Source organism: Brachypodium distachyon, chromosome 1 (assembly GCF_000005505.3).
Source record: "Brachypodium distachyon strain Bd21 chromosome 1, Brachypodium_distachyon_v3.0, whole genome shotgun sequence".
Classification (NCBI taxonomy): Eukaryota; Viridiplantae; Streptophyta; class Magnoliopsida; order Poales; family Poaceae; genus Brachypodium; species Brachypodium distachyon.
The window spans coordinates 44,527,306-44,597,092 of NC_016131.3; the positions used below are offsets into that span (position 1 = coordinate 44,527,306).

The window sequence follows — 69,787 nt, forward strand, 5'->3', positions numbered from 1 at the left end:
GCGCCTGGAAGTAGTGCCGCAGCTTGCGTGACGCAAGCAGAACTCCCAGCAGGAGCTTTTGTTCCTGCAGGTACCTCACGCGATTGTCGCGGAGCATCGTGCTGACGAAGTACACTAGGTGCTGCACGAGCCGCCTGCGTGGTGCGGACGTTGCCGGCTCGAGGGTGGTTCCCTGGTCTGAGGCAGTTGCCGGGGGCAGCTCAGCCCCCTGCCCCCCAACCTCAGTCCCCGGGATGTCCTCCTCTCTCTCGGCAATCAGCACCGAGCTGACCACTTGGTCAGACGCCGCTAGGTAGAGTAGCAGCGGCTCGCCCAGTCTGGGGGCGACGAGGACGGGAGGCGATTTCAGGTACTACTTGAGATCCTGGAACGCCACCTCGGCCTCGGGGGTCCAATCTATCAGGCCCTTCTTCTTCATCACCTTGAAGAAAGGTAGGGCGCGTTCGCCCAACCTTGAGATGAAGCGGCCCAGTGCGGCAATGCAGTCGTTGAGGCACTGGACGTCCTTGACCTTGCGGGGAGCCTCCATCTTCTCGATAACTTCTATCTTCTTTGGATTGGCCCGAATTCTCCTGTGCGAAACCAAGAAACCCAGAAGCTGGCCCGAGTCTACACCAAAGGTGCACTTCTCAGGGTTCAGCTTGAGTTTGATCCTGCGAAGGTTATCAAACATCTCCCGCAAGTCATCAATCAGCGAGCCCCCGTACTTCGACTTGATGACGATATCGTCCATGTAGGCCTCTACGTTCCGGCTTAGCTGGGGTCCCAAACACTCGCGCAACGCACGTTGGAATGTTGAGCCCGCGTTCTTCAACCCGAAAGACATGCACGTATAGCAGTAGCAGCCGACTGGGGTGATGAACGATGTTTTCTCCTCATCTTCGACCGCCATATTAATTTGATGGAAGCCGGCAAACGCATCTAAGAAGCTCAGCAAATCGCAACCAGCAGTGGAATCTACTATTTGGTCAATGAGGTACAGGGAAGGGATCTTTCGGACATGCACGGTTGAGATCAGTAAAATCCACGCACATGCGTAATTTATTTTTCCCCTTGGGCACTACAACAAGATTAGCCAACCAACTGGGGTATAGTACTTCCCTGATAGCCTCCGCTGCTTTGAGCTTTTCCACCTCTTGCTTGATGAAATCCTTGCGCTCCTACGCTTGCCGGCGGATCTTCTGCTTGATGGGGCGGGCATCCGGGCGCACCGTGAGCCGATGCTCAATCACCTCCCTAGGGACTCCGGGAAGGTCCGTCGGCTCCCAAGCGAACACGTCGGCATTTTCCCGGAGGAAAGTGATGAGGGCACTTTCCTATTCGGCAGTAAGGTTCGCACCGACGGTGACGGTGCAATCCTTGTTGCCGGCTCGGAGGGGCAGCTTCTTCACCTTGGCGGCCTCCTCCTTGAGCTTCCGGCCCTTGCCGGGGCACGAGCTTGAGCCTGCGCTTCCCCCGGCAAGCTCTTGTGGGGCAACGCAGGCCCTTTTAGTTGCCGGGCCGTCGCCCGGCGATCCCTCACCTCCGGCAATGTCGTCGTCACCGGCGTCGGCTGCGGCTGCGGCCCTAACGACTTCGCCTACGCACCAAGCCGCGTCCTTGAGGTCGCACCTGATGGAGAGGACTCCGTACATGGACGGCATCTTCATCACGCCGTAGGCGCAATGAGTCGCCGCCATGAACTTGATCAGCACCGGCCGACCAAGGATCCCGTTGTAGAGCAACGGGATGTGCGCGACGTCGAACACTATGTGCTCGGTCCTGAACGCTTCTCGGGACCCAAAAGTCACCGGTAGCGTAATGCGCCCCAGGGGGCGCACGATCCCGGGGTTTACTCCCCGGAATGGGTCAGTGGGCTTCAGCTGCTCCACCGGCAACTAGAGTTTCTCCACCAACCTGACGAACAGGTGGTTCAGCCCCGCTCAGTTGTCCACCAGCACCTTGGTCACCGTCACGTTGTTGATGATCGGTGAAACCACGAAGGGTATGACCCCTAAATCCAGCTGTCGCGCCGGGTGATCGTCGGAGCTGAAGGTTATCGGGACGTGCGGCCACTTCAGCGGCTGCTACGGCTCCGCATCCAGCAACAGCGCACACACCTCCCGGGTGAGGCGCTTTACCGCAGCGTGGGATGAGGGAGCGTAAGCTCCCCCATGGATGCAGGCGACGTCGCAGGGCTCCTGGAAGCCCGGCTCGTCGCCCTCGGTGCAGTTGGACTGCTGCTCCTCCGCGCGAGCCCTGTCTTGTCCCCTGGGAGGGCGCAACCTACTGGCGCGGGCCTGGCCGTGTCCCCCCGGGCTTCCTCCCTGCCGGCGGTGGCGCCGGCAGGCTTCGGCTCCGCTCTGGGGTCGTTCGGGCAATCTCGTGCCCGATGTCGCCGCTGTTGAAGTAGGCGCCGGCTGCTCGGCGCTCCTCGTGGCGCTGCTCGCGCTGCTGCTTGATACCCTGCAGGATGCGGCAGTCCTGCGCGTCATGGGTAGAGTTGGCGTGGATGGGGCAACGGGACGTGTTGCCCTGCTTGCCGCCAGACCCGCCACCGGACGAGGCCTTCTTTGTGGGCCTCGCGGTAGCCCCTGACTCCGCAGCGAGGACTTGCTTCCTGCTTCGCTTGCGGGAGCTCTTCTTCTGCGAACCCTCGCCTGGGCTCGCGGCAACTTTAGCTGCAAGTTCAGGCGCTAAGCGCCCTTCCTCGGCCATGGCACACTTGTGTGCCAGGGCGTACAGATCCTGCGTCGTCCGAATCCGATGCGTGCTCAGCTTCTCGCGCATCTTGGGGTCACGGACGTTGATGGCGAAGGGGTTGATGACGGCGGCAGCCTCCGCCTTCGGGATGGAGTAGGAGAGGTTTGAGAAGCGGTTGATGAAGCTCCGCAACGTCTCCCCCGGCTTCTGCACCACGGTGTGCAGCTCCGCCATGGTTCCTGGGCGTTTGTAGCCGCCCTGGAACGCGCTCACAAACTTCTCGCGCAGGTCCGCCCAAGTGGCGATAGACCCAGCAGGCAGGTTGAGCAGCCAGGTTCTCGTTGATCCCTTAAGGACCATCGGGAACCAGTTGGCTCTGACCTTGTCGTCGGCGCCGATGGCATGCATCCCCAATGTGTAGGTCAGGAGGAAATCCTTGGGATTCACGGTCCCATCGTACGTACCGAGCACGGGCGCTCGGAATTTGCGGGGCCATGTTACCCACCGCAGCTCGCACGTGAATGTGGTGCAGCCGTCCTCGGGGCCCATAGGAGCATCCTCCTGCTCCTGTGGGTCCTGGCGCTCCACGACGCGTCGACGCCAGCGCTCCAGGTGCTGGCGCAGGTCCTCCTGCTGACGGGCATTCAAGATGCCGCACGCGTCACCTCGCGTGACGGTGGGTGACAAGTCCGAGGACCCCTCTAGGTCCCTGCCTCCCGGGCCTCCCTGCGGGGGAGGGTTTTCCCCTTGTCGCGAGGCACGGGGCGTGTCTCCGCACCCCGGGTTCTGCTCACGGCCTGAGCCTGCCGGGGCGCCCTCGCCTTGTGGCTGTTGGGCGGCGAGCGCAAGGAGCGCATCCAACTCCGCGCTCCATGCCTCGTGTGCCGGCGTGCCCTGCTGCCGCTCGTACCGCACCATGACCCGCGCAGCGACGATGGCTTCTGCCGGAGTTTGGGCCGGGGGCAATCGATTCTCCGACCAACTGCCCTCCGCCCCATCCCCTGGCACACCTGCGTGAGTAGGGTGTGACCCCATCGGCGTTGCTCACGACGCGGTGTGCTCGTGGTGCGGCTAACGCTGCGCATCTTCGGCCGCGATTCAACTCGCCGGCCGGCGCGGGCGGCACTGTGGCCGCTCGCGCGACTGGCCCCGGCACTGGGAGCCGCCGGCCCCCTCGGCAGGTTGTCTACTGACGGCCGAGGAGGTGGGGGTGGCAGCTGCGATTGCTGCGCTCGTGAGGGTTCAAGGTGTTCCTGAACCCGTGACGCGGGCTGCGTGTCGTGTGATCGCGTGTGTGCCACTGGGGCTTCACGCGGATCGATCCGGGGGTCACCAACCCGCTTGGGGGGCATGGTGGTTGGCTCTGTCGTCGAAGAAGACGAGGCCTATGTTGGTGTAGATGTCACCGCCGGTGGTCACCGGCGAGCTCTCCTCACGCGCCCCCAACCTGGCGCGGCAGATGTCGTGGCACGGGGCTTCGACACCAGGGATGCTCGAGCACCCCCTTTTTTGGTTCGGCAGTGGGCGACGGCGATCGCTGGAGGCGATCGCTCCAGCGATCGCCGTCAGGGCCAATGCGAAGCGCTACAGCATGCAATGAGCACGGACACACGGTTTTACCCAGGTTTGGGCCACCCGAAAGTGTAAAACCCTACGTCCTGCTTGTCTGAGCTCGAATTAACGGAAGAACAAGTGCTTGCAGGTTTGCCGGGACAAGCCCCCGGGTGCTCTCTTTTTTGGCTAAGCGCTACTTACTACTTTGTGCTACTACCAGTGTAGGACTATGAGTTGGTCGAACCCTTTAACTGTGGGCGGGGGTCCTCCTTTTATGGCCAAGGGGATACTACAGGTGCCACGGTGCATGGTTTACAAGTGGCGAGCAAGGAGCTCGGACAGCTCCTCCTCGGTGTGCTGGCATACATGCAAGAATACTAGCCTAGTAGCTAGGGGTCTAAGGCCTAAAAACTACTCTTGGACAGCCACTGTTCTCCTGACTTGACGGGAAACCCCCTCCCTGTCGGTTCATTAAATGCGTCGTGTGCCTCACTCCTTGTCCAGACAAACCCTGCGTGCTGGGCGCCCGCCACGCGCCCATGTGATGCTGCAGTCCTGCTTACTCGGCCCCGCCCTCGCAGCGGAAACCTGCGCCCGGAAGCGCCCCTCCCGGCAAGTACCTTCCTGGGAGGTGCCCAGGCGGGAATTCTCCCCCGATGCCCCGCTAGCCCTGCCGAGCTGGTAGCTTGCCGGGCGGCTTGTATACTGCCGCCCGGGGTGTGACCCTCCCGAGAAGCAGGCGAGGCAACCCGCGCATCGTGCAGCGGTGGTAATCCGGATGCCACTGGTGCGACACAAAAGGAACAGCTGCACAGTGGGCTAGCAAGGCCAATAATTCTAACTCAAGGATGAAGACGATTGTTGAAGAACGCAAGACTAGAAACAGAATAACATGTTGGCACCGTGGGGAGTATGATCACAATAAGCAAACCTGCAAAAATCTACATACTGAGTATCCCAGTACGAGGAGTGTAGGTAAAAAGACAGGCAGAAGCAAAGGTAACAAAAAAAATAACAGCATTTAAAAATGAAACGATCACTTGGTCAAAAAAGAATGAAGAAATTAATTTCATTGAATAACAATAATTCTATGCAATAAAAATGATGGAGAATATTGTCTGATTCTTTAATTCATCTGATTGTAGCAGAATTATGTGGTTACTGAAATTACCTGTTATTGTTTGCAGGAGCTAACACAAATTCGGTGAGGCAAAAAAGGCCAACAGAAGAAGATGCAGGGCTCGTACAGACAAACACAATGCCAGGTGCACCAGCTAACAACAGGCAACAGACATATCACGCTTCTTCACATCACATGCATCTGCAGCAAGCGGGTTAAGAGACTGAGTGAGCACCTGGAAAAAAAAGCATAAGCGATGGGAAGAAGAATACAGAAACATGGAGAAGGATAGGAAGAAATGAACTTACAAAAAATATGGCGACGTTGCGGTGCTTGTATTCCTGACATTGATTTACATCCCATAAAAAAGAACTTACGTAACGCCTGTGTGTTAATCTTGTTCCCTTAAACTGAAGTGCAAGTTTGTATCCCAAAACAGCAGATGGACCACCTTGTTTTGGAAAAAAATATGAGTGCTATCGCGATCTTGCATGGTATCCCTTCCCCTGGTGAAAGTAACAACTACAAAATGTACTACTGGAGTTCAAACAGAAATTGAAACATACAAGGGCGCTCGGAAAAATAAACAGATGGAACAGAATACGTTGGAACACATCACACATGAACAACAAAAAAGTAGTGACAAAAGAAGATATTTAAGTGCTGCAATACTGCTTGCAGCAAAAATAAAAAAAAATTGTGCTCCAACAGAGAGTATTACATAGACAAAAGCTAGAACAAGGTACTACAGTAAAGGGAGAGTCTTTCCTCTCGTATAACAACAAAATCAAAACATAAACCACACCCCCAACATTACTCTGTACGGATCTTCAATATAACATACAGATGAAAAACACACTACTCTGGTACAGCAATGTCAAGCACCATGTCCTTCACTCTCTGTAACACATTGTGGTGGCTAAACAACATTTCATTGCATATTTGGATGCGAAAATTATTTATATCCCTGAATGTGAACTTGTCTTTGAGATGAGACCGAGGATTGAACAGCTGCATAAATTTCATGCAGAAAATACCACAGCCGTCCCTGGAAAACCACAAAAACATATGTAAAATAATAAAAAAAATACAAATTCAGTAAATGATTAGAAGTCAACAAAAATGCATTGCTGAGAAGAAGCATCAAAAAACTTTACGTGTTGCTCTGCATTGGGACAATTGGGTGCTCAAAACGAAACGTAGAGAAGTCAACTTGCTTGTCAGTTTCTTCATTCCAAACTTTGCTGAAATTTTGCATCTGTTTACAGAAAAAGCAAAAACAACCCTTTATTCGAGGATGAAAATAAAAGAAGAAAACAGAAAACACAAGACCTATGGAAACAAGTTGTAAGAACATACAAGACGATTCTTTATAGAATTATGATAGTCGCTGCCTTCCCTAAAATAAGAATCCAGAACAATGAAGCATTCCCCCGGGAAGTCAACCGCAAAAACAAACCAATGAACACGGTGCAGGCATGGCATGAAAACCTGCATGAGCCAGGCAACAAATGATGTAATGAAAACAAGCATGGGAAAAGGATATGCTACAGTGACAAGTAAAACAAAAAACAGGGTAACATACGAGATCACATTTGGTGATGAATTTGCGAGCACTATCAAAAGATTTCTTCATGGTCTTCTGGCATTCAAGCATCTGCTTTTCATTGTCCCATTTGCACAGAATATAGTCCTGCCCCACGAATTTACAAATAGTTGGAGCACACAACAAAATGTGAATGAAATTAAAAAAAGGACAATAAAATTCCTAGCAGAAAACATTACCGCCATTGTACTGAAGAAAAAATTCTTCTTGCATTTGGTTGCAGGTGTGTCAAGGCTAAGCTTCCGACAAAACCCATTCATTGTGTAAAAATCAACTCTCCCTCCGAATTTAAAAGAATTCCCCAAAGACCAAATGGTAACATAAACTCTAACATAGTCAATGGCTTTATTGCTGCAAGGAAAATAAACGGAAAAATGGAATTAGATAACACTAAAAGGCAGGTGACAAAATGTATGCTTGTGTCAGTACAAAAGAATGCTCAAAACAAGAGGACAAAAGAAACAAAAACACTTACTACTGAACTGTAGCATCTTCTGATAAGCACACAATTGTACTGTGGTACTTTACTTGGTGAGGCCTCGTATGTGATTTCAAACGATCATCTTCAAAAGGTGACAACTTGAAATGGCTAGGAGCAACATGCCTTCTAGGAGCATATAAATTTTTCTTATGAGCAGATGAACTAGCAGATTGAAAATTATTAGATGTTGAATTCCCAAAACTGTTGTACAAAACATCTCCTTCATTGCTCAACTGGTTGCATCTATCTGCAAAACTCCTTTCGCCTGTAATTTGAACTTCAGGAGTGCAATCGGGTGACTGACACAAAAAGAGAAAAAATGGGGAAACAAAAATAGTGAATCAACAGCAATAACTCCTCCTAGAAATAAACATATAAGATTAACAGAGGGGGGACACAAAAAACTGCAAGCACCAACCAATACAACAAAACATCAGCGTTATGGGTACGGCTTTGTCTAGACAAAAAAAGCATTGCACTAGCATGCCTGTATAAATGCATCGTCCCAAACACATGCAATACTGGTACCTGGCTAGTGCAAAAGTACATGATTGCAATACCTTAAAACTTCAATTACACCAATTAATAAACTGCATTGCGCTGCGCGTGGGGTTGTAATTGCATTGTCACCGGCATGCAATTCTGCTAGCTGGCTAGTGCAAAAGTACATAATTGCAACGCCTAAAGGCTTAAATTACCTAAAAGACATAAGCTATGGCATAAATTATGGCGTAATTTGAACTTTAGGAGTGCAACCAGGTGACTGACACAAAAGAGAAAAAAGGGGAAAACAAGAAGGGTAGTGAAAACAACGGCAATAACACCTCCTAGAAAAAAAAACATATAAGATTATCAGAGGGGGGAGACAGAAAAACTGTGTGCACCAACCAATACAACAAGATCAGCAGTTTGGGTACGGCGTTTCTTCAAGGATCTTGGGCAGTCATTGTGACCAACATCGCCAGGGTTCGTGCCCAAGTTGTACCTAGAAAACTCAGGATTGTCGAGGTTGATGACAAAACGTTCATGCTGCAAAAAAGCAACGTGTGAGTGAAAAAAACTGTTAGCTTCATAATGATTTGATATTGTAGAACAAAAAGACATCGCTCGTGCAATAACCAACTACGCGCACCCCACAACTCCCCATACCTGACTTGTCTTTGGAGAAACATTGACACTGAGACGGTTTAAAGCATCAACAGACTTGTTTGGCTGAAAGACATAGGAGCAAGTAAAAACTATGGATTAAAACGTATACCATTAGTAACCCAAATATAATGTTCGGTAAAAGGGTATGGCAACATAAGAAACATTACATAAAGATTTCCCTTGCTTCGATCCTTTGGAACAGACTTCAGGTTAGACAAATCATCGCCTGAAAGACCCTGTAAAAGACACGAATAACATACAAAACCTAGACAAAAATGTAAATTTACGTATGGTCGGAATACAAAACAAAGAAAAGGCAAAAACTCACTGATGCGGATGGCTTCATGATGTTTGTAATCCTATCAACATTATACATTTGTGTGGTTGGAACATCAACATGTTTGGGAGGGCATGGCTTAGCAGAAACATTGAGGGGGAGGCCATTGGACCGAGCAACTTGCTTGTTAGGCTAATACACATAGAAGCAAAAAAATCAAAAAGAAAAGAAAAATATGCATAGGAAGATAAGACTAGAGTGACATGGGAACATACATCAACATTTTCCTTGTTTGAGTTCTTTGAGACCAACTTTGCCTTAGGAAACATAGCGCCAGGGAGTCCCTGCAGGTTGCATAAAAACATAAAAACATAAAAACATATGGATAAAAGGTGAAAAATACGACTTGTTGCATAAAACGAGATACAAAAAATGCGGCAGCTCACTGATATGGATTGCTTCCTCTTATGGCTAACCCTCTCAATATTGTAGGTTTGGGTGCTTGGAGGATCAACTTTATTGGCGAGCTCGTGGGCATAATTGTCTACATTGTTCACAAAATCATCAACATGGGGCCCCGACTGAAGGGGTTACGTCCTGTGCTGACATCAACCTTTAAACTGGTGGGTGTTGGCAGTTTCAAATTCCTATGATATTTAACCTTGCCTGCCTTCTGCATGGGCAAAATGGGCCCTGGAAAAAGGCAAGAATGAAAAACAGAGGACACATTTTCAACACCCACAACAAATGACAATTACATCATCTGGAAAAAAGAGGACACAAATAATCTAGCCATTGATACCTGTGGTCGCTGTTTGTTGAGAACAAGTCACACTGGCCTTATATTGGCTAACAGATACATCTGGCATTGCGATTGCATTTTCACATGCGTTTCAAAAAAAACACACAAAAACAATGAAACAAGCAATACATGAGGACTTGGTGCCTATGATAGGTGAAGTGCAAAAATAAGGAAATAATACTTACCAGCTTTATCATGTGCAACTTGGGAGACATCTTTTTCAGGGACGCATGCAAAAGTATTGTCAGAAGCAGATGGCCCTGCAAGAAAAAACTAATGTGTGAGGGAAATAGTGGATTGTACACAAAAGGAAGACAAAAAATCAATAACATAACCTGGCTTTGAAAGCTTTAATTCCAATGCATCAGCATTTGATGCCTTGTTCTGGGCTGCTAGACCTGTGATAAAAAGACAGAAAAACTTGCAATTCATTTGAAAAAAATAAAACACAACGAAAAGCAGGTGTCATAAAAAACCAGAAAAAGCCTGAACAATGAACCTTGAACTTCATTTTCTTTGTCATTATTACACATGTTTCTCCCTTCAAAGAAATTATAGAAATCACACCCGTCCTTGCCCCCACTGCCTCTGGGAAGCTCAGAGACAGAATCGCTGATATACTGATCCTATGAACAACAAGAAATCAAAATTTATACAAACTCAATGCCATGTGCGTCACAAAAGAAAAAAAAAGGAGCCAATAAGTAACTAACCAGCAATGAATCCGATTTTTCAAGATCTCCGCCATTGCTTGCGTTTTTTGGGTTAGCAGAACCTAAATAAAATGTACAAATCAGATTAAAAAGGAAAAAAAATAAGACCCAAATAACAAATAGAAAAGAGCACAAAAAAAAATCCCCCCCCCCCCCCGATAGAGCCAAAAGCAATACAACCACCAGCATGAACATACCTATGTCATATGAATTGGTGCAGTCAGAATTCACAACTACAGTAGTGCATTCTGAATTAGCAAAATTGTTCAAGTCAGGAATAGCGTCAGGATCATCAACTTTTTCAGTCTTATCTGAGTTACAACAGCCATCTAACTGAACACCGCCATCATTGAGAATGCATTCTGAAGTGCGAGCTGGTTTGGCATTTCCTGGACTTTCTTGAGCAGCCATGGAATCAGTAAAATCAGCGGGAAGGGGAGCCCCGGATTCGCTAAATTGAGGATCATCCAACATTTCAGCAGCAGCTTTCACACGGTTCAACACAGATATAACAAACTCCCCGGCTCTAACTGACGTCAAAGGTTCAATGCTTGAAGCAAACATGTCAGCCATCATGTATATATCCTTGAGGACCTAGACGAACATAAAAATGAAAACAATGTTTGATAGCACAAAGAGCTTAACAAAAGGACATTAAATAGAAATTTGTAAAAGGGTCTGTATATTCAAACACTTACATCAGCATGCAAAGTGTCTTTGAAAGAAGCCTCTAATAAATCAAAAACAGATAAAGCCCCAGAAGTTGATGCTCCGTCATTCGCACACAAGCCATAGCAAGTCTTGGACAAATCTTTCAACTAATAAAACACCACAGCAACCAGTAAAAAAAATGGTGGCGATGAAATTTTAAAATAAAAAGAAGCAAAAGATAGAAAAGAACTAACATTGCGACGACCATATTCAGGACCTTGTTTCCAATCATATTGAGCAAACTCCTTTATCATGTCCTTTCGCCACACATTTAACCTTGGGAAATAGCCACATGGGCTCCGGACTCCAAAATCAACAAAGTCCAGATACATAACCTGAATTACAAAAACATCAAAAGGAGGGTAGTTAGATACAAAAGGACATATCAGAAAAACCCATAAAAAAAGGGGATATAAAAAGAAATCAAAAAATGGGGACGTACAGCTTGATAATAAGTACAGCCACCAAGCGTGAGATTAGACTTGGAAGACAACACTTTAGGCTTGTCCTTCAGATACTTTTTCACGCTCAACATAAACCAATTGAATCCAAAAAGAGCCCAGTTGTAGTTCCTCACTTGACTGGGAACAAGAAGCCAACCCAGGTACTTGGTGCTTGGGTAGGTGCTTGAATTAGGACACAAGAAAGATGCAAACACAACAGCCATAAAGCAAACAAAGTACTGGTCATCACTAAGAACATCTTGCAAAAGGAGCTCCCCAAGCTGCTTTATGGTTGGAAATTCAGATAAGCCCAAAAAACTAGTGAATGCTTCTTTTACCCCAACAGATTCAACATTAACAGGATCGCCAGAATTATTAAGACCCGTCACTTGACAAAAAGAGTCAACACTCAAATTAATGCAGCCCCCTTCCAAAACAATATCATTCGAGTTGACATCAATGTGATCAGCAATCCATTGAGAAAACCGACTTGGGACACCAGAGCAATCAATGTCCAAGAAGCATGAAAACCCATGATTACATATGACAGATTTCTTATCACCAGGGATTCTCTTGATGATATCAGATAACCACATCAAATTTCCGCTATTAGTTGCTTTCTTACAAACAGGGGACTGAGGGTTTTGTCATGTTCTTTGCCTCTGATAACATTAATATACTTCTACAAGGTTACAAAGAATACACGAAGAGCAAAAACCCAAAGAATACAGAAATACAGAATGATTTAACCTTGTGATCATGGGGGGCAACGCCGCTCTTCCCCATCTTCTTCCGAAAACAAGATTTTAGCTGCACATAGAAAGATATGGGGAGAGGATAAAATCAAAAGCTGTGTAAAAAAAGAAATTATGAATTTTTTCAATTACAAAACCACAACAAGTCTAAGAGCAAACACTGACCAGGTCACTGATATTGTCTACAAGAAGATCAGTATCTTCAAGCTCGCTAGAAGAAGAACCATCCTTAAACAATAACACCAATCTCAGTAAACAACAAACAAAAAATCATATAAAACACACCTCCACCCCAACCCCACAGCATCACAAAAAATGGCGAAAAAAACACAAGCTAACCAGATCATGTGCGCCAGCCCCACCAGCGGAATCGATGAAAGCTTGATCAAAATTATCAATTCGGTCACCATCATGGTCAGATTGCAATGTGAACCTATCATCATATGAGGTCTGGTGGAATCCCATCCTACAAAACATAAAAGATTCAGACAACCGGAAGTGCAAACTATAGTGAAGGGAAAGTATACAATGTGACAAAAGACGCACAAGAGATGCGTAATTCAAGTCGCCATTGCCCCACCCAGGATACCCGACCAAATCAAAATCTAAAGAATCATCTAGGCCATGTACAGGGGCATGGTCGTCATCATCAGCACTCTCATTGCCACCACCCAACTAAAAACATGGACAAAAAACAAAAAACAATTTGCACCCATATAAAACTCTGGTATAACGATGATTAACTAGCTGACCGATAAGATAACAAAGAATGGCTTCATTAAAAAAACAGACTAACTTGAACATGACTCGCCAAGCTCCGGGAAGAAAAACCACCGGAATTGGATAACATAGAATCGCCACTGCTAACAGCAAGATAATTCTGTGTACAGGCATCCACCAATAACGTGTGATCATATGAGCGGGCGCCAACGCCATACATCTAATTACAATAAATCGGGGATAAACAGCTTTAAAAGTCCACTCATATTGACAAGTAATAATGTACATAAAATCTGCATAACAAACATTAGCTAAACTCACAAAGGGGGGGACCCCCTAAAAAGAAGAACAAATAAAGCACCATGAATAAAATGGATTAGGGGATGGGGTATTGCATATATATTGCATCATGGTTGTAATTGCAAAAAACATACATTGCAAAATGCACACTGCATAACGAACAAAGCATATATGAGGTCTATAAAATCTCTGACTCCATTCGAGGTTTATTTCTGATCAGCATTACATATAGGATTAGCAACTTGAATTACATAAGAATACACCATTACATATGAAGCAAACCGAACTGTATAAGCCGTGGAGAAAAGCATCAGATGCAGCTGAGCTTAGTCCACATCCAAAGCTACAGAACAAGTGCAGAATTCGTGCGAAAACTCACCAGATCTGATGCGACGGCGACAGAATTGCAATGAACATGAAAATATGGGTCTCTCGGCAAATCAGCATCGTGTAGGCAAGGCAGGTAGGAGAAACTCTCATCGAAGCTCGCATCCCCACCACCCATCGATCCGAAAAAAAAGCATCAACCCCTCCTGTACGGTGTAAATCGGTATAAACCAAGGGTTCCGAAAAAACTCCTTCCAAAATCACGTGAACTTGTTCGTACAAATACTACATCAAGCAACCAAGTTCATTCCCCCCCATCCGATTAAAAAAAGTAGGATGAAAATTGAGTGGCAAAATAGAAGAGCAGCAGGTAAACAACTGCAACACAGAACAGCGCATCCTCCCCGGTACGAAATGTTCTAGATCTAGAACATTTCCTACACACGATTTGAACGCGCGCACAAAACAGCAAACCCCCCCTTAACGACATAGCAATCAGCACCCTTCCGTTCAAAAAACCACACAAAAGAACAGCGAAATCGCCGGGATTCCAGCCGACGAACAAACACCCACTAGGCGAAACAGAGAACCAAATCACCAAAGCAGCGAACAAAAAAAGGGGAAACCAGCGACAAACTCTATGAAATCTCTCAGAAAAATGGCCGAACCTCGAAAAGGGGGATAACCCTAGGGCAGAAACCACAGAAATCGCCTCTGTCGGCACAGGAAAATCGCCTCTGCGCAAACAAAGGACGAAGAACCAAATCGCATGGAGAGAGGAGAGGCGATAGAGAGATGGGGGACGATACCTTTTGGTAAGACAGCCGGGAAAAGTCAGAAGAGAGGGCGCGGACAAAACAAAGCAGAAGCGGTGGCACGAAATTTGAAAAAGAGACAACAGCGGGGCCACGCACAGGCCGCGGCCGCGGCCAAAACCCAAGCAAGCAGAACGAAACGCAAAGCAAAGGATCGACGGCTTCCAGGTCGCCTGCTTTGGCAAAACAAAATTGGCGCCTACGCACTAGCAATTCAGTTTAAATTTCGGTCTAGATATGCCACTAAAATCTATGTCGAGTTGTTGAGAAGGCGATTTTGCGCTTATGATTAGCCAATAAAATTCTACATGATAATAACACAAAGTTTTACTACAATTAAATTCAAAAGATATAATTTGAGTACAAAAATAGCACAACGTTATGATACTAGGCTGGAATGTTTCTGAGCATACATTGCTTGTGATTCTTCTAAGATTATGTTGAATTTGGGCATATGCTATTGAAATTTATTTGAAAATTTTGTGCTATGCTGAATATGGGAATATGTTGTTGAAATTTGTGCTAAAGGTTATTCTATATTTTTGCGATATTTTCATGTTGAAATTTATATCGAATATAATGGTCATCACAGGGCTAAAATCAACACAAGGGCTAATCAAGGGGGCAAAAAAAATCGTCTTTTCCATGGCCATTTGAACGGTTAAACGCAAAGCATGAAAAGGTGGAGGAGGTACAATTGGCACCATCACCAAAATGTAGGAATGCTAAAAAAACCAAACAATCACTAAGATGTGAAGCACCGTGGATTAATTTTCACACCGCGTAGTACGGAAAGCAACAAACTAATGGTCATGGAGAAGTAGGTCGAGCGACGCGGCCGCGAGCCTGGTGGCGTTGACGTAGTCCCGCGGCGCGTGCGGCGGCAGCCCGGGCACGACCAGCCCAGCCACCCGAGCCACCCTCATCGCCCACCCCTCGGCGTACTCCGCGCCGCCAACGTACCCCATCAGAAACCCCCTGGCGAGCTCCCACGCCGCGTTCGCGTACTTGGGCACCAGGAACGCCGGCGAGAAGTAGTTCCTGTTGGGCACCTCTTCCTGCTCCTCCAGCCCCCGCGCCCTGTACAAGCTGTCGAAGTAGACGCATCGCCCAAAGTGCGTGAACAGGAGGCCGTCGTAGGGCACCCTCGTCACCACGTCGTTGCAGTACACGAACCGGAGGTACTTGTTGTTCCCGTTTGAGTCCAGGTGCCGCTCCACGAACTCCGCCAGCCCCGCGTCCCCGACGCGGGGCTGCCCGTAAGTGTACACGCCCTGGAGCCTGCCCAGGAGCTCGTGCTCCCCGTGCAGCGCCAGGATCGCCGGGAACAGCACGGCCAGCGCGCCGCCCAGGCTGTGGCCCGTCACCACGAACCTCGCCCGCGGGCTCTCCGCCAGGAACCGCCGCAGCGCGTCGCGGACGGCGTAGTACGCGAAGGGACGGTCCGGGTCGGCGGTGATCTCTGCCGGCCAGCCGGCGTTCCGCTGCAGCCCGAGCGCCTTCATGAAGCCGCCGTGGACCTTGCCCACCCCTGGGATCTCGTACCACGACAGGTCCACGTCCGTGCACCACTGCTCCGCGTCGAACGGCTGCGTCCCCCGGAACGCCACCACGGCCAGCTCCGCCGCGTCCGCCGCCTTGTCCGCCATCATGAAGGCCTGGGTCGTGCGATCGCCTCGGAACTCTGCATTTTTTTTTTTGGGTGGCTCCACGTTAATCAAACCGAATTACGTGCATTCGTGTGTCATCAAAGTGCAACGGCTATATATGTTGATCGGTCCTGATCTTACCGTTGGAGCAGTTGAAGAACTCCAAGAACTTCATCTGCATGATTAGGAAAGCCGGACGGGTTAGTTGGACACAAGGCTGTGAATATATTAACCTCGATCGACATTTACAAGATTTTTTACCGGTGGTGTTTCCGCACCTGCCAATGGTTTTCGACGACGCTCTCGATGACGAGTTCGTTCTCGTAGGCTAGTTTGGAGGCCATGATGCCGAGAGCGGCGTGGTAATTGCTATCCCCTGGATTGATCCTCTTGTCCAGCTCAATTCTCGTGTCCATTAGCCCGATGAACGATCGGTAGTTGGCAGATTTGCTGTCCGGGATTTGTCGTCTGCCTGCAACCATATTATTGCGCTTGAAATTAAGAAAACATAGTCATGCGTATCGTATATCTGTACCTGTACCTAGGTGGGATTTTTTTTGAGAAAATGCATGCGCACATTATGTCAAGGAGGGAGGAGACTCGGCTCCCCTGAGTAACTATGCAGAGGTCACCAACTCACCATCCCACTCACCTAACTTTGTTGGATGTACGGGTTCTCCCCTGTGAAGGAGTTCTTGAGGACTTCTCAGTGATTTTCAAAGGGGAAAAAACATTTTGATCTTTGTTTTGGATTTTCTTTTATTTTCAATTAAATTCAAAGGCGATCTCCAAATGCGCAAAATAAAGGAATAGTACAATTTGGGAACAACTATGTCGAACCAATTAATTCAAAGTGGAGATAAATGACAAAGCTAAAAACAAAGTCTGCGGGTCCTTTTTAAAAAAAAAAACAAAGTGTGCACATGAATTGCATGTTCTCGGAAAATCTAATTAATCTCTACAATTCAAAATATAAGATGTTCTAGCTAAGACTATAGATAATCAAAGTAATAACTACAATATCAAATAAGTATATTACGAAGATATTTATCATGCCGGATTTAATAAACTATATTTTAGAGTTGAAGATGTTTCTATATTTCTTTTATAAATATGATCAAATTTTAAGAAGTTTGACTTAGGAACATCTTGTGTTTTGGAATGGATAAAGACATAAGAGTATTAGAAGCAAACACTTGCCCGAAGTCAACCTTGGAATCTTGGACGAGAATGCGCACGAGGATGAAGAATGTGGGAGGAGGTTGATCGAGTGGACAACCAGAGGGGGGATGGTGGGTACGGTAGTTGACCTTGGTGATCGGCGACCAGGGGAGGCCCCGAGCAAGGTTAGAGCAAGGTTTTATCAGGACGACAGACAGATTAGAGCAAGGCGTGGTCGGGACACGGTAGAGACTTGCTGCCGCTGCAGGAGTATAGGAGGCGAGGTGGCTTTGGTTATTAAGGAGCGAACTCCTTAAACCATGCATGTAATTTCCTTCCCAAAAAAAAATGTTTTCTTGCTTACAACAAACAACGGTTTGCTGATTTTCGTATCACTGCTTGATATTCCTAAGAGACCAACTTTAAAACACAGGTATATCTACCCGCAAAAAAAAAAAACACAGGTATATCTTAGATTAATGGAACTAGATTGCTTCCTAATTGTACATCCATCGCTTTATAGAATTTGGAGAATCTATTTGCTCAACTGAAAATGTTGATAATTATAGGAACATGTGCTAGTGTCATCCTTCGAAAAGATTGATCGATACTCCTGCAAAGAAAGATGGGTTAATTCGTCCTTTGTCTCTTGATCATGATCAGATACTACCGCGACGTAGGTAGCATTATTTCTAGCACAGAACCATGCATGCTAGTGGTAGATCTCATTATCTGATTTAGACATTAATTTTAGTGCGTGTATATATACCTCGTATGGTGTTCCAGATAAGCATGAGCACGCCGCCGCCATTGTCTGTGACGAGGTTCATCCAGTACTCGATGGCCGTCCCGAGCCTGGCCATGGGCGTCTTCACCCACATCAGCACCATCTGCGCGACGACGGAGACGAAGATGACCCAACGGTGCCACCGCTCGGCGACCGGCGCCGTGCCGGCGGGGAACTCGACTGCGTCGTTGTCAGTGACGTCGCAGGAGCACAGCAGGTGGGCGAGGTTGCGAGCGCCGCCCTTGTCCGGCCGCAGCACCATGAAATCGCTGAAGTACTCATCCCGGCCGTCCATACCCGATCGATCGAAAGCGAAGGCGAGCAGAAGCTGAGCTTATTGATTAAAAATGATCAAGAGCAAGAGACAGGAGCTAGCTAGCCCAAGGTGTCCAGGAATCAACGCCGAGGTATATGGAGTGTATATATAGGAGGATTAGCTAGTTCAAGGATTGAATAAGAGACGCGTGCAGCGTGCTGCTAATGGCAATTGACTAAATTAAGGATTAGTTGGGACTGGGTAAAGGTACTGTGTACTAGTGGCGTAGTGTTGAGCAATTAATTAAGGACCAGATCAAGTCATCAGACGCGATCCGATCCGTGTTCCTCGCACGCAAAAAACGAGCTACTCCGGAGTACTGTAGAAGAATTGCCCGGTAAGAAAATCTATTATTAATTCTTCTTGTTATTTTGTCTCCGGTGCCTTTTGTTTGCATGTCTGTTTCACGATTACGTGGTTCCTTTTCTCTTGTAAAAATGGATTTCTTACTTTCTTCGTCCTCTGAATCATAAAGAACCAGTGCAGAAATCACTGTGCCAATGCAAGAGAAACATGCAATGAGGTACTTTCAAAAAACAAAACAAAATGAGGTAGTTTTTTTCTTCTTAAAAAATTACCACCAAAAACCGTACCAGAAATCAGTGTGCAAATGCAAAAGAAACTAGTGCAGAAAGAGTAGAACCAGTGCAATAGAAACTGGTGCAGAATGCAATAGACCCAGTGCATTAAAATCTGTGTAGTAGATACCAGTACAAAAATATAGTAGGACAAATACAATAATATAGAAACTAGTGAAGAAATCAATCCTCTCAAAACCACTAGCTTCATTTCTAAATGTAAGAAGTCTTAGTTTTTTCAAGTTTATAAAAAAATATATCAACATCGAAAATATCAAATAATTAAGTATATTATGAAATATATATATATATATATATATCATGATGGATTTAATAAAAATAATTTAGAATCGTAAATGTTGATAGATATATTTTTCTACAACTCGGTCAACGTTTAAGAAATTTAATTTATGACAAAATTAGGACTTCTCACATTCAGGAACAGAGGTAGTAACGAAGAAACATAGTAGAACCAATGCAGTATAATTCAGTGAAAAAATACAATAGAAACTATTGTAGCGGAAACTACTACACAAACACAGTAGTAGAACCTAGTGTAGTGGAAAGTACTGCGTAAACACGATATCGTAAAAATCAGTACAGAATGCAATAGAAACCAATGACAATGTAAAATTACGCTAGTCTCCAAGTATAGTACACACATTAGCGAAAAATACAGTAGAAAACATGAATGAGAAATTACCTAAAATACAGTACAAAAAAGTTGTCAAAACATATCCTCGGGATCACTTTTGAATATCTTGTATACAAAGTTGAAAAAGGTAGCTCTTTCCGACCAATGACTCATGTGCAAAAAGGTTTTTTAACAAAAGTTGCCAAAATTAGGTGGCAGCAACATCCAGAATAAAAATCACGGAAAAGAAAAATTGTTTACTTTATTTTTTATAGATAAACGTGCACCATTACCAGCATTTTTCCATTATTATGCATGCCCAACCTTTCGCATATAAAATATCAAAAAAAAAGGGGAGAGTCTTGACAAAACCGGGCCTACGGAGTCATAAACTAGTGTTCTGGTCTCTGTCCGCAAAGCGTGTGAAATTCCCTCCAAAATTGTCTATCTAAAAGATGGTCATCATCTCTAATCTCGTGCCAACCTTTTGCGATAAACTATAAAGACACGGCTTTGGGCAAAAGTAAACGTCGTGACAGAGTCTTGCGTACGCTGGGAACTTTCCTCCTTGGCTAGCTTAGCTCTACACCTAACATTTCAAGTTCCTTTAATTAATTAGTCTTAATTCTCAACCATTTTAAATTTCCTTGTATATATTGTTTTCCAAAAACAAATGTGCTTCCTAACCTATGTACGTACTCCGTATGTGAGTTCGATCACGACCAAGTTCCGAGCAGTTTCCGAGCATGCTGGGCAGTTCCGAGCAGTTTCCGTAATCTCGTTCTCCGGTTTTACCTGCCAATGTAATGATTGCACTGTAGAGCACCTGGAAATGGTCACAGGATGTCAAAATTTGTCATTCCATATATGTACACCGTAACTGGAAAGCCAAATAACTAATTCCTCCATCCTAAATTATTGTTATGGTTTTAGTTAACTGAAAAGCCAAATCACTACTCCCTATGTCTCTAATTTTTTGTCGTGATTTTAGTTCAAATTTACATATACAGAACGAAGCTTAGTTCCTTGAAAAAAAAAAGAACGAAGCTTAGTTAACTGCTAGCTGTTTTCGATACGATTGGCATGAAATTGGATTGACGAGGCAAGCATGAGGGCATATGATTCATGAAAGAGGAAGCATGTGCTTTAAATATCTGCATTAGCCATTGCCTTTTGGGCACCAGATTTGTCCTGCATTTTTGTGCCGCATAATTGCCACAATGGTCCTACCTTGTGTCTCCTAACGCATTGTCTTGTATTTTTTTTTTCTTTTTGTGTCCCTAAACGAGGACTGTCCCGTCTGTGTCTTAAGAATGGTCATATCCTATGTCTGCTTGTTTGACTTTTAATTTTTTGAACTTTCGCATTTTATTTTCTGATTTGAGGGTTCTAATTTTTCCTTTTTTATCTTTTTATTTTGCTAAAAAAAAACTTGCCTCCGCCGGGGAGGAGGCCGCCTTCGTCTCGGGCGGCGGTGTGGGGAGGCAGGCACGCCGGCCGGCAGGGAGGGTGGGGGAGGGGAGGAGAAAGAGGTGAGGGCGCCTGATCAGGTCTCTTAGAGCATGTACTCCAATGCAAGGTGCTTGTGCAGGTGCTTACGAAAATAAACCAAGCATCATCTTAAGCACCAGTGCTTATTAAGTATAGAAGAAGTGCCAAGTTAGGCATCTGCTTAGCACCATTGCTTAAAAAAAGGATTAATTTTTTTAAGCACCTGCCTAAGAATCTTGCATTGTACATGCTCTTAGAGAGGCTCTTCGTCTGTGGAAGGAGTTATCGGCGGTTAGACGCAGAAGAGATAATCCGGTATTTATCAAGACTTGTGTTATGTAGTTATCCTGCCTTAGATAAGACTTATGTAACTAACAAAGTACTAGTACAGTAGCATCAATCAAGGCAGAAAATACTTTTTCTTAATCAATACATATCACTATGAGATTTAGATTTGAAAATCTGCCGAGTGGAATCCAATGATGAGAATCATTCGCAATTCGGATGCTTGATTAACAATACTGCAGTTTGAATTTTCAGAACATAGTCCATCCCGAGAGGCTCACCATGGAAAGGTACCAGGTGTTCACGTTGGCTGTTGGGATTCTGGTGCACTCGCGCCGTGGAGGACACACTCCTCCTCGTTGCTCCTAAATAAAACTGGAACGAAGGGATGGGAATTGAACTGTGGCTCACTGGAAATGCTCGCCAGTCGCCACCATGCTGCAATCCGTCTACCGGGGCTTGGATTGAGCATGTATCAGTCCCGACATGCCGCCGCGCAGGCGTCCGACAGAAAGTCAGAAACATAGAGACCCAGGACGGCGACCGATCTGCCGCGTGCTGCCTATCTGCCCGGCCAGGCGCCACTCTAGTCCGGCCGGTTCATTGCATCGGCGCCCAAAGATCAACATCTATCTATAATCTCGTACCGCATTGTGGCACGCACGCGGCTGTATATCGATCGGCATCACGACCTTAATTGGAGCCCACGCAGGAGCCCACGCGACCCGAATCGTGCGAAGGTGGTGCACAAGCAGTACTATGTGATAATTTGGTCTTCCAGACCTGAAGTTGCACACAAGTGTGCCACAAAAATATCGTTGCGAGAGGAAGATGGTTTTGCATCGAATCTTTCGTGTGTAGAGAAGAGGGACAAGAAATTAAATACATGCAGATTTAAGACTCTGGTACAGTAGATAGGAAACGACGAGACCTCTTTGATGTCATTATATATGTGTGCGCAAATATTCGATTGTATGTCGTTTGGTCTAGGAGGGATGCATGGATTTGTGGTCACCCAGCTATCAGGTCACGGAACACGGATATGATCAACCTCAAAGATACTCTAACGAGGGGGATACTGTGCATAGGACAAGCCGCACCTCACGTTACACGTACGCACGCATCCTGAATTCATAAGCTCTAACAGGCGGTTCCATGGCTACCTGACCAGATACCTGTCAGTTCATGCCACGAGGAGATCCAGTAGACCGGCCCATCGGTTGTTCGTCGTCAACATGTTATCTTCACGTGCTTCGTGGGCTCCTCTGGCAAAAGTATGATTGGCTCTGTACATTAATTGCACATTTGCACCAACTTAATTCAACAAATCGGACAGAGGTGGACAAGAATGTACAGGTTCGTGCTGTCAAAAAAAAGAAAAAGAATGTACATGTTTCTTTGCATGGTCCCTGTGCGTTACACTGAACCTAACTGGCTTGTGGCATCACCTTATAGATCCATCTATTTCTGGAGAGCATCCTATGCTCAGAAATGTACTAATTAAGCTACTAATTGAATCCTAAACACACATACATTTGCAGCTATACCGGTGTACGCAATACAAGATTCTAGGTTATGAAAGTCTAAAATGTATTTTTCAGTTTATGCATCGGTTGTTCCGAATTATAAATCTCAAAACTCGGTCCGGTGAATGTTTTAGACTTTGCCCTTGATTGTTTCTTTTGAACTTCCAAATAAATGAAAAACGAATTTGTGTACGCTACAAACAAGCGGGGGAATGCCGAACCGTTTTTTCCAAGGACTCCTGCGATCAGGCGATCTAACTCCCTCGGCGCTGCCACCACTGGTTGTCTGGTTCCCTGCCCTCCGTTGGCAGCTGGAGGGTGGGGGAACCTCGGATATGATGACCCGTCTCTGTTGGGTCTTCGTGTTCTTCGTCTCCGGTGTTGGGGGCATCGAAGGCGATGGGAATATAGGTCCTGCAGCTAGCCCCATATCGGTGTTCTTCCTCGCGGAAAATTTGGAGTCAATCATTGGGCCTTAGGTTTGGTGTGGAGTTGTGTTTCCGACGAATCCCTTGGGGTCCACTGCCACAAGCAATCATATATTTGGCAAGCTCTGTCCGTCTCCGGCGATGGAGGGACAAGGACGGTGGCCCATTTTCGGCTCATTCCAGTGCTTGTTGCTGTCGCTAGGTGGTCCAAGAACCTACTTGTAATTTTTATTACTTTTAGATTTCATTGTATTGTTGTTGATGATTATTAATAGGACGGTGATCCTTTTCAAAAAAAAAAAACAACAACTGGGGGAATAATAATCCTAAGAATAGAGCAAATGCACTCCTAACAAGAGAATGACATATATTTCCTCAAAAAAGAGAGATTGATATATATAGTACTCTGCTCTTGAGCGTAACACAAATTACTTGCATAGTTGCATAATTCACAATCATGTACTAACTAACGCTTAATTACTTGCACCAGGAACAACATGGTACGCATCTCCCGTCTAGCTAGCTAGGCGTAATACGGGCAGGAGGACGAAGAGTCGTAGAAGCCTCCGGCTGCGACGCCATCGGCCTCGACGCGCCCGTGCATGGCGATGGCGGCCGCGGCCAGCTGCTCCAGCGCCTGGACGTGGCTCTTGAGGAACCTGACGTAGCGGACGGCCTCCTCCAGCATGGACGCCGTGTCCAGCCTCGCGCCGCCCGGCACGAGCCGCTGCAGGGCGCGCATCCGCTGGCTCACGCGCTCCCGTCGCAGCCTCGCCGCCACGCTCTGCGGCTCGCCCGACACGCGCGCGCCGGTGCCTCGACGCCGCCTGCTGGGCGCCGCCGCCCCCGCTGCATCCGAGTCGATGATGCCGAAGAGCTGCCGCGTCGCTGCCCACGGCGGCTGCACCGGCACCGGCACCAGCATCGTCGTTATTGGAGGAGGATGAACTTGTGGTGGCGCGAGTGGTTGTGGTGGTGGCGACGTGGATGGAGAAGCCAGGTAAGCGAGCGCGCTGTCGAGTTGTGAGATGGTGTTCATGAGCTGCTCTTGGTTCATCATGTCCGGGTCCATTTGAGAAGAACTCAAGAACGGGACGCGGGAAACAGCAGTGGACTTCGGCTTAGGGAATGGCCATGGAGTCGCTAATTAATAAGCTTTAGGTGATGGCTAAGTTGGTGGTGCTTCACTTGCTATTTATACTGCCTGCTTCAGTGCTTCTCTGCTTCTTGTTGCTCAGGGAGACGGCGTGACCATTCAGCTGCATCTCTCTGCCCTGCGAATCATGCGTTTTACAAATGTTCTCAACAGCTCTTCACTATCTGATATCTCTGCAAGAAATCAAAGTTGTAGTTGCACAAATAAGTTGCCACTAGCAATAACAATACGAACACGCATGCAACCAGAAACTCAAACCGGGGAGAAACCAGAGGGTGCCATATAGATCTATCAACGCCTGTTTAACGAGTTGCTTCCATTTAAAAAATCATGCGGTCAACCTCCAAAAAAATGATGAAAAGAACAATGCAACAGCTTCTCTCTACATTGCTTGGCATATTTGGAAAGAGAGAAACAGGAGAATTTTTGAGAGGAAGATCGCAGAGGCTCATGTTGTGGCCAATTTAATTAGAGATGATTTGCGTTTACTGGAGGCTGGCTAGTTGACCTCCTTTGCTTGTTTCTGTTTCTTTTTCTTTTCTGATTTTCCAAGGAATTCTTGTTTCTTTGTACATAACTCCCCCCTGCTTAAATGAAATGACAGAGCTCCTGTCTAGTTCATAAAAAAACCCTCCAAAAAATAGCAAATACATAGTTCAACTCATGTAACATTGAGACGGTTGTCTACTCCCTTTGTCCGGGTTTATAAGGTCTACACGGAATTTTATGCTGAATTTTGACAAAAAATTACATTGGTAATACGAGATTATTGTGACACAAAAGAGATATTTTTAGGTTCGTATTGGAAATATCTTTCTAATGGTATAACTTTTATACACATATATTAAATATTATCTGTATAGTTCTTGGTGAAAGTTTGGCACAAATTTCAATACGAGCCTTATAAATCCGGACAGAGGAAGTAGTTATCATCGTAGGAAAATTAGACAACTTTCGGCGGGTAGTCTGTGCGGATAAGTTGTGATTATTATTTAATACCACCACTAGTTATAAGGCCCGTATTTACCCAGCGTCCGAAATTTCTGATTTTCCTTTTTGTAATGAAAAATGCAAAATAGTGGGTTTACAAATTTCTGATGCCGGGTAATACCACCACTAGTTAGCATTTTTCAATACAAAAGGAATTGTCAGTTTTTTATACATCCAAAGTTGTGATTATTATTCTAATCAAAATAAGAAATAAATACATGGGTTTTGCTATATCTAAGTTGTCCGATTTTTAGTAAGAGATAAGTTGATTTCTCAGCCGTTGCATATGATTCATGCTTTAAGATTCGAAATGGATGATGAATAAAAGAGGTTAAAATGAGATTTTGATACTAATCCAACGGTTCTATTCGTCAACTTAGAGTTAAGCCTTTTGCTTAAAAACCTTAAATGTAGCCACACCCTAAGGACATTTAGTGCAATCAAACGATGACCTTTTTAGACTGGCCTCCATAAAACTGGCGACTAAACACCAAGCCCAAGAACAACCTAGCCCGAGGACCAGAAAACACCCTTTTGGCATTATTAATCGTTTTCAGGATATAAAAAAAAATGATTTCTATACTTTAAAAAAAATGTCATTCTTGTCATTTCCAGGCTTTCGGGTTGGGCGTCGGAGGAAAGTTAAGCGAGCCATCTGGGCTTCCCCACGTTTATTCCCAATAAGGGTTCCCTCGTATCAATCATGAAGGAAGGGGAATCCATAGAAGTAGTAAATATTATTCCTCCGTCCAACAAAAGATGTCTCAAGTTTGTTAAAATTTGGATGTATCTGGACATGACTTAGTGTATAGATGCATTCAAATTTAATCAAAATTGAGACATCCTTTGTTGGACGGAGGGAGTACTAGGATTAAGGTCTGAATTTTATAACGAAGTAATTTAACATGAATTTCACATTTGAATTCTTGCATGACTAGCAAGTATTAGGATTGTAGTGGGTTAATCGCCCGACAAAAAACACCACAAAATTATATGAGTATATCCACGCAACTGTGTGGTTTACCTGCCTAGCAAGCACCGTCGACTAGAAAAGACATGCTCAAGCACCTTCGGCTTCCATACATCCACACATACACCGGCGCCGAATCCATGCCTGCCTGCACCAAAGTTGTTGTCCAATAGCAACACCCTTGCAACGAAAACACCGGCCAAAAACCAATGTACCAAATGCGCACCCAAATGCATGACCATGACGGCAACTCGACACCTGAAGTCAAACAGTTTCTTGCCGTCGGCCACCGGAAGCAGCAGCAACACCAAAAACAACATGGTGAAACAAGTGATATTTCATTATACAAGTTTTGCCGCGCAATCTGCGCGGGTCAACCCGCTAGTTGTACATGAATTTCGCATTTGAATTCTTGCATGACTCCGAGAAAGAACAACTAGCACTTTAGCGTCACAACGAATTGAAGGAAAAGAAAACGTGCATCACTGGGGGAGCCGGGGAGCACCACCTCACAAGTCAGAATCGTGTTCATCGCCACGCAAAAGCCATTCCTTCCCCATGAGAGCTTTCATGGTCATCTTACTACATGCCCCCCCGTCTGAATCACCCCGCATTCTCGTTCGATCCGCAGCCACCAGCGAGCGGCCACCTGTCATGTCGGCGCCCGGCGTGCACTACGGCCTCCCGCGGCATCGGCGGAGGTGGCGCCTGTACTGGTGCTACGTGTGCCGCCGCGCGCTGCGCACCGTCGTCTCCTCCCCGACCTCTGACGTCTTCTGCCCGCGCTGCCTCGGCCGCTTCCTCCACGAGATAGACCTGCCGCCAATGCCCCGCGGGGCGCCCACGACTCACCCGCACCCAACGCCCACGGCCGAGCACGAGCAGCTCCTCCAGCCGCCCTTCCTCCCGTACGAGCCTCCCCGCCGCTGGATCATATACGCCGGCGGAGACGGCGCGGCCGACGCGCCCCGTGCGCGCCCGCGCCGTGTCCCGTCCCCGCCCCCGGCGCCGAGGACACGACGAATGCACGGCGCCGATGCCGATGCCGATGCCGGTCCACGGGCGGACATCGTCGACCCGTCGGAGTTCTTCACGGGGCCGGACCTGAACGCGCTCATCGAGGGGCTCACGCAGAACGACCGCCCGGGCCCCGCGCCCGCGCCGGCGTCGGCCATCGACGCGCTCCCGACGGTGCGCGTCTCGCCCGCGCACCTGTCCTCGGACTCGCAGCAGTGCCCCGTGTGCAAGGAGGAGTTCGAGCTCGGGGAGGCCGCGCGGGAGCTGCCGTGCAAGCACGCGTACCACTCCGAGTGCATCGTGCCGTGGCTCCGGCTCCACAACTCGTGCCCGGTCTGCCGCCAGGAGCTGCCGGTGCCGGACGGCGGCACTAATGGCGACGGCGGCGGCGTTGAGAGAAGAGGCGGGGAGGGGGAGGAGCCGCCGGAGCCGGGGCAGGTGTTGGCCGGCTGGGGACCGCTGGCTTGGCTGCTGTTGCTGGGGCAAATGGGCGCGGACGGCTTGGAGCATAGGCATGGGGGGCGCGAGAGGGGAGAAGCGGATGCCGATGATGCAGGCGGCAACGGAGGTTCAAGTGCCCCCACGATCCTGCAGTCGTTTGTGCTCGTCGCCGCTTGCTTTCTCTTCGCCTCTTTTCTTCTTTAAGATAAGATGAGAAATGGCAGGCCGGGAAGCAGGCCAGAAGGCACGAGTCACAGGCCGCTTGAATTCAGAAAGATATCGAGAAGCAGCCCAATGTCATCTCTTCAGAAAAAGAAGTCCGGCGAAAATTTCATATTACTTCTAGACACGATGCATCAAACTTGCAGATGGGCCGAACGATTGTTTCCTCTAAAAGAAGGTTGGGCACTCATATTGGCCTAAAACTTCTGTACAAAGGTTCTAAAAAAACAAACTTCTGTACAAAGCTAACACTTCAGTTATGTAATTTCAGTGATTAGCGCACACACGATAAATTTGTTAGCGACCGGCTATAAAAAATCGAAGTTTGATACAGTATTAATCAAGGGGTTTCATTCCTTGACACCCCTTTACGAAAATACGGCAAAATTGACTGCCTTCATCAGTTGAAATGTGCCCCAAAAATTCCCTGTAGTTCAGAATGGCCTCGTTTGGCTAGAAAGGAATTAAACATTTAGACCTCGTCTGAACTAAAATCCCAACCATATGAAACCATTACTCATTTACTCTGACACTCATCATTTGTTTAGAATGACACTCATCGTACCTTAGAAAAGCGTCTTTTACATATGCATGTATGTAACGAAGCAATTGTAACTTTGTAAGGAGGTTAACTCCATGGAAGCTGCCTTTAAAACATGCAGCTCCACGAGAGCTCCCCCACAACGCGTAATTAGCTTATTACCATTGTGTACATTGAATCGAATTACCATAGTATAATGGAATGAAATTAAGTATAGTCATGACCATCCAAATGACCAGTTTCTGGTCACCAGATTAACGATTTGTCAGTTTCTTCAGCGAGTTCCTCTTCTCCAAGTCTCCAACTCAACACTTCAGAGTTCCAGAGAGGAGAAGCTCCAGAGCGCAATGTCGCCTTCCTCCTCCTGCTCCCAGCCGCTGCAGTACTCGTCCCCCGTCGCCATCGGCGCGGGCGCGAAGAAGGCGCTGCACGGGTCCATCATGGCGTACTCCATGCACTTGGGCGACTGGAAGAACGCATCGATGTCCGCGAGCGCGCCGTAGTAGTCCAGTTCGTGGGCGGCGGCTTCGTCGCTGCTGGCCGTCTCCGGGGAGCTGACCGCCGAGGCGCCATTGCTGGAGCTGCTGCAGTCCGTGGTGACCATGCCGTCGCCGTCGCTGGCGCTGGCGCTGGAGCTGTCATCGGCATTCATGGGGAAATCGACGACGGCGGCGCCGGCGCTGGCAGCGGCGGCGGCGGCGGCGACGCGCTGGATGGACTTGGGCGACATGGCGGCGGCGGGGAGGGCGAAGGGGAAGCGGACGGGGAAGTTGAGGTCGGCGGCGGAGCCCTTGAGGCAGAGCAGCGCGGCGTCGTAGGCGCGCGCCGCGGCCTCGGCGGTGGAGTGGGAGCCCAACCATATCCGCGTCTTCTGCCCCGGCGCACGGATCTCCGACACCCACGCGCCCCAGCTCCGCATCCGCACGCCCTTGTACGTCTTCATCTTGCCCCCAAGTTGCTGCTGCTGCTGCGGCTTCGCCGCCGAGGAGGCGCCATTGCTCCGCGCCGCTGTCTTCGCCATGGCTATGACTCAAGTACTTGTTGGCAGCAAACTTCCGGTTAGCTTAGCTTGTTCCTTGGAATCTTGGATGCGGCGTACGGCGATGGCGATTGTTTGTTTGCAACGCGAGGCTTGTCGTTGTTGTTGCTCTGTGTGTGCTGTGTGCTCGATCAGTTGTGTGCTCCTTACTTTGACGGGCTGTATATTTATAGGGCACGTATGTACAGGCCAGTTGCCACAGCTCAGAGCTCTGGCTAGTGTATGTCATGTGCATTTGTTTACTGATTGTTTAATACTAATTGAATAACTATTATGTTCACATCACACAGATACTCTGTGAGAAAAACAGTGGACATATATATATAATCGATGCTTAGTCGTACATTTGGCAATAATGACTTCATGCATGGAATTATATATTAATGTAAGGAATGGAAAGGAAGCATCCTGTGTGCGATCCCTGTTTGTATAAGGTACTAGTCGACGAACGCTGCATTGCAACCTGAATGTGAGCTTTAATTTGCCTAGAGTGGCATAAAATAGTGGCTTAATTAGAAACTGTGGCTTGTTGCGGCACGATTTGTACAGCTGTGATGCCATTTACCTGGCTAAACCGAGTTCAAACCTGCGTCAAGTGTCAACCAACACCAACCTGCCAGTCTGTCACTGGGAATTAACACATGTCGACGCTCCCGACTCCTGACGGCGGCTAATGTTCTCCCGAACATGGTAATTATTAAACACCTTGGAGTTAAGCTAGATTTCAAGTGGGGTCACTGGTGATAGATAGGCATAGACTTGTGCAACCTCTTCACATGTGAGATTGTGAGTATGTGACATGTTTGTCAATCCCTGACATGTGGCTTCAGGGTGAAACTGTGGTCGAGCTTTGATTAATTCAACACACTGTACAACAAACACACCTTGGACATCGACATCAATTAAGGTAACTCGATCTAGTATCTTGCGACTGACTGAGTTAACCAATTAACCAACCCCTGCATGTGTAGCTTAGTTTGCTCCCAGCTGTGATTAACTAACTGCACCTGCCGACGACGAGTTAATTGCATACTAGTACTAGAGTATACAGCGGAGCTTTTCCCACGATGGACCGATGAAACGAACGAGACTGATGTCTAGTTCTTGGCCCAAGCACTCCTACTACAGTAGTGAGAAACTGAGAATCCACGCCACGCGCACAGCAAACGGCAGGGTAACATGCGTCGGAGCGGGCTCTCAAAAATTGTGTTTTGTTTATTTGGCGGGGCAGCTTCGCGGATTTGGGGGCGTAAGTGGGGACGGAGGGTCAGCGACGGCGATCGACAGGAGTTGAGATTGGCAGTACGATTTGGTTGGGGGAGGCAGCGAGCGTACGGCGTCAGCACGGAAGCAACAACCAGCCCGTACGAAGTCGCGTCGATCCTGACGCACGCAGCAGCAGCAGAGCCAGGCTAGCTGGAGCCGCACTGGCGCTTCACCCAAGTTGCACGGAGTGAGTAGGGACGACGGGGCAGCGGCCTCCGGAAACCGCGTGAGCAGTTGTGCAGTGCAAGATGCAAGCTGCGCAGTGGTATCATCCGTAGTCTTGCCTCAATTCGTTTGTTTGTTAATTTTCTGTTGCTAAAAGCAAAACGTACGTGACGAGCCTGGTTCTGCCTGTAATTGGGGGACTGATCAGCAACAGTTTGACAGCAATGGGCGGGTCACGGCTAATTATCTTCGCATCTACCCCTTCGCTGTCTTCGTGAGATACAGGAATCTGAACGCATGTCAGTCAGTCAGTCAGTCAAAATCTTCCCTCTCGCTGCATCCTTCTGCCACAGTCTACATGCATGTGAAGCATGTCCACTTCACGGAGAGGTGTTTTCTTGGGCACTTTGTCAGTCAGGAGATCTCCTTTGGCAGAGAGACAGGCAGGCAGAAGTGCGTGGGCGCGAAGAAAAAAAACGCTCCCCTCGTCCATAATAAAGCAACGCATGACGCATAAGCGAGCAAATCAGACGGGCCCTGGCCCACGCTCTCACGCGTTTTAACAGCCTAGCTCGACGAAATAAACCCCTCATCTAACGTAACTGTGCCGTGCCACGCCTATGAGTTACGCAATGATTCTCTCTTTTATTCGTCAAGAACGGGGGGAATGGACAGCGCGAATAGTTTTTCTTTTACGTGCTTATCTTTGGTCGTCAGCGTGCAGCTGGAATGCATCGGGCGCAGGATGACAGGCATGGAGTGGGATGGGCAGGAAGAATCACTGAAGCTTCCTGCAGTGAGCAACATTACTAAAAGAAAATTAATGGATGGTTCGCATGATTAGAAGCATTTTTCTTTTTTTGTCACTACTCACTACTGCATGTTCTCCTGTACCATGAAGAGATCATTGTCAATTACTGCATGTTCTTGTGTTGGTCCGACGTGCCACTGGCGTTCTGAACTGGCTGGTCTTTAGTGAGTGATAGTCCTCGTTCAGCCCACAGTTTGAAGTTTCAACTCACTGGAGCCGGCTGTAAAATCGCACCGGAGCAAGCCGACCGTTTCGCAGTAGAAAGCTACCGTTTCTGCGTTGATTCATTAGTTTGCTGAAAACAAATAGCTGCTGCTTCAAACAACTTGATTTTTCTCACCGTGCTGCGGAGCATGCACTCTGTTCGCTTCCTACTCCAAACATCAAGAGCCCCTTGCCCAGTCGTTCTACATTTCCCGCTTTGTACAAGAAAGGCACAAATAGCAAATGCAGCAGAACAATTTGCTTTTATTTTTTGCGAACAAACAGAGCAATTTCTTGGACGCTTTTTGAACATATAGCGTTGGCTCCCACGGTGGACCTTGCGGACCTTGCGTGCTCTTGCTACCGTTTGTAGCTTCGTATGTACTCCCTCCGTTCAACAATAAAAGACATATTAGGATTCGGTTGACCAAGCATTTGACCACAAATTACTTCATGAATATGTGACCTCATGTGACTAATGTGATCAAAATCATAACCATAAGCAAATATTCTTAAGTAGGAATATAATGGATATAAAACTATGTCATATAATTATATATTAATAGAGTAATTTGTGGTCAAAGCATTGGTCAAAGGAAAGTTAATATGTTCCCTATTGTTGGACGGAGGTAGTAGTAAAGTATAATTTACATAGTACATAAAAATGTATTTGTTAATCTTAGCAGATTTCTATTATTTCAAACATGTTTATTCTGATGTGCTTGAGCCTGAACCAATTCCGTTGTAGACTGGCGCATCATAGTTGTGGCCATATGGCTTCCATTGGCAACATAGAATTGACGTGGGATGACAATACAACAATGGTAGTACACTGTACACCTATATTGAATCAGCCTTTGAAGGAGCTTAGCGCTCTAATAAGATGTTGATATATTTCAATGCCCCTCAAGAATACTTTATCTTCCAGAAACTGCAATGTTGAGAGAACACTGAGCTCGGCCATCATATTATGTAAAAGAAATAATATAACAAGCAAAGATAAATTACCTCGTTATGGTCGTGAAGTAATATTGGAGTATTTATCATTGGAGAAAATCCAAGGGCTGGAACACCCATCTGCCTCACGAAGCGGGCGTCCGTGGTAGAAGATAAAATCTCAGGCTTAGCTAGTTTTCCACCTGAAGAGATAATAGCATGTTCAAACACAGACCACCATGGGTTTGACTCATTGGTTTGGGTAACTAAGGGACGTCCTGCCACATCCCTCACTGGTCCTTTCTTCATCAGCTGTACAATACAAATGACCAAGAAATTCAGGAGATTGCAAGTGCAGAATTTAACTTACTTTCCAGATCCAAACTACAGTTAAACAAATTTCACCTGGTAAGTCAAGTTTTTATGAGCTGGTGCCCATTCTTCTTCGATTCTTCTTATGATTTGTTCAATATCTTCGGTTGGAGGAATGCGGATATCAAAACCCACCTCTGCTTCTGAAGGTTGCATGTTCATCACAAAGCCCTGCATCAATTTGTCTTTAGAGATTACAAAAGCCACAAAGAAATGAATAAACTTTAAAAGAATATTGGACTCAGTGTACGCATGCCACTTCCTGTATTACAACTTTATTATTTTATATTAATGTAGACAATATCATACTTAGCACTGATATCAGTAATTGGTGTCTGGAAAAACAAGTATAAAGATAGTAGCAAGGCAGCCACGTGCAATAAGACAATGCAGGTGCTTAGATGAATGCTTGACGAAAAGAAAAGGCAGACCATATTCACTAGGTGATTACAAAAGGTGAGAAGTTAGTTATTTTGCCTCAGTGCCTGCTGCCATGCCGGTGCTTGCTAACATAACTGTTCGTTTTTCTGTCTAATGCTTCACCCAATGCTTTAAATATTTCTTTGAACTGTGATGCATGCAGTGAGCTCAAAATTGGTAGCTAGACGACTGACCAGGTGCATTTTTCATAAACTGTTTGCCGAGCTGCTGCTGCATGCGTGCGAGCTCCAGGCTGATGTGTGGACAGTTGAACAAGTGCACATTTTATGGCCAGGAGCAACCAGCCACATGCATAGCACACACCCTACTACAACTACTAAATCAGCATTGACCAAGCGGCAAGGCTAAGAACCAACGTTGTTTTTAGACGATCGCTACGAACCAACTCCGTTGCATTTTTCGAGTATGCTCAGCTAGACCAAAACACAGAAACTTTTCTACTACCCTACATGAATGAACAGAAATAATCAGTGACTGAGCTCGTATGAAGCCCTACCAGTATATGTATAGCCAAGTAATTCTAACACTTTACGAAGAACCCAACGTTTTACAATTAAATTGATTCTGAATTTGGATTCAAGAATTTATTGAGCTCCGCTTCATTCCGTATGAGCATAGCTGACAAAGCTTTGGCAGTATTGTGAACTATAGCCATTTTATTTAAAAAACAGCGCATGGTGAGAATGCCAATGATGACAACGCCGGCATACAGAAATTTGTAAAGGACAAGTGCGACCTACGATTGGTAGGAGTTCACTTTCTATATTTGTTCTCAATGTAGTTGCATCGTGCAGATTAGCTCATGGTAAAATAACTCAGTTGATCCAATCAACAGAAATTCAAAATGGGAAAAGTTTATTGGAAACAAGTAGCCGAAGAGCTCAACAAAATATTCTCGTTGATTGGAGGAGAAAGATCATCGCCATCCACTTAGAAGTATCACTAGGTACGATGAATTATAAAGTTGTGTTGTTCAAGAGCATGTCGTGCAAACTCGAGAATGTGTACATTAGCAGCAATCTGGTGACCAGTTGATGGATACAACTCATGATAGTTGCAACTTGCAAGTAAGAAAATGGTGATACACACTAGTGTACCTAAGGAGAGAGCTTTGGAACCAGCCCAAATAGACGAGGAACATTTTGGTGTAATAGTCTAATATTGTAAGTCTTACACAATTACATTGAACGTCCATTAGCAGTAATATGCGACAAACAGGTACACTAATGGACGTTCAATGTAATTGTGTAAGACTTACAATATTAGACTAATTCAAACTGTAGGGCATGAAATGCATATGTGTCTTCATTCTTGTAAGTTAAGGAAATAGAGGGATGAAATGGAATAACCAAGTTGAGGAAGCAAAATAACAAAAAGAACCAAGGACCAAATATGACCTCCTGTTGATCCAGGGGAAGCTAGACAAATTTTTCCACTAATGTCAATCGGTCAAAAACTGTCTACTGTATTTTCAGGATATTGGAGGTATGCCCATTATTCCATTAAGAAATAGATCATTTAACGTACTGATGGTTTACAGATTTACATGTGAAGTGTGCTTACAGCAACAAAACCAGATACAATTTCTAACTGAACTGCTTTTTTAGCGTAGAACATGAAGAAAGATAACAGTCAATCAAGGTCAAAGTATCAGAAGTTCCATTACAGGGAGAGTACTGTTCTTTCTTTTAGTTCACTGCATGGGTATGCATATGAGCACTAGATTAAAACAACGACCAAAAGAGGATAAACGAATACCACAACATGAGTGTGAATTACAGTAAAAGGGGAAAATGACTATGCATCATAAGTGGATGGTACTACCTACTGCAGAACCACATACTTGCATGAATACAAAACATTCAATTAAATGTTTTTTTACCAGCACATTCAATTAAATGTTTAGCCATTCAAATGCCTTGGTAGTTATCATGTTAATCAACATCTTCTACAAGGAATGTAAGTAAGTTAGCGAGAAAAAGGAATGGAACATATGTACAACAGGAGTAATATGTTGTGTTGTTGCAGCATGATTCTATTCATGCCCTGCTGTACTACTGTTAGATGGAAACTAAATATAATAATAATTAGTGTCCTTGTCAGTTGGGTTTATTTCCCTACAGAGATATTCCATGCGAAATGGATAAGTTTCCTCAGAGTTGAGATTGTTTCTTAGGGATCATATAGAGTTGCGATTTTCAAGGTCCCTACAGATATGCCCCCCACCCCAGGCAAATACCCCAATTCCCTTCAAGGCATGTCGTCTAACCTTGATCGGTACAGTACTTATCCTCGTAACTGGTAGAGTTTAAAATTAGCATCCATTTTTATTGTCATAAATAAACACTATTTTCTAAAGTGCTATTCTGTTTCACTAATAGTCTCCAACAGTGTTTACTATCAGAGTGAATGATTTGAAAATCTTCATTTTACACTTGCACAGTTGCACTAGATCTCTTGAACAATTTATTGCATTATTACTTCATATAGAACATATGTATCATAGCTTGCATCGTAATCTGCTATGATTGGATAAAAAAGTCAGCATAGTACTCAAATCCAAACATATATGTCATAACTTTGACAAATGTTTTATCTAATTATACTTAGATTAGGTCATAAAAAATTGATACCAATGAAAAGTTATTTTGAATCTGAATCCAATGATTTCAATTTTGTAAGTTAAATTTGAAAAATATGCATGCCCTATATTTCAGAATGGAGGGAGTAACAAGTAGGAGTATCCGTACCGTGGGACTCGGCGTGCCGGCATTCATGTACACGGGGTTCACTGACACCACCTCCCCGGGACCCTTCTTCCCAGCCTTCACCTTACTGAACTGCGCCTCCCTGAACTCAGCCACAGTCTCAATGATATCCATCAAATTCTCCACGGCGGCGCCGTCGAACATCCTCGACCCATGTCCGGGAGCCCCTGTAGCCTTCACGATTAGCTTCCACACCAGCCTATCCCCATAGAAAACCCTGTACTCGTCCGTCAGCGACGCCTGCCCCTCGTCCAGCATGAACCCTACATTGAGGGCCCGGAACTCCTCCGACTGGACGAACTTCTCATGGCCGTCTTCGCCACCGATCTCCTCGTCGGGGACAAGCGAGATGTGGACGGTGCGGGGGGGAGCGAAGCCGGCGGCCTGGAGGCCGCGGATGGCCTCGAGGTACTGGATGGGGAGGCACTTGTCGTCCTGCGCGCCGCGGGCGTAGACACGGCCGTTGGCGGGGTCATGGTGCGCGGCGAAGGGCGGGTGGATCCAGTGCTCGGGTTCCGCTGGGACGGAGTCGATGTGGGAGTTGAGGAGGATGGAAGGGAGGGAGGGGTCGGTGCCCGGCCAGGTGAGGAGGAGGAGGGGCTTTGACTTGCAAGGGGTGAAGTGGAGCGTGGTGGCGCCGAGGCCGAGGGACGCGGCGTAGGGGAGGAAGAAAGCGGACGCACCGGCGTAGTCCGGGGAAGGGTGTGCGGTGCAGATGCGGAGGTAGTCCTGGAAGCGGCGGATTTGGGAGGACTCGAGCTCGGTGAGCGGGTGAGCTGGGCGCGGGACGGCGGCGAGGACTACGGTGAGGAGGAGAAAGTGGCTGAGACGACGCATGGCTGCGGTAACGCGGTGGCTGTGGCACCCCCAAGCGGCGGATTTGGCTTTCTCTCCTTTATGTCTCTTGGTTAATTTCTGACACTTTAAACTAGAACAGAGCATTAACACTATTACGACCTGACAACTTTTTGTTTTCTCTTTCTTTCTTTCTCTCTCTTTTAAGTACATTACGGTACATGACATGTTTTGAAATACATATTTAGTACATTATGATATATGGACTGTACATTATTAGTTTTTATAAATACCTCGTGTACATGAACTTATGAAACGAGTACATCATAACACATAGCAAATACATCAGGATACATGTCAAGTACATTACAGTACATGTCAACATATCGTCAATTCTATGTATCTCATCAATTTAAGTACGCGTCAATACTCATCTACACTACGATTACAAGGAAAAGCACAAAGTACCTTCTCAACATACCTCATCAATTTTTAGTACCTTATCAATATGCACAAGATGCTACAACAAACAATTAACAAGTACATCATCAATTACAAATACATCACAGAATAATCACATTACCTTCCTAAGTACATCGGCAATCACAGTACGTTCCTAAGTACCTCGGCAATCACATTACATCATCAATCAAAGTGCTCAAAGTACCTCATTGATGAACGTGTGTACTCTCACTTCAAAGAGAAACCGCGAGATAAAAAATCAAAGCACCTCATGTACCTCTGTCCAAATCCCGCGATGGGGATACACAAATAAAATCAAAGAGGGTCGCAGAGATTGGAGGAGATGAAGGCGTTGGAGAGCAGCAATTCGTGCCGCCCCTAGCCCCTCCATTCCTCTTCCCCTGTGTCGGCGCCCCCACTCACCTGCCACTGCACCCCCGGCCTCTCCCCTGCCATGGGGGCAGCCGTGGCTGAGCCCATTGGCGGCGGCGGAGGAGGCTGAGACAGGGCCGATGTGACGAGGCCACGGGTTACTTTAGCCGAGACGCAGCCAGTGCAAAGACTTGGGAGCGAGCAGAGGTGGGAGAGGGAGACGCGAAGAGAGAGAGGGCTAGAAGAGAGGAGGAAGCGCAGAGAGAAAAGAAGAGGACCAGTGCTAATCACGGCATGCAAGAGATTAAAAAAAGGTGGGGGTAGATAGTTGGGGTGGCACCGTGTGGTTTGACATGGCTGCTATAGCTGTGCTGCGGACTGAGCCCAGGCTGTGGAGTGTTTGGACTGCTTGTTTGACCGATTCCTAAATTCTTCCAGCGCGACATCGCGTGAAGCCAGAGTGTCCCACGTGGCACGGCGTGTTTGACACAAGCCCAGATGGGCCTTGGCAGCCCAGCAAAGGCACAAAGTCAAGCATCTCTATCAATCACACACAGTTGGATGACATTCCCTGTCGCGAAGCACTGTCTTTTGGCAGCGGATCTCGGAGTTCGACGCCTTTTGGTGGGTTCCAATTGCTTGGAGGTGGTGAATGCTATTAATGGCGGGAACCTAGGGCCGTTTTCTCAAATTACTAGCGAAATTCAGTTTGTGTCTAAGTTTTTTTCTATTTGTACTTTTCGTCATGAAAGTAGGAGCTCCAATGTGGATGCTCATAGTCTAGCTAGAGGATCTTCCTCCGTTGAGTCTGGGCGTCATGTGTGGTTTAGCCGGCCACCGGACGTGATTACTATACCTGTCCAGGTTACTCCTTGAATAAAGCAAGCTCTGTCCTCAAAAAAAAAAGTTGGATGACATTCCCCTATATAAAAAAACACATTTGGTGAGAGGTTAAAGTTTCCAACTATATATGTCAGTACGTTACAAATGTGCAGCAGCAGTTTTGAATATGTTTCCCATGTTACCATGTATAGTAGTTGTAGGGAAACCATATTGCACATAGTATTAGTTGCTTGCAATTGAAAGAGTTCATGTATCGAGTATCAAGCAACTCTTTTGTCCATCACATGAGTTTTTCAAAACAAATATGACAAAACTGTCCTTTCTCTAAAGTAGTTGATGCTGTAGTACATGATCAGACAAGTGAATTCAGATGAGCTTCTTCTTCTGGAAGAACCCTTGCAAATGCCATAGCTGCAGAAATGAGACCACGATGCAGACGCCCAGTGACAAGATGCTGAACCAGGCAACCCTGGCATTTGTTTTCTCGCTCACTACCCGCATCTCTGCTTCCCTGCATACATATATCGAGATCACGCATTACGCCATGCATTGCCCATTCCCGATACTCGTTAATAATAGTACAAGTTAGTAACAAGCTAGAAATTTGGCTATCCTGATGCAGTACAAATCAGTAACACCACCTAAGATATGTAAAATAGCAGTCCGATCCATATCCCAAGATAGATGAGACCAATTAGGTTCTGTTCCAAAATGCCATAGCTTTCAGGATCACTTACTTATATAATGGTTCTTTGGAAGCATCCATTTTTTTACATATATAACAGCAGCATCTAACTGGAAATAGTACAGATTCCCCTACCTAATAGACTAAGTGCAGCATAGCACAACAACCATGATCTAGCTATTAAAATATAAGGATAGATAACTTACCTTGATTTGAGATATAATAAATTATGATGAATGGATTCCACTGCAGCTTCAAGTTTCCTGAGCTCTAATTCTACACCCTGAACACAGAAATGACAGATTAAAAATAAGAAGAAACAAAAACAATCCAGTACTTTGAAGTGCAGTGTATAAGTAATCGATGGCCACACCTCAATTTTCTCCTTCTTAGCAACAGAATCCCAATCCTTCGCCGCAATCCCTATCTTCCAGTCAAGATTTAGAGATACCCCTTCTCCTTTCTCTGCACTGTCTAGCCAGAAGCAAGCAAGGTAGTTTCCAGCTTCTGAAGTTGTGAATGCAAATCGGCTCATTGTGGCATTTTCATTCTGATGTACAGTGTTGCCATATGGTGAGGTGACCTAAACAAACCATAAGCATGCATGTTATAAACGAGTAACTGAGCAGGAAAAATCAGATCTGCATCACTCATCATTGCTAAGATATCTTTGATAAGACCACCTGGCTGATGGACATGATGTTATGATGTGCTCATTATCACTAATTATACACGCAAACATTAGCAAACAGAGTTACCACATTCATACACATACTGACTGACCGATGGACATGATGTGCAAGACACATATGTCCGTAGCAGGAGTAAAACATTATTCTTGAAAAGAGCAAACTTAATTTGCAAAGAAATCAAATGATACTTCGTGGGAGGGAAGGCAGCAGTTACTTGTATTGATGTATATATGCTTCCTTCGCAAACTTGAGTTAAAAGAACCGATTGCTCTTTTGGCACATGGATAGCTTACATCCCCCCCCCCCCCCCCCCCCCCCCCAAAAAAAATAGCACCTACCCGTGGCCGTGTGTTGCTATGGACTACAAATATATAGTACATATTTAAAGAGAATGTTGTACTATCATCTTATCTTTGGATCATATAATCCGCATTTGTTCTCATCTCATTGATTTGAGCCAATTCAACAAGTGATCCAGTATGAAGTTGTGGCGGATCACCGCCACCAATCGAGTCTTTTATAGGAGCAAAGATAAAGAGCGTATGAATGGTGTTGTGGACATGCGGCTAATCCAAGTTATTGCTGCTTTTTAGTTATGAACTACAATGCACATGTATCATCAGAATATGAACTCTAGAGTTAACCTTATCTATAAAAAGGACGGTGTGGGGAGTGGGATTGTGTGTTATCTCCAATTGTTCACTCACCTGCCCATACGCAAACATGATAACATCTTGCTAGAGTTGCTAGAGTCACCTATGAGTTCTCATCAGCCCATTCACAAAATTATCAGAATAACAATCCAATTCTTCAGCTATTTTACCTCAATATGGTATCCCGATTATTTTTTGTTAGTCTCAGCACAATACACATTGACAGGTGCCCAAAGAAAGGCGGAGTCCTGGAGGTCACTTTATTTAGGATCTTGGTATCATGCATAAAAAATCTCAATTTAAAGCATGTTATCCTGATCTGAAGCAATGAACAAGTGGTAGTTTGAGTCAACTCGCATCATGTGCACTAACTCTACCTCATTGGTTTTACCCTGAGCTGTTTCCTCACAAACAGAGCAACTAGAGTGAATGAACAGATTCATCACGAACTACCAGATAAACAGCGTTTACCCATACGATAATTGGCATTAACACAAACACTGAGCACCTAAATTAAGTACTTGACAAACATAAAATCGAGGACATTCGATTTCTGAAAGATTTAAACTTAAACTATATCTGCTCTTTCTTCTAAATTTGTTCCCAACTCTAAATATACCCATCTTAATTCGTCCAAATTGTGTTAAAAAAGACCGTCCAAATTGCCACAGCTGGACTAATTTTGACTAAAAAGTACTAATCAACAGGTAGTCAAACTTACCTTGATCAAGACCCACACCGGGATCTCAACACGCCTCCGATGGCCCAGATCAAAATCAAAACACTAGAACCAGAAAAAGCAAAGACGAGGGGAGGGGATTGCGCCGCGCTTACCTTGACTGCGACGGTGGGGTGCACGGTGCCGCGGGCATCGTACATGAGGGCGTAGTCGGCGAGCACCACCACGTTGGGCTGGATCTCCTCGGAAACGCACTTGGTCCCCGTCAGCGGCATGTCGAGCCACACCGCCTCCGCGCCCAGCAGCATCGTTGCAAGGAGCGCCGCCAACACCAGCGTCAGCGAGGTGGCCGCCGCCATCTTCGCCGATCTGCGCGCCTCTATACGGTCTGTCTGTACCCTACTTTCTCCGGTCACCGGGAGTCCTCAGGAGCTTTGGACCAGCGCAGGAAAGGAGTAATGGCGTGCCTGGAGAGAGGGTCGTTTTGGAATTATGTACTTTCCGGTTGGGTGCACGCGAAGGAAATCTCGCTATGCGGCGTGCCGAGGAAAAGTGGGCCAATGCCCACGGGCTGGCTTTCGTGGCTAGTCTTGGACTCTCGGCCCGTTTGGACCCTCGTAACATGGACTGGGATTGTTGGTAGGACTAGTCTCCAACTAAAAGGCGGGCCGTGAACTACGCTCCGCCGAAAATCTCGCTTTATAAGGACAAGCCAAGTTTTATGCAGTACGATCCTTTTTGCATTTTACCTAAGGCCTTATAAACAGCTGGGCCGGCCCAATTTCTCGTCCAGTCGCTTTCGCTGGATTACACCTGACCTCTTTACGAAAGATCGAGGGGCAGACCGCCTGATCCTTCCGCTAAAAAAAAGAAGAAGAACGCGCATGCAAAAGCACTTATAGCTAGTAGCTAGATGGTGAATTCATGCGTGTGCAGGCACGAAACACGCAAGCTTTAATTTGTCGGGCAAATGTGCATGTCATGTGTACATGCCAAAAACGACGGCCGATGGCGATAGATGGATGGATCCCTACCGCTTACGTAGTCATGCATGTTTGATCTATATCTCTGAGGTCTCCTCTCAAGATATGGAAGTATATACACGCACGTGAGCTCGATCGATCTTTATGCCGTGCCGTGGGTTAATAAACCATAGTATGCTGATGTGGATCGCATGCGATGTCATGCATGTCGCAAAATTTGCAAAGCTAAAGAGTACAGTACTTCATTAATTAAGAAAGGTCAATCTCGTGTACTCTTTAGCAGTTTAGCTTTGCAAATTTCGTGTATTCTTTTGGAGTAAGTACCAAAAGCTTCCTTAATTTCCCACCCCATCTTTTCCCCGAATATACAGCATTGCTCTGTACGCACCAACTACGTACCTAGCTAGAGTCCAAGAGCAAGTTCACTTCGTGCTAAGTAAAGGCTAGTACTTTTGAAGGCTTTCTAGCAAGGTGATGGATGGATTAATTCGAGGCCGGGATTAGACGAGGACGCCAATTCGCCCAAGATGTTTGACTCGGCGTCAGCCGGCACTAAGTTAAAAGACGTGAATTATTCGTGCCGGAAAGGGGCAGCAAATTAAAAGAAGAAAAACTAAAAGCAGACGGATCTTGACGTTTGTAGAGAAAACAGGTTCAAAGTGACGGCACCTCTGCATGCTGCATTGCTGCTGGATGCCGCGGGGAACAGAGCGCACCAATCAAAGCTAGTGTGGCTAGCATGCATGTACACCACTCACACCAGTATACATCATTCGACATTGCAAAGGGTAAAATCTCGTACTTAGTGGTGTGGTAGATCGAATTAAGCGGATTACACGCGAGACTGATGCTCAAGTGAGTGACGAAGCAAAATAATAAAAACAGTTAAATTCACCAAACTCCACGTACGGTGGCGCAGCGAAGCAGCAGCACTATTACATGGTACAGGTTTATCCAGTTTGCAACTTGCATTACATGTAAGTAAGAATCTAAATAAAAATCATGACGCGCGTACGTACCCCCTGAAACTCTAATTAAGACGTACTACGTGCGTGCAGTACGTATCCACGTGCATGCAGTAATTCTTGCGTTGATTGAGCTTGATTAATTAGTAGCAGACACCCTTCAGCGCCGGCGCCGGAGTCTCGGCGTCGTGGGCGACCTGGCCGCCGCAGACATGCCTGCTGCCGTTGCCAGCAGCGCCATGGTTGGCGCCGTTGCCGTTGGCGACCGTAGTCAGCGGCAGCGCCAGCTTCTGGGCGGCCGGCTTCTCGTTGTCCAGGTCCACGTCGTTGCTCTTGCCCCAGATGAGGGAGTAGAGGCCCACCACTATGATCGCCGCGCCAATCACACTGTGATCGACACCACATCAAAACGAGAGATCGAATAATTAGTTATTCTGGCCTTCAGTCCAAGACAGCTTAATTAATGAGGAGTTGGTCAGTGAGTTTAATCACACACCTTCCTCGGGTGGTCTCTTCTTTGAGAAGGGTGGAGCCCAGCACGGCGGTGATGATCATGCAGAGGGGCTGGAACGCCGTCACAAACACCGGCCCGCGCGTCTTCGTCACCAGCCCCTGCACGTAGTACGCCACGCCGGAGCACACCACGCCCTGCACATATATGCAAAGTACACAATCGATCAATTTTAACGCAATCTGTCATCCAATTTCATGAGAATTGATGCATGGGCGCCGGGGGGGCGGGGGCGAGGCGCTTACGGAGTAGATGACGGTGAAGAGGCGGGTGTCGAAGCCGATCTTCCAGGCGGACATGTCCCGGCGCTCGGCGACGAGCGCCACGGAGCCGCTCATGGTGGTGCCGACGACGCAGATGAGGGAGGTGAGGGAGAGCTGGGCCGGGTAGCTGCGGAGCGTGTTGGACTGGAGCACGAAGAAGCCGGCCCAGGCGACGCAGCTGCCGATCACCGTGATGGTGCCCTTGAGCCACGTGCCGCTGCTCTGGGCGGCGGCCGCGGCCGCCGCGGAGGCGTCGCCGTGGTGCAGGCCACGGGGAGACCACGGGAACCGCACGACGGGGCCGTGGTACATGATCATCAGCACGGCCCCCGTCACGGTGCAGATCGTGCCCATCACCTTCGCCTGGCTGTGCCGGCTCCGGAGCCTCAGCTTCTCCATCCTGCGCGCATAATTCGACGAGCATGGTTAATTAACCTGACTGGAATAATTGATTAGTTGAATGTGAATATGTCGGCGGTGTAATTTGGATCCATGGATCACGGACGGACGTACCTGAGAATGATGGCCATGAGGAAGGTGACGGCGGGGAGGATGTTGACCAGCGCGGAGGAGAAGCTGGCGGAGGTCAACTTGGTGCCCAGGTAGTACAGGTTCTGGTCAAGCACAGGCCTGGAATGTTTTTTGTTTTTGTTTTTTGGGAATGCACGTTAGTATACTCATTGACTAGTCAGAAATTACTAATTTCTGAATAACCGACTGGGCATGTGGCACGTACTCGAGGAACGCAAGGCCGCAGACCTTGATGAAAATGGGCACCGTCATTTTGGGCCTCGCTCCCCTGCAATTTTGTTGCGATCAGCAATTAGTACTAGTGACTAACCATAAAAAATTCAAGGAGAATTTATCAAATTAACAGTTCTTAAAAAAAATGTTGGAATGCATATATTCATATCGTGCAAAGGCACTTGGGCCGGAGTGCAGCGTGATCAAATCAGATGCTCTGCCCCGCCTCTACATAGTTAAGTGCGCTTACACGCAAAAAGCACATGAAAAATAGATGTTCCCCGAGTGCATGTGTGTCAGTTCGATCGATCAACAACGGATCCCAGACGATGTCACACAAAAGAAGAAAGGAAAAAAAGAGAGGATGAAATCAATATATATACCCGTTGTTCAGAAATTAAGGGAGACATGCATAGGATTGCGGATATGACGATATGGTTGTGCGGTGCTGGTATTGTGTTTTGCACCAGAATTAACGGTGTTGATTACGAGAGAGAGAGAGAGAGAGAGAGTAATGAAGAATCAAGCTTACTGGTACCTCTCGAAGTAGAGTGCGAAGGGCGTCATGAGGATGGTGGCGACGAGGTTGCGGTAGGTGACGAGCACGAAGTGGCTCATGCCGCGCTTCATGGAGGCCACGGAGACGATGTACATCCCGGCGTACCCGAACTGCAGGAACACCATCATCACGTACGGCTTCACGTCCTCCACCACTCTCTTCCCCAGAAATCCCATGGCCTCCGCCGCCGCTCGCTCACTCACTCACTCACTGCCCGGTCTCCAACAACCAACTAGCTCGACGGTACGGCAGTGGCCGGCCGGCTGGGCTGGAGAGAGCGCAAAGGTCTACTACTGGATGTGCATATATGCGTACGCGGCGACGACGACGAAGTGAGAGCTCGCGGAGCGGCCAATTTATAACCCTTTGGGCGCGTGTGTGGGAAGCGGCGAGCGCGCGCTGGCTGCACGGCACGGCACACAGGCTGACAGGCCCGGGTCTCTGCTTGGCATGCATGCATTGGACGTATTGGTCTGGAAATCTTGTGGTCAGTGATGCCAGCACGTAGTAGTGGTGATGCTGGAGCAGTGTGGACAGAGGTCCACGGATCTCATTCTCGGGAAAAATTAAAGGAGCCACGGATCTGAGTCACGCTCGATCGTCTCGTCCGCGCGCACCCAGCGCCGATCGATTACGTTGCAACCGCTTGTAGTACTAGTACTGGAGTACTAGCTGGTGTATTCAACAAGTTTTAATATTCGATCAGGGAACACTGCCTGTCTGCGATGCGTCGCCTGCTGCTTCCCCTGCCGGCAGCAACGGAGGTTGATGCCTTGCCCTGGCACGGGCACGGGCACGGGCAGGGCAGTAGTGCGAGTGTGTCGATCGATCGATGTATGACTCAGGCATAGGTCTGACGGCTTATGTCTTTGTGCATCGATGGTAAAAAAAAAATTACCGGCTCAAATTAGATTAACGGTATGGTTTTGCTATCGAGAAGTTGACTGATTTTTAATTAGAGACTAGTTGATGTGTTTGTCTCTAAAAAAAGTTGATGTGTTTGAACGTTAGATCTTAATCCAACTTTAAGACATTTTGCTTAAAAATTAGACAACTGAAAAATAGTTACACCCTTAGATAAAAGTTACAGCATCAACCATCAATTCAAGCAGCACTGAAGGCATGAAGACAAATAGGTGCGAGGGAGTTTATACAAGAGGAAAACATATAAAATGCAAGCTCATTAGATATTAGATATATTTTGCTTTGTGTTCTGAAAGTATAGTAAAAATAAAAGACTAAAATATTGATAGAAGTTATATGGACAATATACTACATATATTCGACTTTTAGACGGATTTTAGGTATGAAGACCGCCGGACCTTACTATACCAATGGAACCGCAACTGAAGTCAAGACGTCACACGCTCTTAATACGTATTTCACAATTAATTAAGAGTGTGTCTATTTTTAAGTTGCCTGATTTTTAAGCAAAATGTTTTAAATCTTAATTAACGTATTGGAGTCGTTGTACTAACTAGGTAATTCCCCGAGTGTTGCTGCAGAAAGTTCTATATGCACATCTGGATATGACATTGGGAACAAATGATGATAATAATAATATGCTTCAATGCAAAAAAAATATGAATATTGTAGACAACACGACTTTATCATTCATAACACCTGTGCAGTAAAACAATAGGAGTAATTCTGATGTACATGAACATCAAAATATGTGTATTTGCATATCTTAAAAAGATTGATAATGTCATGAAAATATGTGCATTTGGTGAAATATTTATTTATATACAACGTTAAGGTGAAAATCCAAGGTATGAAAATATTAAATTAGAAAGGACCAACAAAATGAATTCCTAGTGGTCTACAACACATGATGTGGATGGTTGATGAGGACATCCCAACTAATGATACAACCACAGCCCCTACAGCACATACACCTCAACTACCGGAGATACACGGACCAATTACTAGAGCTCGTGCACGACAACTAAATTATCAGGTACTTTCGTTCCTCGGTACTTCATTTAATATTAATGAGAATATGCTGCTGCCTAAGATGGGTTCTTTTATGTGTTTTAGGAATGAAGGACCTAGCTTGCACCTCAAGGATCAGCGTTGGACAGCAAACCATGGAGTTGGCAGCAAGGTGGCGGGAGCTAGCTCAAGTGATGATTTCAGAACATTGAAACCGCCATAACGAGAGATGAGAAGAAGGCCGCATCCTCTTCATCAATGGGATTTCGGCCAAGTGGAGGATTCTCCCTCCAATGGGTATCTATGGGCCAAAGATGAGGGTTATAACCTTGCTTTATTAGGCCTAAGGCCATATAATAGGGTCCAGCCAATTTTTAGATGTTTCCGTTGTGTTTTAGGAGGATTCCTAGGTCGTTTCGGAGTCCCTCAAGGGCCTGTCCGAAAACCACCTAGTTCCCCTCCTATTTATACCCCATGAGCCCCCCCATGGAGCCTGGGGTTTTTGATTAGATAAAGTTTAGCCTTTGCTACTTTCGTGTAATCGCGTGTGTCGGTTAGACCACCTGTTTTACCGTCATCAAGACTCCAACTATATTGAGTATTCAGATTCGTGAACCTTCATATCTCCTATTCGCAATTTCAGATTGCTTTTCATCTTGTTCTTGCTTGTTCTTCGATTGCTTGCAGGAACAAAGACCTTCGTGGTCAGGTTGATCGTGCCCCCGCGGGATCAATAACCTTCTGGAGTTGGTGTATCGATCGCTAAGGCACTACCTCCTAGGTTGTAGTCGGATCGTCAACGTCACCTCCTACCAAATCGATAATTAGGTATCTCATCGAAAGATCGGGACACCCTCGAGGCTATCAATGGTGATGTGGACACTTTGCATGCTCATGATGTGCATGGTGTGGACAATGATGTGGACACATTGCATGTCAAGCTTGCAGACATTTATTAAGATAGTGGGGATCGACTTTATAGATATTATAGATTATAGATATGTGAGAGGGTCATCATCACTCTTCCTTCTTTCATGTGCTACTGTTGGATTAATATCCTTAGATTAAAGTTACACATCAACCATCAATTCTAGCAGCAGTGAAGGCATGAAGAAAAATAGGTGTGAGGGAGTTTATACAAGAAGAAAATCATATACAAGGCAAGCTCATTAGATATTAGATATATTTTGCTTTGTGTTCTGAAGTATTAGTAAAAATAAAAGACTACAATATCGAGAGAAGTTATATGGACAATATACTACATATATTCGATTTTTAGACAGCTTTTTAGGTATGAAGACCGCCGGACCTTACTATACCAATGGAACCACAACTGAAGTCAAGACGTCACGCGCTCTTAATACGTATTTCACAATTAATTAAGAATGTGTCTATTTTTAAGTTGCCTGAGTTTTAAGCAAAATGTTTTAAATCTCAATTAACGTATCGGAGTCGTTGTAGTAACTAGGTAATTCCCTGCGTGTTGCTACAGAAAGTTCTATATGCACATCTGGATATGACGTTGGGAACAAATGATAATAAGATGCTTCAATGCAAAAAAAAAATTGTATGACAAAACGACTTTATCATTCAAAACAATAGGAGTAATTTTGATGTACATGAACATCAAAATATGTGTATTTGCAGATCTTAAAAAGATTGATAATGTCATGAAAATATGTGTATTTGGTGTAATTAAATATTTATTTATATACAACGTTAAGAAGGTGAAAATCCTAAGTATCAAAATATTAAATTAGAAAAGGACCAACAAAATGAATTTCTAGTGGTCTACAACACATGACATGGATGGTGATGTGGACAATTTGCATGCTCATGATATGAATGTTAACATTTAATGAAGATAGTGGGGATCAACTTTATAGATATTATAGATTATAGATATCTGAGGGTCATTCTCACTCTTACTTCTCCCATGTGCTACTGTTGGATTAAGATCCGACGGCCAAGAAGATCGACTTTTCTCCAACTAATAATCAGTCAACTTCGATGTAGCAAAACCAATTAATTAAACAGACCATCCGTAGTACCGGTTGCACCTCACCGGGATATTCCGCATGACGAAACATTCAAAAAACAGGCGCATGCATATATAGCAAGCTCGTTTCTAAAGAACGGCTACAAATTCCTGAGGTTTCTAGCCAGATCACTTTGGACTATGCACAGCCAAAAAAAGGATGGGAACTCGTGTGATCAGCAAGACAGAAAGAAACAACACAAATTTGGTAAGATGTTCTGTTTTTGTTTTGGGAAGTTCTTTTTGTCCAGCAGTTAGAACTTACTTAGAGGTCTATTAGGAGATCAGGCTTAGCCAACGAAGGATGGGAACCATGGAAAGCTTCCAAAGAGCAACAAGCCAACAAGCCAACAACCCAACAGAAACAAATGGCGTCGAGATCATATGGTGATCGGAAATGTTACGACCAGATAATTAAACAGTGAGCCATAGTAGAAGATTAGCAGGTGCAAACAAGAACATGTTGTCGTACTAAAATTTTAGGAGGAATAAAACAAGACGGTTACGACTAATTCATATTTTTCTTTCCATGAGAATATAAAATGAACTTCTTTGCAGCAAGAATACAAGGGGAACTTTGATTAGGACAGTTGTAAGATCTGCATACAGTAACTACACTACTTGCCCTTCTTCACTAATCATTGTGAAGATTAGTCTCCAACCGGGGATTTACTGGCTGCTGAATCAAAAACGTTCTGTCCCTGATGTGGTTCCGAGACATAAAGGCAAACATCGAGCTTGGCTTGTGGCGCGCCATTGACGAGTGCAGGGATGCAACATCGTTTTCCTCTAACGACTTGTGTGTAACTTTCAATTTCTTTAAAGATGGCCCTATGAAAGTTAGTTGATTTAATATACCAAGTATGAACTTGTTGGCCGTCTCGCCAAAGAAAGATTAAGGTGCCTCTATGCAAATAATGAATGTTTAGAGCTATTCGCAGGTACACTAGCTTATTTGCTTATGAGACATGCATATTAGTCCGGTGCCAGACCATTCATATCACTTTTAGCGGTATGTACTTAGGACTCATTCGGTTTGTAGGATATGTGAAGGAGTTTTACAGGATTCAAACCTTAGAAATTTTTCCTATCTATAGCATTCGTTTCACATGAATTGAGATCATAGATTTCTAAGAATTGATCCCAAATTGACCTAATTTCAAAGGATTCTACACATTAGGTGAGACATCATGGAAAATTCCTAAGGATTGAAATACCAGTGACATCTCAATCCTCTACTTTTCTTATTCCCGTGATTTCAAAATCCCGTAAACCCAATAAGCCCTTAGCAAGTTAGCATATAGGGATGCAGATGTTCTTAAACAATCCACGACACACATGTGCTCTGAGTCCACGCACATTTTAACTCTTTAGAAATCTAATTGATAAAAATTCGCGGCCCGTACGTGTCTTGCGTACGCAAAGTCGACAGACATCACAAATCACTACTATACTTTTTTTTTTCTCGCTGATTAGTGTACACGTCATACAGACTGAATTGTCAAGCTGGGAGTCAGTGACCAAACCAATTATTCTGCCCACTGATAACCAAATAAGCAACTTCTTAGAACATACATTACATACCCCTTTCCCCAAAAGCAGGCGTATTATAAGAGAAATCTAGACATTTGGTTGGTAGTATCTCTATGTTTAGATGATGTTGGTATAAGCTCTATATTTAAATCAAACAACTCTCACCAGATTTTATCATCATCAATCTCTCTAGCTAGTATACATTTTGATCCAGGAAAGCCAGAAGACAAATAAATATGAAGTCATTCATGTTAGGGATATTTATAGCCCTCCCATATTCCTTCTTCTAATCACCATGTCCTCCATATATTTAGTTATCCCCACAAATAAAATGAACTGGGGTATTAATGGCATCTGTCGCCTACTTTAGGGATTCGATATGCATAAAGTAGACATATAGCTAGGCTGTCAAAAAAAAAGTAGACATATAGCTAGGAGTGCTAGCAAGACAATCTTTAACCGAAACGAGTAGTCTGTACCTCCATAGGAAAGGAGTCTCGCCACCAACACGCTAACGCCTTTCAATAACTTTAGCACCAGGCCAACAGGCGCTGAATATCATGACACAAGAACCAAATATAATCTTTCGAGTGGAAGATGTTTCTGTCGTCGAGTAGTAATTCACAGAGCATGTCTATGGATTGATAATGGAAACTTTTTCCAGGGGAGAAGTTAGCTGGAACTTGGAACTAATTACTGGACAGGTGTACGAAGGAACTTGCGCCAAATAATGGCCCAAGTATACGCGCAAGGAAACAACAACACGGCCGGTAACCTTTAATTTCTCTTCGTTGCATTCAACTGGCCTGTGCCTATACCACAAAAGGGAGGAACCGATTTACGATCGAGGTCGACCCGTGCATGTCTTTCTCTTCCCAAAGAGAGAAAATGACGAGGAGTTTCTCCGGCTCTTCTTTCCCAGTGATGGAAAACAACAACACAGCCCGGTTGCTTGTGGTAATCTGAAGCTGCTAGCTTTAGCTGATAGTGCACATCGGAGGAATGAGTGATTCTTCGATCTCACATGTGAGCAAGCAAGCGAGGCAAAGCATTTGGCAGCTAACTACTGGATGTAATGGTGGCAGCCATTAATCAAAGAAAGGCAGGACACGGCCCTCCTGTCCTGGCTAGTGCATGCTGATGCGTGGATGCATGCATTGTGATCTGGTGCGCTCTTGATAGGATTTGCATCATATCTCTCACCCCAGGAGAGACATGGGAATCCCAGATACCTTCTGCGTCTCGCACTCTAGCTAGCTGCTTATTACTTAAAGTGTGCTTTATTTGTTGACCTCGCGAAACCTCTGGCCTTAGTTAGATAGTAAGTAGTACTACTCATTCTTGATTAGTTAATTGCAACTTCAACATATATACTCCGCATATAGAATGACGAGGTGTAGGTAGAGTTAGACGTGCACAAAAGGATATAGGAGATAACTCTAGAACATGAAGTCATCATCAACATTCTAATTAAACAATCAGAGTAAATTTATATTCTCTGAAGTTGTCTGTCGCGCGCGGCTTCGGTTCCGTGGCTTTTTAATTTGGCATCGGTTTCTGACGCATGTTGGATGCAGTTGATAAGCTCAAGCTTTTGTACTAATGGGAAGCTTGTAGGTGGCTAGCTAGCCGAATATGTTGGTGCTCAATTGGTGCCAACCGATGGTGGCTTTGACATACTAGAGCATTCGGCTAGCTCAGCAAACACAGCGATTCAATCATGCATCGAAAGCGCTTCAAGTGTTACTCATACATGAACCAGGTCAATCTTATTAGTACCCAGTAGAAATTCATGCTGAGTTCTGACAGGCTATTTAGCTACTTTCAGTACTCAGTTGTGGACAGAACGCAGCAAGAGTGTAATGTTCAGAGGGGGGCAGGATGCATCATCTAGTTCGGCTGGTTTCATTCCGCCTAACACGATAATTTGTAAATCCATTCATTAAGTATGAGATATTACCCGATTAATTAGCGGAAAACCAGATGGAAACCGTTATAGTAGCATGCACACAAAGTGACACCGTGGAACATAACAATATGTTGGGCACCGCTGGCTGATCTGACTGGCTCACACACACATCGAGAAGATGACATCCATTGAGGTTGTTTGTAAATGTCATTTCCATCACTCCTTGACCACACCGAGTTCGCCGCAGACGGCTATCAGAGAAGCCCTCACCGCGATAAGCGCACAAAGCCTATGTCAGCCCACCCAAACAGGTCGGCAATTGCGGTAGTGAGCAACTCCAATTTTGATGGCGAGCTACGAAAGGGTACTATGCACCCCAAAGAAGGTCACCACAGCAGAACCCTCTATCGCCAAGATATCGCAGTAACTCTGACTTCACATCAACTTAAGAGAGCACAAAGACCTAATGGACCTGCCGAAGAACTGACTACCAAAATTTTGCCGCATCCCAAACACTGCTCTGTTGCAAAACAAGCCTTGCACGGAATCTGAGGCAGCCGCCCTACCAACAATGCCACGTCACATAGATACTCTCCAGGCTGAGGGAAGGGTTGCTGAAAGCCTGCCCTCTATGCGGAACAACTCGGTATGGGCAAAGTCATTTCGAACTAGATCGCCACAACCTGTAGCGTGCATGTGGTTTGTTGAGATTTTGATGATGCTCCCCTAAGGGCTATGTTTAGGGCAATTAAGTTCACTTCTCATTCTATACTACCCCCGTCGGTCGGGCGAAAACACAAGGACGGCTGGGATTGACGCGTACCCCTTCGCCCGCCGTGGCAATTTTGTAAATATCGCCGCGTAGAACCCAGCGTATGGCCCTAGAAAGCCCATACGGGCCGCAAGGGGTTGTACGCGGCTGTATTCGTTGGCGTCGACGTGTATACGTACTCGGCGTACTCGGCGACGGCGTATGCCTGTTATGGAATGATACCCGCGTCGTCGGCACAGACTTGCCCCACTATTCCCTCTAATCCAGGGAAAGAAATAACGTCCCGGACACACCCGTTATGGAATAAAACTCGCGTCGTCCGCATCGACTTGCCCTACGACTCCCTCTAATCTAGCGGAGAAGAAAAAAACGGCCCGGACGCACAACCACCTCCGGCGATGAAGCGAACGCGTGGAGCAGACGACGCCGTGGCTGTTGTCAAGGAAGCTGCAGTCGTGATAGATCCAGTGGAGGAGGAGGAGGAGGAGGCCGTGATCATGGCAGATGCAGCTGAGGAGAAGGAAGGCGTGACCGTGTTGGTCAAGGAAGCTGCCGTTGTGACAGATCTAGTGGAGGAGGAGGAGAAGGCTGTGATCGTGGCAGATGCAGCGGAGGAGAAGGAAGGCGTGACCGCGTTGAAAGATCGGTATGGTTGACTAGAGGGGGGGGGGGTTGAATAGGAGACTAACAAATTTTAGCTTTTCTTTTTCAATTCTTGAAAGATACAGACACTTAATCCTAGGGTTATCTAAATTCTCTAAAGTGAATGCAATCCTAGAATGAAATGCAATAGCCGAAGCAACAATACATATAACAAGAATGTAAAGGGGAAATGATACCACACGTGGAGACGAAAATTTCACCGGAGTTCCACCTATTGGGATCGGTGTACGTCTCTGTTTGGAGGAGTGCTCTACCACAAAGGTAGAGACGCCGTGAAGGTTCACTCTATTCTCCAACTCACCACACCACAAAGGTGGGATGAGCTCTCACAACACCACAAAGGTGAGGTGAGTTTCACTAATGGCTTCCTTGAGGGCGAACGCCGAATCCTTACAAACTTGATCGGGGCAAACTCCACAATTCAATAGGAGGCTCCCAATCCAAGCCTCAAGCTCCTCACACCAAGGGAGAGCTCGAGGTGACCGCTTCCGTCTAGGGTTCCCAACAACCCAAGAGAAACGAAATCCACAAAGAAAACAAGGGGAATCAACTTTTTGACTTGATGAAACCCTAGGGCAAGATCTTCTCCTGCAATCCTCAAAGAATCAAGAGTTGGGAGTGGCTAGGGAGGGAGATCTTGAAGATTTAAGCTTGAGGTGTTCTTGAATGGTGTTGGGGTGTTCTTGGCTGTGGAAACGGTTTGTTGGCTCGTTGGGGACGAAGGGGTACTTATATGGGATCCAAAAAATCGAGCCGTTATGCACTGCGCTGGGATAGGCCGGAACTTCCGTCTGACCGGAAGTTCCGGTTATTCACCGAAAGTTTCGCATATTCCTCCAGGACTAACAGAGAGCACCCGGAGGTTCGGGCGGAAGTTCACCCGGAACTTCCGCCGCCTGGAATCCAAAAAAGCCTGAAACACAACTTGAAACATGTTTTCGACAAACACCTTTTTGGGTAGGCTTTTTAGTGGGTGCAATATGGTGTAGATGTGTACGTGAAATTGATTCACCCGTTGCCTTCCCTTGTGGATCCCCTCTTAATAGTACGGATGTCCTACGACTCACAACCGAAAAAGCCGCTAAACACCGCTACGCTTCTTTCCTTTTAGGGGTCCACAACTCATCTTGTGTCAAGTTCTTTATAAAACCTGAAATACTTAGCACAAGATAAGATAACCACACATGTTGTCATCACCACCAAAACTACTTTGGGAGATATGCCCTTTCAATCTCCCCATTTTTGGTGAATGATGACAACACAAAGATTTACATATAAGAATAATAAATTAACACTAGATGCAAAGAATATAAAATATAGACGGGCTCCCCCTAGGTGTATGCACTAATTTGATTTGCTTGACATGCAAAGAGTACATACACTAGGATCAACACTCCCCCTAGATTTTATAAACCAACAACTCAATTGCAAAGGATTAAAAATATCTCACTAAAAGTTTTACAAGAATATGTAAGATTCATTCATAAAGAAGATAGATCATACCTCCACAAGGCATAACAATTTTGAATGAAACCTACAATGACTTATCCAACAAGATATCGAGTAAGGCTTCCAAGAAGCATAAAGGGTTAGATAAGTCAAACCAATTGATCAGATACCTTTTGCAATGAGATCTTGTGATGGAGCACATATCTAAGAGCACAAAAGTATCACATCTCCACACAAGATTAGTAAGACTTGATATAAGCATTACAAATATCTAGAACAAATAATCCATCACATAAAGCTTTAAATCTAGCTATTACACCACACAAAGTTATCAAGTCTTACAGAAACCACGAATTTAAATAGTTCACCAACGCTAGATAAGTAGCACAAGCACCTAAAAAATCCATAAATAAGAACGAGCTTGTGACTAACCCATGCAAATCCCCGAGGCCCTAAACTCTCCCTTACAACTACACTCTCCCCCTTTGGCATCAAGACACCAAAAAGGGAAGAATCGTCCCAAGAGAGAAACAGACAAATCACTCGGAGAAGTCATCATCGGTGTCCTCTTCCTCATCCTCATCCTCATCTTCACTACCCTCGGCAGCGGGCACTTCATCTTCATCATCATCCTCATCTTCTTCATCACCACGTACCGGAGAAGGAAGATGACCATCATTGCAGTTCCAATCTCCATGGATGCTCCTCCAACTCTCAAAGTTCTCAACATCGGACACGGGAGAGCTAGGCAAGTCCAAATGGTTCAAGATGCGCTCTTGACGACGAAGAATGCGGTGATTAACTTGCTCAACCTTGTACAACTTCCTCTTATTGGATTGTTGCATGCAAAATATCTTCCTTAGCATGCCCTTCCAACCACCTTGCTTGCTAGAGCCATGAGTGTGAGAGGAGGGTCCCAAACCCAAATCTGAAGGAATATCCTCATCCTCCTCATAGTCAACCGGGGCTTGGAAGTTGTTCTGAGGAGGTGGAAGGTGTCTCTTCTTCTTCAATTGCTTGGAGGGGTGAACCACAAAGTCAACATCATGCATGAGAGGTGCCTTGGCAAGAATAAGCTTCATGATGTAGGGGGCATAGGGAGGCACTCTTCGATGAAGAATAGCAAAGTAAAGCTCATGCCATAAGTAGTCCATCACATCCAAAGGTGTATCTCCATTCTTTCTCCTATGTGTTTTCAACATGAGATTTACACCAAACCCATGTATCTCATCTGAGTTACCCGTCTTGCAAGCGATGGTTTCTCGGTAGATGCGTTGCAAAATGTCATAGGTGGGCTTGAGGAATTTGATGCCACCAAGTGTGACTCTCCCTTCCAAGTATAGTGGCTTCAACACCTTCTTGGCAGCAGCATCATTGTCATGTGGGCGAAAGCCTGAAGGGGTGCAATGTCCAGCATTCTCATATCTAAGGAGGCTTGCAAACTCGGCCCAAGTGGCAGCGCAAAAGTGACTCCTTGACATCCAAGACACACGGCGAACATTCTGGTCATCTAGTTCTTCTTGGAACACCGTGGTATAAAACTGAGCCACAAGAATCTCATCATAAGCTTGATTGAGCGTCATGATGGGAAACAAGTTGAGCTTCTCACAAATAGAAAGTGCTTCTCCAAAGTACTTCTTGTCGGCTTGCATAGCTTCAACATTGATGTAGCACTGAGGAACAACCTTGGTCTTGGGAGGCAAATATATTTCTTCAAAGATCATAATCTGAAAGTTGGTATGGAAGTGATGGTTGCAATCCTTGAGATCTGAATCCGGATCCTTCAAATACGGGTTAATGAACCTCTCCTCCACAAACACTTGCTCGGGCCAATGCTTGATGGGAAACTTGTTGGGCTGAGCTTTGGAAGTAGACTTTCGGCGAGAGGACTTGGACTTGGCGAGGTCAAGCTTCTCACGCTCGCGTTCTTTCATCACTATCTATGCTCGCTTCTTTGTGGTAAGCTTCTTGGGAGAAGGAAGGATTATTGGATCCTTTCCCCTATCTTGACGAGAACTAGTGCTCCCTGTGAACTGAAAAGTGATACGAGGGACAAAGGATAAGTGCTCAGGATTGTATTAGTGAAGAATAGATTAATTGGAGCCGAGGCTGTACAGAAAAATTGTCCAGGGACTGGAAGTTCCGGCTACTGCCCGGAAGTTCCGGGGTCCCGCAGAAACGGGACGAACCCTGACTTCCAATGCCTCAACAATTGAACCATACAATATCAAATCCAACTAGTCTAGTCCCTGCATTCTACACAACAAGGGAATTCCACCAAGAAAGCTAATTTCTCATATTCATCCAAGGATTCAAACAAACCCTACAAAGAGAGAGAAGGGGGTATACTTGATTTCACCATGGTGGACAACGAAGAGGGACACGTCCTTGTTGCAGATCCGAAGAGATGAACCGGATCTTCCGGTTGAATCCAAGGAAATTGAGGAGGCTTGGGTGTCGCACCAGTGGCACCCAGGGTACCACCACTGCGCGACGCGTGGGCCCCGTCTCCGAGTTCCCGGGAGGATTTTGTCCCGAGTAGCAGCCACGAGCAGCCCGGCAAGCTACCAGCCGGGGAGGGCTAGCGGGGCTTCGGGGAATATTCCCGCTTGGACACCTCTTGGGAAGCTGCTTTCCGGGAGCGGGGTTCTCGGGTGTGCTGGACCTGGGCGCTTCCTGGGGAGCGACTTGCCGGGGGGAGGAGTTCCCGGGCACAAGCTCCCGCCTCAAGGGTGGGGCCCAGCGGACAGAGCAACAGCGCCACGCGGGCGCGTGGCGGGCGTTGGGTGCGGCCTCGTCAAGGCGAGGAGTGAGGCGCACGGCGCATTAAATGAGCCGACAGGAGGGGCGTTACCCATCCAAATCAGGTAAACAGTGGTTGTCCAATCATACCTTTAGGGTTTTAGATCCCTAGCAGCAGAGGTGGCGTCCATGCGTGCCACCATCTCACCGAGGGGGAGTAGTATGCCTCCCCGTTCGACACTTGTAATGCATGCGCCGCGGCACCTGTGGTATCCCCTTGAGTATAAAAGGAGGACCAGCGCCAGCGGTCAAGGGGTTGGATTTTCGGTTCTGTTCGGTTAGGTTCTCAACTAGACCTAGTCCAAGGATAGCAAGTAGCACTTAGCAAGAAAGGAGAGAGCGCCCGGGGACCCTCCCCCGGCAACGTGTAAACACTTGACCTATTGTCAATACCATTCAGACAGGCAGGACATAGGGTTTTACACCTCTGGGTGGCCCGAACCTGGGTAAAAACGTGCGTGCATGCGTTCTTGCCTTGCGTGTACCTTGGCTATATCACTTCGTAGGTTACGTAGGTCCATCGGCCACGCCAGTGATCGCCGGAGCGATCCCCGACTTCCCTGCCGAACCTAAAAAGGGGGCGTGACCGCACGCCCCCGGGTGTCAGAGCTCCGCGCGACGACATCTGGCGCGCCAGGTAGGGGGCGCGAGAGGAGAGCTCGCTGGTGATCACCGGCAGCAGTGTTTGCATCGACGCCGGCTTCATCTTCTTCGCCGATGAGACCGACCACCATGCCCCCCAAGCGGGCTGGTGATCCTCGGATAGACTCGCGGGAGGCCAAAGCGGCGCACACACGGTCGCACGACGTGTGACCCGAGTCGGGGGCTTAGGAGAACCCGGAGCCCTCGAGAGTGCAGCAATCGCAGCTGCCTCCCCTGCCCCCACGGCCGTCTACGGACAATCGGCTGAGGGGACCGGCGGACCCCAGTGCCGGGGCCAGCCGCACGAGCGGGCATGGTGCCGCCCGCACCGGCCAGCGAGTCGAGTCGCGGGCCGAGGATGCGAAGCGACAGCAGCACCATGAGCATACCGTGTCGTGAGCGACGCCCGGGGGCTCACACCCCGCGCACCCGAAACCGTCCGGGGCCAGAGCGGGCAGCAGTCGCTCGTGGAATTGGCTGCCTCCCGCACGACCCCCGGCGGAAGCCATCATCGCCGCGCGCGTCGTGGTGCGGTATGAACCGCAGCAAGGCACACCGGTGCACGAGACGTCGGGCGAGGAGTTGGACGCTCTCCTCGCACTGGCCGCCCAGCAGCCGCAAGGTGTCGTCGCTCGGTCCTCCGACACCGGGGCGTGCAGCCACGTCCCCTTTTAGGTTCGGCAGGGGCGCCTGGGGTGGAGACCAGATGATCGCCGGCACGATCGACGAGGCCCTACGGGGCCGGCGAGGCAAAGTGCTAGGGGTACGCGCTAGTCCAAGAACAGATGTACGCATGTTTTTTACCCAGGTTCGGGCCACCCGGAGGTGTAAAACCCTACGTCCTGCCTGTCTGAGCTGATATCGATTACGGATCAAATGTTCACAGGTTGCCGGGCAAGCTCCCGGGCTTTCTCTCAGTGGCCAGGCACTCCTCACTACTCTCCGCTGGCTGCCTACTGGAGCCAGTAAGCGTCTATCGAGCGAGCTTCGTCCGAACCAACTAACTGACCAGCTGACTAACCTCTCCAACTGTCTGACCTATCAACCCTCTCTAACCCCTTAGACCGTTGGCATGGGTCCTCCTTTTATACACAAGGGGATGCCACATGTGCCACGGTGCATGGGCTACAAGTGTCCAACGGGGAGGCACGCAACTCTCCCTGGTGAGCTGGTGGCATGCATGGGTGCCACCTCCGCTGCTAGGGGCCTAAGACCCTAGGGTAGGATTGGACAACCACTGTTCCTTCGACCCGACGGGTAACTACCCGTCGGTCGGCTCGTTTACTGAGCCGCGCGCCTTACTCCTTGCCTTGGTGGGACCGCGCGTTCCGCGCCCGCCACGCGCCCGTGTGGCGCTGTCCAGTGGGCCCCACGACCCGAGGCGGGGGCACGCGTCCGGGAGCCTCCAGTCCCCGCAAGTCGGCCCGGGAAGCACCCGGGCCTAGTGCGCCCAGGAACCACCTCCCGGGAAGCAGCTTCCCGGGAGGTGCCTAATCGGGAAAATTCCCGGAAGCCCCGCTAGCCCCTTTCGGGCTGGTAGCTTGCCGGGAAGCTCGTTGGGGTTCCCCGGGATGAGACCTTCTCGGGAACCCAGGGGAGGGGGCCACGCGTCGCGCAACGGTGGTACCCCGGGTGCCACTGGTGCGACAGTTGCCCCCGGGCGTGGGCCGGCATCACCTGTCCCCGGAAGGGTCTCTTCCTAGCCGGTTGCCGGGCTAAGCCCTTAACCGACGCGTGGGCCCCCGATCAGTTGCTGGCCCGCGTCCCTTCGCTGCCCCGTGTACGGCACCGCCAAAAGCGGAGTAGTGGGCGCGAGATTTCCGCCCTAATCCCCCCCTAAATGGGGTAGTTATGGCCACTCCGCGCATTACTCCCAGTGATTAGGAGTTATCCCCGTGCACCCGTAGGGTACGGAACCGGCCGTTACCAAACAACCGGGCGTCATAAAGCTTCCACTGTTGGCAACGGGGAGCCACTTTGCCCTTTCGCCCCCATCCTCTTCCGCATCTCGCATCCCTGCGCTCTTGCCAGCTTCCACCCTCGCTCCCCATGGCGCCCCCACCACCAGAAAGGGGAAGGAGGTCCAGTCTTCGAAGAAGCCCGCGACCAGCAAGACCGAGGCGGCACTCAAAGCGGCTGCCGCCAAGGACCAGAAGAGGCGGGAGATGCGCGCGAAAGTAGCCTTCTTCCGCCCCGGCTACAACGGCGAGGCGCTGGGGAAGCTCCGGCACGCCGTCGCCTCCAACTTCAATGAGCATGGGGAGACGCGGATCTTCCCGGCGGGCGTCGAACACCAGGATAACGACTTCCAGGTGTTCGCGCGCTTCCTCCTCTGCGGTATGGTGCCGCCCTTCTCTCTGTTCCTCCACGCGCTGATGGAGTCCTACCAGCTGCGGGTGGTGCAGCTCCACCCCACCTCGCTCTTCCTCCTCGCCACCTTCCAGTTCCTCTGCGAGGCGTTCGTGGGGGTGATGCCGTCGGTGGGGCTCTTCCGGCATTACTTTTACCCGCGCATCGACAATGCGAAGGCGATGTCGTCGGGGGTGGTTTTCCGCGCCCGCGACCAGATGAAGTCGGAGTTCATCGTCCGGTCGGGGAAGAAGATCGAAAAAGAATGGCGGGGCGACTGGTGCTGGGTCCGAGTGGAGGACCCCCAGGAGTTCATCCTTCTGCCGACGGAGCTGCCGGTGCCCTAGATCGGCTGGCAGGATAGGTACCACCGCGACGCCGACCTCCTCCCCATCGTGGAGAAGATCAAGGCGTTGCGGCTAGCGGGGCTCACAGATGTCGACGTGGCACGCACCTTCGTCCATCGGCGCATAGCCCTGCTGCAGCTGCGTTCCCGGCCCGCGTGGATGTACACGGGCTCCGGGGACAGGACACGCCTGCAGGCGGACGGCATGGACTTGGAGTCCCTCAAGACGTGGGTGAAGGGGATCTCCGGCGAGGTCTTCCAGTCGATAGAGTTCCCGCCGGGGGTCTCCGCTCTCCATGCCGGCGTTAAGGCGCTCAGCGACATCGTCGGCGCCTTCCCGCCCTGCAACGAGTGGGGGCTGATGGACGACACCCCCACCCGCGTCCCACACACTCCCCCGCAAGCACCCCGCGGGAAGCAGGTGCTCGAGGAGAGCGAAGGCGGGTCCGAGCCCAGCTGGCCCTCCCTCCGGTCGCTAGACGATGAGGCGGGCCAGGTGGCTGCGTCCCTGGAAGTCGTCGCCGTGGAGGACGACGACGAGGAAAGCAGCGACAGCGCGCCCCTGATCCTGAGAAGGTCGAGGGTGTTCGTGGCGGCCGCAGCCACTTCCTCAACAGTGACGTCTGCCCCGGCAGCGGTCCCCACCATGGCGGCGGCCGCCGCTCCTGGGGCGCCCGCTGGTAACACGACGGCATCCGCGGCAACAGGGGCCGCGAGTGCCTCGGCGGCGGCCCCTGTCTTGCCAGCAGCCGCTAGCTCCGCGGCGGGAACCGGCTCCGGGGTGCTCGCCTGCACCCCGGCAACGTCAGCACCTGCGGGGGCCTTCGGCGCCCCGGCGACGGCCTTCGCTCCGGTAGCGGGGACCTCCGCGAGCTTGACGCCCGGCGGCGCGACGGCATCGCCATCGACACCTGGAGCTCTCCGGGTCACGACGACACCGCGGGCGCCCGCGGCGCCGCCCGCCCGGGGGGTCTTCCGGGGCTTCGCACTCCGGCGCAACCCTCCGAAGTCCTCCTCGTCGACGGGCGTCGGCAAGAGGGCGAGGAGTGGTTTCCCGCCCGACTCGCCAAGCAAGAGGACGCGCGCGGACGCTGGCGGTGCCACCGACCCCGCTGCCTCGGGGCCCAGCGTCGGCGCGGGCGCGCCCCCTGGCGACCCAGCCCAAGCGGAGACAGGGCCGACATCAGGTATGTCTCCGTCGATCCCCTGCAACTGCAATTCCTGCTAGCCAAATTCACAAACATACTTTCTCTTTCTGCAGCGAGCGGCAGCGAGCCCGCGGCAAGACCCTTGGACGCTCCCGCTGGCGCAGGCGAGGTAGCGGAGGCTGCGCCGGCAATCCCGACGGCCGCACAAGGTAACCGCCCCGGTCGCCCTTATTCGCCTTCGATAACACCAACCATCGCCGACCCTCATGCTTCTCCATGGGTGTAGGCACAAGTGCGCCTGCGCCCAGAACGAGGAGCGCACTCCCCCCGCAAGCGTCCCTTCTAACACCCCGGCTACGCGCGGGATCCGGGGCTGCACCCAGCGGGGCAGTGCTCAGTTTCGTTCAGCTCTTAGCGAATTCAGCGTTCATGTTTAGATACTTAGCTTTTCCGTTTGGTCCAACGTTCCGCGACGCTCTGCGGTAGAGTGCAGACGGGGCACCACCTTGGTAGGAAACCATCCGGGGTACCTGTTCAAGGGAAACGATCTCGGAGGGATGCGGCAGGAACGCGGGGGCAGGATCGCCGCCGGCGGCAACCGCCGCCGACGGTGCTACCACCACGCTCACGCGGCAACCCTCGCCCTCAGGGGCGAACCCTGGCTTAGGAGGACTCCTCTCCGGGAGCAGCCGCGAGACGGCTATAACGTCCTCGGCGCCGGCTTCGCCACACCCCGAACGGCGGGTACGGGTGACGACCCTTGTTACCCGGGAGCTAAACTGCTCGAGGGCCGCGGCAAGGACGCGGTGATGGGCCGGAACAAGCGACGAGCGCCGGCACCGGCACCGGCGCCATCACAGCGTCCTCGCAACGACCCGCACCCGAAAAAGGCTCTCTCAAAGGGAATGCGGCCGGGTCTCTGTGATAATGGACCCGCCGGCACAAGGCACGGATGGCACGCACTACCATAGAGTCTCCGCGGTCGACCCTGCTCCTTGCGGAGGTGTCCTACGGAGGGGGGCGACAAGGGCACTGTGGCAATCCACCCCGCCGGCGCCGGACGCTGACAGGACGCACCGCCACAGTGCCTCTGCGGCGGCCCTCGCCCCGGAACCGCCCCTTTGAGGAAGCGCAGCAGGGGCACAACGGCAGTGCACCTGTCGGCACGGGACGCCGATGGCACGCACTACCACCGTGCCTCTGCGGCGCCCCTCGGGGTGGGCTCGATGGGGTGATGCGGCAGGGGCGCGAGGGCGGCGCATCCGCCGGCGCTAGGCGCCGGTGGGAAGCACCACCTCCACGCCTCCGTCGCACCACCTGCTTTCACGGCCCCGAACCCGGCTTCGCTCTGAGCAATTCCATGGTTGGGGCGCGCCTTTTATAGACACGGGGGGGGGGGGGGGGGGCTTGCCACCGCGCGCGACTGATCCGCGCGGCACCGTGGCGCCTTTTCCCCGAACGCGGCGCAGTTTCCGCCGCTGTGCTTACCGGGTAAGCATGGCACACGTGGCGGCCAGCCGCCAACTCAGAAGCCTCGGAGTGCGGTGAACGCCTTGTGTTGCGGTCCTCCCGCACCACAAGGCACCGGTGTATGGTGCGACCCGTGGGCAGCTCACGGGCACCATAGTGTACAAGATTTCTCCCTTTCCTGCAGGTTAGACTTTACCAGATCCGAGGTGCTGAATTTTTTTTGAAACTTACGAAAACAAGTAACACAGGTAAATCAGACAAATCTCATCTCTCCTGCTTCCCAGCCCCCGGCACAAAGGGGTCGATGCCAAACTTGGATGTGAGCGTTTCCTTCCCGGGCGCAGCGACTGCGCGGTGCAGGCGGCGGGAGGCCGAGCGACCGCACGCCTAGTGGTACACGTTGCGGGAAGCCCGCCAACGGCACGACCAGTGATGCACGTTGCGGGAAGCCCGCCAACGGCATGTCCAGTGATGCACGTTGCGGGAAGCCCGCCAACGGCATGGTCAGTGCCGGAACGATCCGGCAACGGGTTTTCGTTTCGAGGCCACGGCAGCCCCTTGCTCACAACCAAGTAGGGAAAGACACCTTTGTGTATTTAAAGCAGGAGGCAAGAGGGGGAAAACACGCGAATGAACAAGGCAAGAACAAAGCTCAGGGGTGAAACACTTATCTTCATTCACAGTTAACTAGCGGTTTACATACGGGGGCTACCCGGTTACACTAGTTCGAGAGGTATGCATCGGAGGCATCACCTGAGGGTCGGGCTCCACCGCTTCACGGGTAGAACTTGCGCAAGTGTTCAATATTCCAGCTATTGGGAACCGGCAAGCCGTTTTCGGTTTCCAGGCGGACAGCCCCCGGCCTGGTCACCTGCACTACCCGGAAGGGGCCCTCCCATTTCGGAGTCAATTTGTTCCCGGCCTTCGTTCCTTGTATCGCCGGACAAGGTCTCCGTGCTCGAGCCCCCGGGGACGGACTCGTCTGTCATGATAACGACGGAGTCCCTGCTGGTAGCGCGCGGCTCGCACAGCAGCCCGGCACCGAAGCTCTTCGATGAAGTTTAGATCGTCGACCCTTTGCTCGTGTTGGCTGGTGTCGCCGTACGCACGTACTCAGGGAGATCCGTACTTGAGCTCGAGGGGCAGCACCGCTTCTGCCCCGTAGACAAGGGCGAAAGGAGTTTCGCCCGTTGCCCGACTAGGTGTGGTCCGGATGGACCACAGCACGGGCTGGAGTTCTTCGATCCAGTGCTTCCCGTGGCCTTTGAGCTTGTCAAAGGTTCTCGTCTTGAGCCCCCGCAGAACCTCTGCATTGGCTCGCTCCGCCTGTCCGTTGCTCCTCGGGTGAGCGACGGACGCGAAGCGCAACTTAGTGCCCATGTCTTCGCAGTAGGCGCGAAACGCTGCGCTCGTGAATTGCGTGCCGGTATCGGTGATGGTGCTGTTGGGAACCCCGAACCGGCACACAATGCCCTTAAGGAACTTGATGGCCGCCTGGGCGGTCACCTTGCGCACTGGTTCCACCTCCACCCATTTGGAGAACTTGTCGATGGCCACAAACAAGTATTCGTAACAGCCAACCGCCCTCGGTAACTTGCCGACGATGTGTAGTCCCCAGACCGCGAACGGCCATGAGGACGGGATGGCATGCAGGGCCTGGGCTGGTTGGTTGCTCTTCTTCGAGTGGAACTGGCACGCTTCGCACGTCCTCACTAGCCGCTCTGCGTCGGCCAGGGCCGTGGGCCAGTAAAAGCCATGCCGGAAAGCCTTGCCGGCTAAAGCCCGGGAGGCCACATGGTGTGAACATGTGCCTCGATGTATGTCCTCCAACAGTGCGCACCCTTCCTCCTGCGGCACGCAGAGGAGTTTGACACCATTCGCACGCCTGCGGTAGACGCTGCCGTCTATCACGGTGTACATCTTGGCTCGCCGAGCTACGCGCTCCACGGCGACGTCATCCTCCGGGAGAGCCTCCCATTTCAAATAGCGGGCGATCTCTTCCGCCCAGGGAGGAATTTCTCTGCCCATGCATGCCGCCATATCAGCGGCATGGACCCCTGCTGCTGCAGGGGTTCCCTCAGTTGCCGGAGGGGCGTCTCCGGTAGCCGTCTGGGGGGTGACTGAAGGAGCCAGTTGCTTCTGACAGAACACCCCCGCCGGAGGCTTCCGGCGCTCTGCTGCCATCTTGGCCAGCTCATCAGCAGTGAAGTTGTCCTTCCGCTTGACGTGTTCGAAGCGCAAACCCTTGAACTTCCGTTCCAGCTTGCGGACCTCTTCCACGTACGGCGCCATTTGGGGCAATCGTAGTCCTTGTTTACCTGGTTGATCACAAGCTGGGAATCGCCGCGAACAATCAGGCGCTTAATGTCGAGGGCGACCGCTGCCCGCAGCCCGGCAAACAGGCCTTCGTACTCCGCCGTGTTGTTGGTGGAGTTAGCGAAGTCGAGTTGGACGGCGAACCGCAGCTGGTCCCCTGTGGGTGACTCGATGACAACCCCGGCCCCCGCTCCCTGGAGACTGAACGCACCATCGAAGTAGAGGACCCAGTGGCCCTCGTCCAGCTTGCCGGGAAGGCCGGTCTCCGACTCACTTTCTTCTACGCCCGTGGACGTCCACTCCGCAACGAAGTCCGCCAGGGCCGTGCTCTTGATTCTTTTGGAGTTGGCGAAGTGGAGGTCGAACTCCGACAGCTCCATCCTCCATTCGGCCACGCTCCCGGTGGCTTCACGGTTGGTGAGGGTCCTCCCGAGGCAGAACCCGGACACCACCGTGACGCGGTGCGCCTGGAAGTAGTGGCGCAACTTGCGGACGCAAGGAGAATCCCCAGAAGGAGCTTCTGTACTTGCGGGTATCTTGTCGGCGCGTCGCGCAACATCGTACTGACGAAGTACACCGGTCGCTGCACCAACCGCTTCCGCGGCGCTGAGGTTGCCGGCTCTGGGGTGGTCCCTGGGCTTGAGGTGGTTGCCGGAAGCTGCTCAGCCCCCTGCCCCGCAGCCCCAATCCCCGGGACGTCTTCCTCCCTCTCGGCAACCAGCACCGAGCTGACCACCTGGTCAGTCGCCGCTAGGTAGAGTAGCAGCGGCTCGCCCAACTTGGGGGCGACGAGGATGGGCGGTGACCTCAGGTATCGCTTGAGTTCCTGGAGCGCCGCCTCGGCCTCGGCAGTCCAGTCGATTGGACCCTTCTTCTTCATTACCCGTAAGAAAGGCAGGGCACGCTCGCCCAGCCTGGAGATGAAGCGTCCAAGCGCGGCAACGCAGCCGTTGAGGCGCTGGACATCTTTCACCTTGCGGGGGGCCTCCATCTTCTCGATGGCTTCTATTTTGGTCGGGTTGGCCTGTATCCCCCGGTGTGAAACCAAGAAACCTAGAAGCTGCCCGGAGTTGACACCGAAGGTGCACTTATCCGGGTTCAGCCTGAGCTTGATCTTGCGGAGGTTGTCAAATGTCTCCCGCAGGTCGTCAATCAGGGAGTCCCTACGCTTCGATTTGATGACGATGTCATCCATGTAGGCCTCCGCGTTGCGGCCTAGCTGGGGCCCCAAACATTCTCGCAGGGCGCGCTGGAATGTGGAGCCCGCGTTCTTCAACCCGAAAGGCATGCATGTATAGCAGTAGCAGCCAACCGGGGTGATAAACGTTGTCTTTTCCTCATCCTCGACCGCCATCTTGATTTGATGGTAGCCGGAGAAAGCATCCAAAAAACTCAACAGGTCACAACCAGCGGTAGAATCAACTATCTGGTCGATACGGGGTACAGGGAAGGGATCCTTGGGGCATGCGCGATTAAGATCGGTAAATCCACGCACATGCGAAGCTTATTCCCCGCTTTGGGCACTACTACAGGGTTATCCAGCCAAGTGGGGTACAAAACTTCCCTGATCGCCCCGGCAGCCCTGAGCTTGCCCACCTCTTGCTTGATGAAATCTTTCCGCTCTTGTGCGTGCTGCCGGATCTTCTGCTTGACGGGGTGCGCGTCCGGGCGCACCGCGAGCCGATGCTCAATCACCTCCCTGGGGACTCCAGGAAGGTCCGACGGTTCCCAGGCGAACACGTCGGCGTTTTCCTGGAGGAAGGTGACGAGGGCGCTTTCCTATTCGGCGGTCACGTTCGCACCGACGGTAACGGTGCGCTCCTTGTCGCCGGCTTGGAGGGGCAGCTTCTTCACTTTGGCGGCCTCCTCCCGGAGCCCCCGCCCCTTGCCGGGACGTGCGCTAGAGCCCGCACCTCCCCCGGCTAGCCCTTGCGGGGTGGCGCCGGCCTTCTTCGTTGCCGGGGCGTCACCCGGCAGGGCGTCGTCCTCGACAACACCTTCGTCGCCGGCGTCAGCTGCAGCAGCGGCCCGGACGACCTCGCCAACGCACCAAGCAGCGTCTTTGAGATCGCACCCGACGGAGAGGACTCCGTAAACGGACGGCATCTTCATCACGCCGTAGGCGCAATGCGTAGCCGCCATAAACTTGATCAGCGCCGGCCGGCCAAGGATCCCGTTGTAGGGCAACGGGGTATGCGCCACGTCGAACACTATGTGCTCGGTCCTGAATGCTTCCCGGGACCCGAAGGTGACCGGTAGCGTGATGCGTCCCAGCGGGCGCACGATCCCGGGGTTCACCCCCCGGAACGGTTCGGTGGGCTTCAGTTGCTCCATCGGCAGCTGGAGCTTTTCCACCAGCCTGGCGGACAGGAGGTTAAGCCTCACTCCGTTGTCCACCAGGACCTTGGTCACCGTCATATTGCTAATGATCGGCGAGACGACGAAGGGTATTACTCCGGAACCCAATTGTCGCACCGGGTGGTCGTCGGCGCTGAAGGTGATCGGCACGTGCGACCACCTCAGCGGCTGTTGCGGCTCCGCATCCGGCAACAGCGCGCAC

General features: G+C 48.8%; 7 protein-coding genes across 7 annotated transcripts; 1 reads left to right on the forward strand and 6 right to left on the reverse strand.

Annotated features, from left to right (window-relative positions):
- Nucleotides 1-15,068: 15,068 nt before the first annotated feature.
- Nucleotides 15,069-18,461, reverse strand: LOC100828252. Its single transcript, XM_014896606.2, has 4 exons — nt 18,035-18,461; nt 16,383-16,576; nt 16,246-16,279; nt 15,069-16,139 (listed from the first exon to the last, which is right to left on the reverse strand). The coding sequence occupies exons 1-4, from the start codon at nt 18,345-18,347 to the stop codon at nt 15,259-15,261; spliced, it is 1,422 nt and encodes a 473-aa protein (XP_014752092.1). The 5' UTR covers nt 18,348-18,461; the 3' UTR covers nt 15,069-15,258.
- Nucleotides 18,462-23,690: 5,229 nt separating this feature from the next.
- Nucleotides 23,691-24,896, reverse strand: LOC104582216 (transcription factor HEC2). The gene has a single exon (XM_010231603.2). The coding sequence runs from the start codon at nt 24,380-24,382 to the stop codon at nt 23,834-23,836; it is 549 nt and encodes a 182-aa protein (XP_010229905.2). The 5' UTR covers nt 24,383-24,896; the 3' UTR covers nt 23,691-23,833.
- A 2,151-nt stretch (nt 24,897-27,047) lies between these two features.
- LOC100828554 (E3 ubiquitin-protein ligase RING1) lies at nt 27,048-28,516 on the forward strand. The gene has a single exon (XM_003560888.4). It carries the CDS (start codon nt 27,081-27,083, stop codon nt 28,086-28,088), a length of 1,008 nt encoding a protein of 335 aa, XP_003560936.1. The 5' UTR covers nt 27,048-27,080; the 3' UTR covers nt 28,089-28,516.
- Nucleotides 28,517-28,668: 152 nt separating this feature from the next.
- LOC100828853 (ethylene-responsive transcription factor ERF014) lies at nt 28,669-29,838 on the reverse strand. Its single transcript, XM_003560889.3, has one exon. It carries the CDS (start codon nt 29,666-29,668, stop codon nt 28,961-28,963), a length of 708 nt encoding a protein of 235 aa, XP_003560937.1. The 5' UTR covers nt 29,669-29,838; the 3' UTR covers nt 28,669-28,960.
- A 2,822-nt stretch (nt 29,839-32,660) lies between these two features.
- LOC100826836 (aminoacylase-1) lies at nt 32,661-37,539 on the reverse strand. Its single transcript, XM_003564062.4, has 4 exons — nt 36,632-37,539; nt 33,474-33,611; nt 33,141-33,380; nt 32,661-33,063 (listed from the first exon to the last, which is right to left on the reverse strand). Exons 1-4 carry the CDS (start codon nt 37,484-37,486, stop codon nt 32,983-32,985), a joined length of 1,314 nt encoding a protein of 437 aa, XP_003564110.1. The 5' UTR covers nt 37,487-37,539; the 3' UTR covers nt 32,661-32,982.
- A 1,683-nt stretch (nt 37,540-39,222) lies between these two features.
- On the reverse strand, nt 39,223-42,328 carry LOC100827138 (transmembrane emp24 domain-containing protein p24delta3). Its single transcript, XM_014896984.2, has 4 exons — nt 41,986-42,328; nt 40,180-40,389; nt 40,013-40,089; nt 39,223-39,632 (listed from the first exon to the last, which is right to left on the reverse strand). Exons 1-4 carry the CDS (start codon nt 42,187-42,189, stop codon nt 39,488-39,490), a joined length of 636 nt encoding a protein of 211 aa, XP_014752470.1. The 5' UTR covers nt 42,190-42,328; the 3' UTR covers nt 39,223-39,487.
- Nucleotides 42,329-43,592: 1,264 nt separating this feature from the next.
- On the reverse strand, nt 43,593-46,201 carry LOC100829152 (WAT1-related protein At1g44800). The gene is made up of 6 exons (XM_003560890.4): nt 45,835-46,201; nt 45,289-45,351; nt 45,066-45,182; nt 44,535-44,952; nt 44,275-44,426; nt 43,593-44,165 (listed from the first exon to the last, which is right to left on the reverse strand). The coding sequence occupies exons 1-6, from the start codon at nt 46,029-46,031 to the stop codon at nt 43,922-43,924; spliced, it is 1,191 nt and encodes a 396-aa protein (XP_003560938.1). The 5' UTR covers nt 46,032-46,201; the 3' UTR covers nt 43,593-43,921.
- Between the last annotated feature and the right edge of the window lie 23,586 nt (nt 46,202-69,787).

Coding starts and splice junctions, on each gene's coding strand:
- LOC100828554 (XM_003560888.4), top strand. CDS start 27,081: ATGTCGGCGCCCGGCGTGCACTACGGCCTCCCGCGGCATCGGCGGAGG.
- LOC100829152 (XM_003560890.4), bottom strand. CDS start 46,031: ATGGGATTTCTGGGGAAGAGAGTGGTGGAGGACGTGAAGCCGTACGTG. Junction 45,183..45,288: donor TGCGGCCTTGCGTTCCTCGA/GTACGTGCCACA, acceptor AAAACATTCCAG/GCCTGTGCTTGACCAGAACC. Junction 44,166..44,274: donor GAAGAGACCACCCGAGGAAG/GTGTGTGATTAA, acceptor TGTCGATCACAG/TGTGATTGGCGCGGCGATCA.
- LOC100828252 (XM_014896606.2), bottom strand. CDS start 18,347: ATGGACGGCCGGGATGAGTACTTCAGCGATTTCATGGTGCTGCGGCCG. Junction 16,577..18,034: donor TATCTGGAACACCATACGAG/GTATATATACAC, acceptor ATATGGTTGCAG/GCAGACGACAAATCCCGGAC. Junction 16,280..16,382: donor TCGTCGAAAACCATTGGCAG/GTGCGGAAACAC, acceptor CTAATCATGCAG/ATGAAGTTCTTGGAGTTCTT.
- LOC100827138 (XM_014896984.2), bottom strand. CDS start 42,189: ATGGCGGCGGCCACCTCGCTGACGCTGGTGTTGGCGGCGCTCCTTGCA. Junction 40,390..41,985: donor ACCCCACCGTCGCAGTCAAG/GTAAGCGCGGCG, acceptor TGGTTTGTTTAG/GTCACCTCACCATATGGCAA. Junction 40,090..40,179: donor CTAAGAAGGAGAAAATTGAG/GTGTGGCCATCG, acceptor TTCTGTGTTCAG/GGTGTAGAATTAGAGCTCAG.
- LOC100828853 (XM_003560889.3), bottom strand. CDS start 29,668: ATGGCGAAGACAGCGGCGCGGAGCAATGGCGCCTCCTCGGCGGCGAAG.
- LOC100826836 (XM_003564062.4), bottom strand. CDS start 37,486: ATGCGTCGTCTCAGCCACTTTCTCCTCCTCACCGTAGTCCTCGCCGCC. Junction 33,612..36,631: donor CCGGCACGCCGAGTCCCACG/GTACGGATACTC, acceptor AAATTGATGCAG/GGCTTTGTGATGAACATGCA. Junction 33,064..33,140: donor TACTTCACGACCATAACGAG/GTAATTTATCTT, acceptor TCAACATTGCAG/TTTCTGGAAGATAAAGTATT.
- LOC104582216 (XM_010231603.2), bottom strand. CDS start 24,382: ATGGACCCGGACATGATGAACCAAGAGCAGCTCATGAACACCATCTCA.